Source organism: Helianthus annuus, chromosome 2, assembly GCF_002127325.2.
Source record: "Helianthus annuus cultivar XRQ/B chromosome 2, HanXRQr2.0-SUNRISE, whole genome shotgun sequence".
Taxonomy (NCBI): domain Eukaryota; kingdom Viridiplantae; phylum Streptophyta; class Magnoliopsida; order Asterales; family Asteraceae; genus Helianthus; species Helianthus annuus.
The window spans coordinates 28,379,032-28,451,120 of NC_035434.2; the positions used below are offsets into that span (position 1 = coordinate 28,379,032).

Genomic DNA, 72,089 nt, shown 5'->3' on the forward strand with positions numbered 1-72,089 from the left:
CATGTATATTATACAAACTACACTTCACTTTGAAACTATTTTAAACGAACTCTATCCATTGTTGAAATATGAAACTATGTGTGATGCTTGTTAATCTCGTATGCCATGTATACTATATGTGTTGATATATGGTCATTAACTTTGCTAGCCTACCTTAACAATTATAGCGTTATAGGATTTACGCACCACCCACGATACTTGGGGTATTGTTAAGTTAAACATGTAACCTCCCGCGATACTATGGGATAGGCAAAATTAAATGTGTTGGAAACTTGGGTTTGAACATATTGTTACACAATCTAGGCATCCTAGTAACTCGCATATTATGATTCATGTGGATATGAGCAATTGTTTTTAGTCTATATTATGCTATGTAAACAAACTTGTATGCTCGCCAACTTTTTTTGTTGATATATTTTAATACATGTTGCAAGTTGATAGTTTGATGATGATGCGATGAAGAACAAAGATTAGGTGGACTTAGATACACACCTAAATTTAAATTATCTTTTGATGTTATGTTTTGTTGAACAATGTTGTATTTCTTTGGAATCTTGTATGACATTTAGTCCATTTATGAAATTCGAATTTTAATTATATTGCCACATAGTGTTATGATGTCTCTTGCAATCTATTTCGTCTCATCCCGATGTTTCCGCCATCGGTTGGGGTGTGACAACAAGAACAAACAACTAATCTAAAATCTTAAGGGATTAATTCAACACAGTAAGTTAAAGTTATTTAAAGAAACATTTCGACAAACAGTTGGAGAGCCTTACACTAATGCATGATTGCTGACGCCAATAAGAGCCTGTTCGTTGAAGAGTATTGCACTAAAGCAAGGGTGAACAAGAGCCTTTCTTGGGTCACCAATCACATGAAAAAAACTACAAGATGAAGAAACAATAACAACAAAGATTCATTACTAACAAAAAAAAACCTACAAATTGCAAACACCATAGAATCATTCACTAATTACAGTAAACAAAACAGATATACTCAGATAAGCACACGTATTTGTGGATTAACCCTATATAAATAACAATTCTTCATTTGGATCAATTAAGAATCTGATTTTGCATCCAATAATTTTCAAAACTGGGGCCTTAGGGCTTTACCTGTGATGAAGAACAGTCGGCTCCTCTATAAAGCCCATGGCATTATAGAGAGAAAGAGTTTGATCTGAAGAAGCATTCAAAATGCAGAGAAAAAAAGAATCGGCTTGGATTGTTGGAGAGGCAGATCTAGAAATTAGGGTAGGGGATTACATATTGAGCGGGAAAAAATTTAGGAGGGGGGAAATGATTTGAATTAAAAGTTTATGAAAAATATGTGTAAATGAGCCCATGGGAAAATATTAGAGGGGAATTTTATTAAAATACATGTTAATAAGCCTTGCTACTTGAGTTCAGCTAGACAAAAAAAATATAAACTTGCCGAGCTTTAGTGAGCTCGATTCTGAACCTAACAAATAAGTTTGTTTATTAAACGAGTTCGGGCGACGCACGAGCGTAAACAAGCTCACTATCAATAAAATTACGAAAATATATTTGATAAACAAGGTTAAAAATCTTTTAACACTTAGTTTTTGATAAAGGATCTTGGTTTCTTAAATTTTTTCCTTGGAATTGAAGTGATTAAAACTAATGATGGTGTTCGTCTTTCTCAAAGAAAGTACTGTATGGATTTGTTAAATGAGTATGGGATGAGTGGAAGTAAACCTACTACTTGTCCCATAGAACAAAACCATGTTTTAACAAATTTAACAAAAAAAGGAATTAAAAATTGTTGATATTACACAGTATCAAAAGTTAGTAGGTAAATTAATTTACCTATCTCATACAAGGCCAGACATAGCATATTCTGTACACCATTTGTCTCAGTTCACACGTAAACCAACTAAGGCACAAACTAAAATAGCTTTTAAGCTGTTGAGGTACTTAAAACGTGCACCTGGTGCAGTAATTTTGTTTAAAGGATTTGAGTTGGTATATAAAGTGTTACAGCAATAAAGTGTTATTTGTTTACAGGAATACAATGTTGTTTATGTGTTGTTACATATATGATGATCTGTTACAAAAAATATATGTTAATTTTTATGTAACATTAATGATATATAAAGAGGTTTTTGTTATTGTTACATATGTTACATTTTTTGTATAACATTTCTATGTTACATTTTCATGCTTATGTAACGTTACATGTTTTTATGCTACGTTTTTGTATATATCATTTCTATGTAACATTTTATGCTTGTACATGTATTTGAGAAAGAAAATAAAAAAGATCAAAACTAGAGAGAGTTTGAGAAAAAGATTAAGATAGAGAGAGAGAGAGAGAGAGAGAGAGCAGGAAATTTGATTATTGATTTGAAAAAAAAAATATGAGAGAGAAAATGAGTGTAATGATTATGTTAAGAAAAAAGTTGGTAGGTTACATCAGTCAAGTGTGTTATACACAGGTCATGACAACTCATAATTTCGAGGTTAAAACCGTTCACCGTTCTCGTTTATTCTATTTATGTTTATTACGTTGCGAGTAATTTAAATGCTAACTATGTGTATATATTTAACGATGATCCGGATAACGTAGGGTAATTATATATGTCGATTTATATGTTCCGTAATGTGTTAGCGCGACCCGAACCTAAAACCCTCATTGGGTACGACCCAAATCGACTCCCTTGTGTTTTCGGCGCCAAACCCAAACCAAAGCCCAGGACCCATTATGTGTTTTATTATGCGCATGTGTGATATGTGTGAACTTTAAAAAAATAGCAAACCCTAATACCCCCTCCCCCACGTACGACGGCAACAAGACACCATGTTGGGTCAAAATGGAGAATGATGTTATCAATTATGATGGGTTTAGTTTAGCAGTTTTATTATTTATATTATATGGCGACTTTTTTGTAATAGTCAGATATTTTAGTGAGTTTAGTAGGTTTTCCATGCAAGAGGCGGCTTGCTTAGAGAACAAGGCTCAAGGGTCTACAAATAGAATACTACACCTCAATTGTTGGGTGTGCATTTAGTGAGCCACCACCCCGGGGGAGCTCACACGGGGTGGATGAGTATTTTGTATTTGTTCTTTTCCAATCAATGAAACATTTCTAGTGTTCCAATCATTAAAGTTTCTATCTTTCTTGTTTGTTTATCTTTTTTCTTGGCTCAAAATCACCCGTCTCATTATCTTGTTGATATACACTTGTGAATTATGCAAAGTATTAGTTGCTGAGTTTTTTTGTGCTATTGTAGGAGATGTCATTAACGAGAAAAGTGGAGATGGAAGGTCGATAAGGATGATTCACGTATGAGGTCGATAAGGATGATTCACGTATGTTTGTTTTCTTGGTCGATAAGAATGATTCAGCATACAACGTGGTGAATAGTTGTAAAAGACTATATTTTTTTGTTTTTCCGATAATGTTGCGTTTATTGTTTTTACGAAACTGGAACTTGTAGTTGTATGTGTTTTTGCTTGGTTTGACAAACATTATGGAGCTTGTAATTTGTTAAATATAAAATAGTTTTACAGGTTTTATTTCTATGTATGTATTATGTAGCTAATTACACATATGTACGATGCTGAGTACACATGCGTACTGTTCTATTCATATCCAAGTACACATGTGTATACCGTTGAAATATGAAGGTTACGTGGATCTTAAAAATCACAATTTGAATTCTGGTGATGAAATATGAAAAATAAAATTGAAATAAAAGATATTGTGGATAATGAATTTAAAATAGGAAAGATACTGTGGATAATAAATTTAAAATAGGAAAGATGTAACTTAATTCAATTATTAAAATAATGATTTAAATCTAATTTTTTATATAATTACAATCCTACCCTTAACAACTAAAAAGGAACCCTATATATAGAATTGCGCTAAAATAAGAACCACCTCGAGTTGTAAGAACCGTGAGAACTTTTTGATCCGGGGCGAGGTGGACCAAATTTTTTTTCATAAACGTAGATGCGTGTATTATAAACACATTTGTAAAAAAAAAAATGTCGTGTGTGTAGTTTTGAGCACCACAAGTTTGTGTTTACGGGTACCGTAAATTTTCCGGTTAGATTTACGCTACCCGTAAACACAAACTTGTGGTTCTCAAAACTACACACACGGCATTTTTTTTTTTGAATTTTTTTTTTACAAATGTGTTTATAATACACGCATCTACGTTTATGAAAAAAAATTTTGGTCCACCTCGCCCCGTACGGTGTAGTTCTCACGGTTCTTACAACTCGAGGTGGTTCTCATTTTAGCGGTCCCCTATATATATATATATATATATATATATATATAGGAAAAGTGTAAAATACATTACGGCTTAACGTACATCACGTACAACAACGTGCGTGATTATGTGTATAACGTGCGTGATTAATGTTTTAATCATGCGTGATTAATGTTTTCCAACATGCGTGATTTGGGTTTTTAGTTTATAACGGGCGTGATTTTCAAATGAACGTGCGTAATTATCTGTCGTACGTGATGTACGTGAAGCCGTATTGTACGTTAATTGGCCCTTCTCTCTCTATATATATATACACATATATATTACACTAAACATTTATTATTTTCTTTTAACATACATGTTTATTTGTCTATTTTATGTTTATGTACTTGTTTAGAATAGGATTATACCATGATGAAATTGGAAATTATAGACTTTCTTTACCAAGTCATACACAATGGATAGCAGTGGATGACAAGTTTAATAAGTTATTGGTTGTGTTTTTATAATTCTATTATTACTAATTCACTTTTCTGTCATATGCTAGAAGACTATTAGTTTATAAGGGTAATGTGTATATGTTAAAAGACTAGCTGCAAACTGCTTGTTTTTTCTTATGATAAGTTATATGTGTGACTTCACAAAGATACTATATACACATTGTTTTCTTTCTGGCCGAAGATTTACTCAACAAAGAATGTACTTAAAGAGGCTAAAGGCACATTGCTTTTATGCTATGCATTTTATAGGAAGTATCGATAAAGCCCAAACCATGAAACCAAACTTCTAGTAATGTTTTGGTTCGGTTTAAATTTTAACGTTTTGGTTTCCAATAATAAAAAAAACGTTATTAACGGTTTAGCTTACAGTTTGAAAAGAAACCGACAAAAACGGACCGTGAACACCCCTAGCTAGTTGGTTCCATTTCAAATGATTGAAGGTGAGAACTAAACACTACTTGGCACCTCAAACACGTTCTAACTTGTTCCTCTCCCGACTTTCTAGGTATTTAAATTGTTAATTATCTTAAATATTTGTTTTAAGTTAGAAAGCAAAGGCTACAACCATATCAGTGTACGCTCATTGAGAATTTGATATATGTATGGCACAACTGGTGCTTTGGAGGTGGCTGTTAATAGAATGCTTATACTTTATGCATGATGCAAAGCTTGTTTTCATTTAGATTATGTGCTTGATTTATATTTTGAGGTTTATACTAAGTAGTTATCTTACAGTTTCTTTAAAAATGATTGCACTAATGTATTGGGTCACAAATTTGAAGTCCTTTGTTCATATCTGCAGCAAATATGAAAGTTCTTGTTTGTGTATTTTAGTTATATGTATGACAATAGTGGCATTTTATGTATGCCATATTGTTGGCATACACTTTTATTAACATTTAGTTTTTATTTTTCAATTTACTCAATTTATATACTAATAAATATTTATTTATCTTTTTCCAATTCCATTAAACTTTCAAATTTCTTCTAATTATATAAATAGTGGGCTCTACTAAACGAGGCTGTTTTTAGGCTCAGACTCGAGCTTGTTTAAGCTCAGCTCATTTCTTTCTATTTAAAAGTTCACACTATTATGAACTATAATAATCTTTTGAGATATTCTAGGTTGTGGATCTTCTGGAACCATATCAAAGAAGAAAGATTGGCCTTTTGGTGGTGCTGGTATTGGAAAAATTGTCTTTATCATGGGGTTTGTTAACATTTTTGCCGAGGCCCATGGCAAGTAGATTTTAGTATTTTTCATTAATACATTTCAGCACTTTATAAACTGCTTGACTTTTCTTATATAGTATTTTTTTTTATTTTCTTTTACAAAGTGGTTTCTCTATTTGACATTTCTTTTGAAAACATCTTTTAGGTGCTTATATGTGCGTCATAATCAAACTGGTAGCTGACCTATTTATGTGGTAACTAATTTAACACGTGTTTCCATCAATGAAGGCCAAGACTTATGATGATGATCCAATGTCAAGTGATGAGTTGGATACCGAGAACAGAAGCTGGAAGAATAGGCTTCTGAATTTAAGAAGGTATTTCACATTGTTAGAGCTTGAAAAGAATAATACACTACAAAAAGATAGCATTTATAACAATGGACAACGTTTAATCTATTTATAAGGCTGACTAATAGATCTGGAAGACTTCCTGATTAGCAACCAAGCAGCAAGCTTCAATTGCAGAATACTTGAATGTTAAGTGAGAACATGAATGCTAAAACTTCCCATGCTAAAAGAATTTAGGCTACAAATTATGTTGGGGATTTGAAAGAGAATCAGACATTAGAGGTTGATGGTAATTCAGTTCCGTTAACAAGCCATGAAAAGGATAAGAGAAAATCACACTCACATAGATCCAGAAGTTTTCAATACAGACTCACAAAGGTCCTGAGGTTTACAAAGGTTCTGTAGTTACTATTTAACTATTTCGTAGTATTAAATGGATGTTTTTATGTTGTAATCTTTGTATGAAATTGATCAGCCAAAACATTCTATTTTACAGGGCAAGAAAGACATTTAGACAATTGATCTTCAAATTTTGGTTGACATTGCAGTCAAGGTAATATTGGTTTTTTTGTCTAATATTACAAAGCAAGTGTTAGGTGTTGGTTCAATTATAATGGTTGCACATGTTGGTTTTTTGTCTAATTGTTAGATGATCTTTACACATGTTTTTTTAATCAAGAACGTATTCCATAAATTAAAGAACTTTCAGATTTTCGAGAATCAATACTAATGTAAGTTTGTATGGTTGATGATGGCAGGGTAGATATCATGGGAGCTTTGAAGCTAAGTTTTAGGACAATGAAATTCTCACCCAAGAGAACATTTAGACTCCTTGTAAACTTTTTGAATATGGAAAATGTGACTTATTACACAATGTTTTGCTAACATGTGGAATATGTTTTGTATCGAACTTATTATTGAAGTTATAATACTATGATTTCTACATTTACAATTTGATCGAACTTTTTTTTATATTGTAAATACTATGATATTTGTGACAAATTTATGCGTCACTAAGAATAGTACATATAATACTTTTTACCGACTCAAAAGTTATGTTAGAAAATGTCTTTATATTATGGCAAAAAAGTGCCACTAAACTAATATGGATATGTAACTAGGATTTCTTTTTAATGGCAAAAAAGTGCCACTAAAAGCTCCAAAACTTTGTGCGGCATATAAAAAAAGTGTCACTAAAAGGTTTTAGCGTCGACACTTTTAGCGGCACTTTTTTGTGTGCCACCCATTCCTGCATTGGTTTCTAATTGCATTTTTTTGTTTTTTGGTGGCAATTTTTTGGATGTCACTAAATGGCATTTTTATAGTGATTCCAGATGAACATCAAAGGTGATTATGAATCGTTTAAAGTTGCAATCGATTCAGATTCCAAACATCTAAGTTAAAATCGTTGAGGAGGGCCGGTAGAGAGATTAAGCAATGTAAGAAGCAGGGATGAAAGTGACTTACAGATGAAAATATATCACAAACATAAAAAAATGAAGTTGAAGAGACAAATGAGAAGGATGAAGGGGATCTTCGACAGAGCATCATGATCTGACCGGAATACGTACAACGTGATCTAATCCGAGATCTTCGACGGAGCAGTGATGGAATGCAGTGGAGTGTAGACCTTTTCTCTGATTTTTTAACAACAGAGAATGGAGAGGGAGGGAGAAAGAGCCCATAAATGAGGAAGATTTTTGAATTCTAAATGTGAGGGTTTGGAGGGATGTAATAATAGAGCCCATTCTTTAATTTGAAATTTAAATGAAGAGGGCAAAATCTGATTTTTGTATTTTAAGTTGATTTTAAAAGATTTTAAATTAATGATTAATGATGCCATAATGACATAAGACATGCGATGTTGGATAGTCTATCTAATTGCCACATAAACGTTATGATGCAATGCTCATATGTCCTTTAAGGCCATGTGTAGACAAAAAGCCCCTTTGGGGGCGTTATGCGACACGTCTCGTGTCACGTCACATATGGGTTTTATGGGGCGTTATGTCACTAGAGCTCGTAGTCATAAAGCCCCTACCTCATCATTACTCAATTAATTAATTTTTAATTTTTTTAATTAATTTCTAACTTTTTTAAATTAAAAACCAAGTTTTCTTCTCCAAAACTCTCAGGGACCAAATGTGTTTTAAAAACCCATTTAGATATTTGAGAAAATGAAGGGGCCAAATGTGTCTAACCCAAAAACTTTCAAAATCAAAAACCGCCTCCTGTCTTCTTCTCCGATTTTCCGGCTGACTTCCGGCTAGCTAAAAACAAACCAATACCGCCTTCAATTATACATACATATGTATGTATATATTTATATGTGTGTGTGTGAGGGGAAAACGAGAAAATAAAAAAAAACAAATAAAAATTCAAAATTCTCCTTCCTCACGCCGCTATGTACATACCACCTCCATCCAAAATCACCCTTATAGCACCGCCTGTAATGGTGTGTCAGACGCTATGAGGCGCCCCATCTTCACGCCCCACTACGAAATACCTAATAAAAGTATAGATATCTTATTATTATTTGTCATAAAGGAAACATTTTAGCTCATTAGCTGCTTTTAAAAACGATTATTATATCATATTTTATGGTGTATTATGCATCATATTTTAAGGGCGAGAGGCGCAGCTGCATTAGCTTAAGCTTTGCACATGCGTTTACGACCTCACGAATGTTATATTAATTAATTAATTATATTTTGACTTTCTTTTACTTGATTGCAACGGACGTTTTCCATGCACACTATTCATTTATTCCGTCTAAACGTTTATTAATTAAAATCTAAAATCAGTAAGGAAAACTGTGCCCACATAAACTTGAACTATAGATAAAAAAAAAGTAATGGCACCAAAAAGGCAAAGATGTATATGTATCTTTGTGTGTGTAATATGTTAAAAACCTCAAACTAAAAATCAGGGTCGGTTCTGAGAATTTAGATGTTCTGTTTGAGCTCGAAAAAATGTGCCTCAATTGTCGCTCAAAGAAACATCGTCTATTGTTTAATTATTATTATCTTTTAAATCAAATGGATATTGTTCTAACTAAACCTAATGAGCTAACTTCTAAAACTTAAGAATTATTTTGTAAATGGGCTTATCAATAACTTGGTCTTTGTATGTGTATACCATTTAAAAAATTATAACATATATACGTATCGGAATTTTTTTAAATGTGTCCCTTGAAATCACGGGCCCTGACTGGTGGTCCTCCCCGCCCACCCCATGCTAAAAAATATAGGCGGAACTATTGATATGATAAAATACACCATTAAGACCATTATAAACTATCCATTCTTGATCTATGTTTCACATATTCTTGATAATTTTATTGATGGAAAGAGGGATGTTCGAGAATGTATCTTTCAAGTCGTCATCATAATAAAAAGTGATAGCACCAAAAAGGGAAGGATGTATATATGTATCTTTTTGTATGTAACTAGATATAAGACCCCGCCGCGTTGCGGTCGGGGCTTACAAATTCAGCCAGCATAGGTTAGTTAATTATTAAGGGGCTGTTTATTTACCTCTGAATGGTTCAGACCTCTTAATGGTTCAACACTAATGATTCATACTGTTTGTTTCGTGAGTAAATGTCTGAATGTTTCAGACATTTGCATATGAATGGTTCAGACATTTGCATCTGAATGATTAATATTATACTGAGTCTCAATGGTTAAGACCTTTAATCTGAATTAGTCAGACATTTGTCTTTGAACGGTTAAGCATTATACTGTCTCTTAATAATTCAGACCTCATACTGCTTAATTATTTAATAGTTCAGACCTCTTACTGATTCATTACTTAACCATTCAAAAGTTACCAAACAGCCCCTAAACATTACACATGAGCTCCATGTTACGGCCGGTGTATTCGGTACCAGTACCCACTTTTCTCGTTTTTCAGTACCGGTACCGAATGGGTACCGTGCTCATCCCTACCTAACAATGTTACCAATTAATAGTATATAAATAAATAAATACTATAGTACATGGTTTTATCATACAGCAATTTCCAACTTTATAAGCTAAAAATACAAGTTTTAATGCATAACAATGTTACTAATTAATAGTATGTATATAAATAAATACTATAGTACATGGTTTTATCATAAAGCAATGTCCAACTTTATAAGCTAAAAATACAAGTTTTAATGCCTAACAATGTTATCAATTAATAGTATATAAATGGATGCATGCAACTTATTAATATAAACAAAACAGTTTTTTAATAGTGAGGGTCTAATAGAGAAAAAAACATGTTGTACAAGTGATAATGCATGAAATAAAGATAAAGCACATATTACAAAATTGTGAAGCCTACACCTATTACAAATTGATAACATATAATAATATTAATTTTTTTTTTGGAAAACCATTTTTTTTTAAATCCTCCAAAGCTTAAAGTACAAGTCTACTAAATACCAACATATTGGTAATTTATAATATGCTAAACAAATTGATAATATATAATAATATTAACTTTTTTTTTGGAAAACCAATTTTTTTTGAAAACCCCCAAAGCCTAAAGTACAAATCTACTAAACACCAACATGTTGGTAATTTATAATATGGTAATATGTTTGTGTATGATATATTGGGCTTGTATGCGTATATATGTATGTATGATGCCTGTGTGCATGCATGTGTAATCCAAAGATTTTTTCATCATGTCCATGGAATTATAGTTTAGTAGCATTTTAAGGATGAGATAAGGCTTAGGAACCATTACGTTCTGCGTTTAATTCTCACAAGGTGGTTTTTCTTATATCTATTGGGTATACTCCTAATTAATTTATAGACATTATTACCTAGTAGAGATGGATATGATTAGATGATTTTGTTAATGGCATGATATACTCCAGTTATTCATCATTGATCCAAATTTGTCGTTAAAAAAAGTTTTTTCATCACTAATGGTTTAGAAGTACCTAGCTAGTTGCACTAGGAGTGCTCACATGCATATTCACCCACCCTCCACTATTTCAAGTCATTTTTACCGTCAAATTTTATTAAGTCAAGCTGAGGTAGCTTACTAGGTAGATGCATATGTTTTTTTTAAAAGGAAAGTCTCAGGTTTGAACCTGGGTAATGAGAATATATGGTGTAAATTAGAGGGAGTAACATTTACCGTTAAAAAAAAAGTTATTATGTCAAACCTTTTGGGCCCATCTTATTGATGTTGTTCGTGAGTGCTCTTATCTTGGTCTTGGGATATTAATCGAAAATTCCGTTTATAAGTCGTGAGCTAGAGGTGTACGAATGGTTTTTTTTTTAAACGGTCCGGTTTTTAACCGAACCAGTTAATTTTATGTGGGGAAAAACTGGTTTTTGTTGGCGGTAATTCCCGACTCATCACAAGTCGGTGATGTGAAAAGGGTGACAAAAGGAGTTCAAGTCACAAGTCGGTGAACTTGAGAGATCAATGTTGACAAGTTGGTCATAATTGGTTAAGTTTCCTAATTACATTATAATTATATTTGGTAATATCTTGGTCACCAAGTTAGGGGTTATATGGTAATGTCTTGGTCACCAAGTTAGGGGTAGCCTATATAAACCAAGGTAGGGTAGACATTATTAAAAGAGTCAAGAGAAGTTAAACCGAGTTATGGTTTTATGAGTTATTGTAATCAAGTTTTTGAGTTATATTTTCTTGGTTATAATAAAAGTTCATTGGAGAGTTATTCCATTCGTTCTTGTTCTTGTGTTTGATTATTCGATTGGGACTTGAATTGGTATCAGAGCCAAGTTCAATCATCGATATCAAACAAGTAATCAACAAATCGGCGGCTAAGGTATCAAGGGTCATTGATCTGTTGACGCTCCTTGTGGCGGCAGGAGTGATTGGAAACGAAACAAGTTAGTCGGACTTGTTTGTTCCAAGGGCAACGATACTGGTTTGTCGGAGCAGCGGCGCGGTACCGTTATGACGGCGGACAACGAATAGTTGTTCGCGTGGTGACAGCTCGGAAACAAGTTGGGTTTTCCGATCGGTGTTCTTCACAGGGAATCCGGTTGTTTTTGTTGGAGTGGGTTTCGTTTTGTTGCAAACAGAACTCAAGTCTCAACATAAGGACAATAGTTGTTAAAAAGAGGTATTCCTGGTCGAGTTTCTTCAAGAAGTCGCTACCCATGTTTTAGTCGCGACGATTGAATCAAGATGAGTCTAAATTCTAAGGGAACGCACTATGATCCAAGAAAGCTAGTGTTTGCTCAAGATCGCAGCCGAGTCAATGGTGGTGCGAGTTCTTATGACCAAAGGACGAGTCTTGGAAAAAGGACTAGTCGAGTACAAGGTCGCAAGAATGTTCGAGCTAGGAAAGAGCCGAAAAACACAGATAGAGATCAAGATGAGTTCTATGAGAATCAAGACAAAGAAGACATGTTGGAGCCTACCTATTTCGAGTCGGAAATTAAGGGGGTGATTGTTGGCGGTAATTCCCGACTCATCACAAGTCGGTGATGTGAAAAGGGTGACAAAAGGAGTTCAAGTCACAAGTCGGTGAACTTGAGAGATCAATGTTGACAAGTTGGTCATAATTGGTTAAGTTTCCTAATTACATTATAATTATATTTGGTAATATCTTGGTCACCAAGTTAGGGGTTATATGGTAATGTCTTGGTCACCAAGTTAGGGGTAGCCTATATAAACCAAGGTAGGGTAGACATTATTAAAAGAGTCAAGAGAAGTTAAACCGAGTTATGGTTTTATGAGTTATTGTAATCAAGTTTTTGAGTTATATTTTCTTGGTTATAATAAAAGTTCATTGGAGAGTTATTCCATTCGTTCTTGTTCTTGTGTTTGATTATTCGATTGGGACTTGAGTTTTTAAAAAACCCGGTTCGGTTTTTTAACCATTTTTTTACGATGAGAACCCAAACTGGTATAACCCATTCGGTTCGGTTTATAACCGGTTGTACCCAAAAAACCGGTTTCGAAGAACAAAACCAGTATACTAAACGGCAGTTCAGTTCGGGTTGGAACCGGTTTTTAATTAAACCGGTTTAAAAAATCCGGTTTCGATTTTTTTTACGGTTTCGGTGTTAAATCCGTTTTTTTTACACATCTATCATGAGCTAGTCTTTTATACCTAGAGATGGGCATAATACCCGGTTCCAAACCCGGACCCGTAGAACCGACCCGGAACCGGTTCCAGTTCCTACCCGATACATAGGAGAACCGGGTCCAGGTTCAAAAAACCCGGAGGTTCCTACCCGGTTCCATTTTTCATCATAATAAACGGGTAGTACCCGGTTCTTAACCCTACCCGGTTAATACCCGTACTCGGTTCCTCTCCAGTACCCGGTTCCTGCAGTATACCAGGTATGATGTTACCGTTAGAACCGGTTCTATCCGTTGCAAATTTCATTAAATGCATTAAATGCCAAATATATCCGTTGGAACCGGTTTCTATCCGTTGGAACCGGTTACTAGCCGTTGTACCCGGTTACTAGCCGTTAGAACCGATTCCTATAAATTGTTTTCAAAATTCATTTTTTTAACTCACCAATTCTCATATATCCGTTGGAACCGGTTCCAAACAGTGTTATGCAGCTTTTGGTTTGAAAGTACCCGACAGAACTGGTTCCTGTCAGTACCCGGCGTACCCGGTTCCAAACTGTACGCGAACCCGGTTCGAAAATACCCGTAACCGGTTACATCGGTTCCGTTATTTTATACTTCTACCCGGGTTCAACCCGGACCCGGTTCCTCCGTGTACCCGGTTCCACTAAGTAATATTAGAACCCGGGTACGGGTAGTACCCGGTTTCGGGTATTCGAAATACCCGATTATGCCCATCTCTATTTATACCGGTTGTTGAAACTGATTCACACTGAGTTTCACATAATACAAAAATCAATATGAAGAGATATTTGTATTAAACATTGATGTTGTAATCACAAGAGACTACTTATTCCTGGGCCTTAAACAAAATTTTAATTTCGGCTCCTTTATATTTAAAAAAAACGGATTAAGATAAGAGTCATCTCCTTTGTAAAGGTAAGATTAAGGTTAAAAACTTTTAGGAGTTTGGCTTGGTTTTTGGTTTAGGTTCTTGTCCTATGATATAGCTTGTATAAGTTTTCACTTATTCCCGACGTCGTAGTTTTTACTAACAACTGCTTATTTATTTAGGTGTTTATTTTTATTATTTTTCTTTTCCACCTTTTTAGTAGTTGTGTGCTTATATATGTTTTTCCAGAAGCTTATGTCTTGGTTTTGCTTTTTTAGAGCCGTGGGTCTCACTGGAAGCAGTCTCTCTATTCCCTGGGATAGAGGTAAGGTTTGCCTACATCCTACCCTCCCCAGACCCTATCAATAGCTTCGCTATAGGTGGGATTATACTGGATATGGTTGTTGTTGTTGTTGTTGTTGTTGTCCTTTGTAAAGGTAACGTTTATTAATAAGGCCGTGGGGTATGGGGCGGGAGTTTTGGCGTGGGTTGGGGTAAAACGCCCAAGTCACCACCCCGGGTGGGCGTGGCCCTTGGGGCTTGGGTTTCAAGCCGGGCGTGGGGCGGGGGAGCAAGGTGACATGGCGGTTGCTGAGTGGCCCATTCAAAGTAGCCGTTGGGCTAGCCGTTGGGGGCTAGTTTTTAAAAAAAAAATCTTTTTTCCTTTATATATACTTACCACATTTAACATTTTTCTCACACAATATCAAACACATAAAACACAATATTACCATGAGTTCTTCAAGTTATAGTGAATCGTCATCATCATCTGACGATTGTGCGGAAATATTTCTACAAACGATCGCGGCGGTGGTGAAAGCTATCGTGGAAGACGAAGACAATGAGGAAGAGACTCAACAACCTAAACGGAGGAGGAGGTACATCGCTCGTGAACGGCACACCGCTAACGATTTGTTGGTAAGCGATTACTTCTCAGCGGAACCTAAGTATGATGAAAAAATGTTTAGGTGTCGTTTTCGTATGAGTAAAAACTTATTTTTAAGAATATCTAGAGATCTTGAGGAGATATATGATTATTTCCAACAAAAACCCGATGTAACCGGGCAATTAGGATTTAGTACGTGGCAAAAGGTCACGGCCGCACTTAGGCAGTTAGCGTACGGCAATAGTTCGGACATTATGGATGACTATTTAAAAATGTCTGCACGTGTAGCTAGAGAAACTCTTCACAACTTTTGTTCGTGTATTCTAGAACTTTATAAGAAAAGATATTTGAGAAAGCCCTCCTTCAGTGACATGAAACAAATATTGGAACATCACGCTGATTATCATGGGCTACCCGGGATGATAGGTAGTTTAGATTGTATGAAATGGCCCTGGGAACTTTGTCCTACCCAATGGCAAGGTGCTCACACTAGTGGATTTCACGGGGTGCCAGCCATTATGCTTGAAGCGGTTGCGTCCCAAGATCTTTGGATATGGCATGCGTTCTTCGGTATGCCAGGTTCACATAATGATATTACCATCATACACCACTCGCCTCTTTTCAATGATCGGGTAAATGGTATAGGACCCAAAGGAAGTTTCTTTGTAAACGGGGTTGAGTACGTGTACGGGTACTACCTAGTTGATGGGATTTACCCAGAGTGGGGGGTTTTTGTAAAATCGTTCACAAAACACGATACCACATATCCAAAGAGATTAAAGTTTAACAGGGTCCAGATGGCTGCACGTAAAGACGTCGAGCGAGCATTCGGTGTTTTGAAGAAAAGGTGGCGAATATTGGGAATTCCATGTCGACTATGGGACAAGGATCAGATTGGAAACGTGATGTACACATGTATCATTCTTCACAACATGATTTTGGAGGATGAAGGTAAAGCGGTCGTTACCTACTATGATGACGATGACCCCCCAACCAGGTAATGTAACAGACGAAGATAAAGCGGCAAATGAATTTTTAATAAAGTCAAGGGATATACATCAGAACCTTCGAGCTGATTTGGTGGAACACGTTTCAACGATTTCTGGGTTCGAAACCGACGAAGACGACGAAGAATGACTGTCTTTTATTTTGATAATTATTATGTATATTTATGTATTTTTTTTTTAAAAAATAGGTATGTTTATTTTTTGTATAATTATAAATATAAATATATATTAAAATAATTGTTGATATGGCATAGCCACCCGCCCAACCCAAGCCCAACCCACGCCCCGCCATACCCCGCGGACACGTAACCACTCCGTGGGCTGGCTCCCTTTACACGTGTCACCAAATGCCCAACCCAAGCCTCAACCCAAGCCCCACCATACCCCACGTTCTAAGAAAAATATATAACCTTCAAAAAAAACTCCAAAATTAACAAGGGAAGAAAATGGGTCTAATAAATCCTTCCCTTTTTGCTGCTATTTTTACAATCAAGTATGAATATTAGATTATCGATACATATCTCAAACCTTTTTCATTGTCATCCCTACTTGAGTCTCTTATGTTTTATACCGTACCTAATACTTACCAGGTATGTATCAAGTAATTAACTAATTACCCGTCAAATATTAAGTATACTCCTTAATTTGCTAGAAACTACTCGTTGTGATTCCAAAATATATTTCTTACCACTGTAATCTTTAGTGAAAGTATAATGTACAATATGCCTTATCGTACGAGCGTACGAGATTTGAAGTTCACACGTTATAAACTTCATAACTGAAAACTCGCATGTTGTAAAATATAAAAATTCTCAAGTTGAAAAATAAAAAAGTCGCATGTTGAAAGATGAAAAATAGCACTTTGTATAAATGAGAAAATAGCATGTTATAAAGAGAAAGGCGCATGCTGAAAGATGAAAAATAGCATGTTGTATAAATGAGAAAATACCATGTTATAAAGAAAATAATTGCATGGTGAAAATAAAGTTCGCATGTTGTAACTCAATCTCGTACGCTGCGTACGTTAACACAATTTGTATGTTAACTAACCCCATAATATTTATACAAATATATTACCATATAAAACTAATAATACAACAAAAGTTAATGAATCGGCAGATTATTCTATTATTCCCAAGGACAAATTAAAGAACTAAAAATAAAATGTATACAAGTTATGGTATGGGTAAAAGGGTATGCATGCTTTGGGCAATTGGACCAGGTCTCACCAAATACAATACCTGTGCTCATACTTGTGGAAACTTTAACAATCTATTATCAATTATCCTTCTATTGACACCTTGGGAATGGGACCGATCCTTCATCCGTTGGATTCATACAAAGAGGCCCCTTCTGGAAGATGGGCTTGGACCATCCCTTTGAAGTGCCACTGCCTAATAAAAATGGGCTTCTAAAGTCTTAACTTTTAACACAAGTGTATTGGGCCTATTGGGGCTTTGTGGGTTTAAGCCCAACTTAATTGTTAAAACTGCTAATATATTGGGCCTGAATGCACATACCCAAGAATGAAAGTTGCAACCCAATACAAAACAACCTAATAATATCAATTTCTAAATCCCACACACACAAATTGCACAAAGCGTTTAAGGGGCTGGCAGACAAATATTATCAGCCTAATAAGTAAACAACCCCAAAGTGACAATGTCTTATAAGTGTGTTAATAATAAATAATTAGCAAAATTTAGTCTTTAATCTCCACATGGGTGTACAAGTTCAAAAGAAAATTACCATAAAACCCTAAGTAAGTCACAAACTAAAGTATGGGGTTATGATTATATGATTTATAAGGGGTATTTCAGTAAACTTCTAATAGCTTATGATTATCTCGGGTAACTCCTTCAAATTAAAAAGGAAAATGGTGCAGTCGGTTGTACTCCTTGCTTCCTGGTGCATCTGGAAAATGCGCAATGAAGTCATGTTCTCAAGCAAGCGGGTGGATGTCTCGAAGATACTGTCGGACATAAAAGCGATTGGGTTTCTATGGATTAAAATCGGGCACGACCGAACTCTTTAGATTGGACTCAGTGGTGTAAGTTTATTTTTTTTATAGTTTTTGTTGTTCCCTCCTAGCTTCTCGCTAGTTTGGTTAATAAAATCCGTTGTTAAAAAAAATCTCCTTTAAATTAGCTTTTTGGTAACACGTTCTTCAACGTCTAAAAGGTTAGAGTCAACCATTGTGCGAATCAAAGTATCTAGACCTACATTTTTAGAAGCCTTAAAATCATGTTTTTTTTTACTTTACAAATGTATATAGTTACAAAGTTCAACTAAAAAGTATCAGTCTTGTTAAATATAGAGACACCTCATATAAATTTTACTTGTTGTGTTAACCCCATATTTTCCCATAGTCTGTGATCGATTGTAAATTTCAAAGCATTGATACGAAAACCTCAACAAATGTTCTACAAAGTTTACCAGATTTATGATAAAAATAGTCGAGTCAAATGTTGTATTAACCAATTCACTGATGAGCTTAGAAAAGAAAAATACATATGGTATAGTTGGTACATATGTTTTCATTAAAATACGTATGTTGACGATATCAGTCTATCTAGTGTATCTTCTGAAGAGATCGAAAAAACTCTATTAAAGCAATAATTTGAAATTGAAGATGGTACTATATATTTACGCCTCGATATGTTGGAAAAGCATTTCCATCCATCAATCATAATACATATAGAAGATGGTGGACATATTAATATAGACAAAGCTTACGTGTAAATACATTTAATAATGTCCAGTTAGTTGATATAGAGAAATGACTCTTATTATATTCTATTAAAGAAGTAAAAGTCTTTGGTCCAGAAGTTATATACAATTGATGTATTAATGATTCTTGTTATTATATATGATTAGATATATTATCATGCCTAATTAAAAGAAGATTATGAAATATGATAAAGATGCATGATATTTGATTATATTTTACTAACTCATGGAAATAAATTTGATTAGTCTCGAAAATTCAAGGAATTTAACACAACATTGTCATGGATCTTATGGTATTTGTTTACAAGAGGAGGCACTAGAAGTCTCCTTTGAAGATAATACAAAATTGCTCATTAAAAATTGTAAAAGTTTTTAAGGAAGATCAACAAATGTTACTTAAATACTACATATTAAAATGAGGGGGAATATTAATGACGCAACAAACTTGATCCATAAGTTACACATTTTTTCCCTTTACTAAGTTTTATTCTATCGAGTTTTCTTAATAAAGTTTTTAATGGGGCAACAAACTTGATCCAAAAGTATCAAAGGAGAAAATGTGCGTTGCACGCTCCACTCTTTCCCTTAGCTTTGGTTTTGTCTTATTGGGTTTTTCTGACAAGATTTTTAAAGAAACATCTCCAAGTGCATTAGGTTGATAATCAAGGATGACGAAATACACTAAGTGTATTTTACAATTTGATGATTAAATCCTAGCCATCCATGTGTGTAAATCAATGGTCAAGATTTGTTAACTCAGTTCGCAAATACATTAGTGTTCACTCTTGAATCTAATCCTATATATATATAGGATAAGGATCATTACAGAACACTAATTATTGCGAGAACAAAAAGAACAACTCTAAATCACTAAATTTTGGGATTTAAGATTCATATTTTTTAAATTTTATGTTTCTTACATTCATATGTGTAGTATATCTACATAAAAAAAATCATATATTTTCCCTTACACATAGTCTACATACATGTAGGTAATTTAGCCTACACATAACCTACATGTGTGTAGGTTATTTAAAAACTGAAGATTTTTCATATTTTATTTTAAATTCTAGTGTGAGAAACAATGAATCTTGTATTTATAACGTTTTCATTTACTTTTTAGGTTTTTAGGATTGAAAAAATGAGTGACTAATTTTGTTCTGCGTGTTCTCGCAATATATATACAACTCCATATATAAATTATCTTGTTAACCATATTTCGCTCTCTTATATAGATTACATTGTTCACCAAGTTTCGCTCTCTATATATATTACAATTTTGCTCTGTTTAAATTTACAGTTTTGTCATTGGTTTTGTTTTTCCCCCTCTCAGCCAAATTACAATTTTGCCCTCAGTTCAAATTTAGAGTTTTGCCACCGTTTTTTCCTATCAAAATACGATTTTACCTCCAGTGTAAACTTATAGTTATGCCATCATTTTAATTTTTTTATAAAACTATGGTAGTGTTTTGTTTTAATTGGTTGAGTCAGTGTAATTATTATTTGTGCCAGGCGACTGCCTGCTATGCGCTTATTTGTTTGCTCCCAGTTTGAAATTATAGTCTTTTCATTGTTTTAGTTTTTTTTGTAAAAGTATCGTAATATTTTGTTTTAATTGGTTGACACGATGTAAATTTTTTTGAAATCGTGTTATAAGTAGTACATACATATTATGAGAAAAAAAAAATCAGGTTAGTACCTCACAACACGGACAGAGCAAAAACTAGTATATAATAAAGCTCGTTGTTTGGAATTTATCATAAACATAAGGGGGTGTTTATTATAGAAATAAAAGTGCGTGAGTCGGAAGTCGCTTTCTTGTCAAACAAGTTGGAGACAGCTAGCAAACCAACCTGCACAACAACTTTGAAAAGAATCCACAGCTTTGCTTTCTAAACCGGTGAAACGTGCCTTCTTATCCTAACCGGTTTATTATATCAGCATAACTTTTCTTATTATATAACCAATAAAATAAAATATAAGAGTAGATTGTATATAATAATTAAATAAAACTAAATGAAAGTTAAATAACTAGTCCTTTTTCTAAAGGTAAATTTAAATCACTGACAAATCACTAAAGTATTATCATGTCACCAACAGAACCATCTAATTATATTTATCTTTACTAGGCAATACTGCTTATACATCAATTCAAGAGTAAACCCAGCACCCCTCGAAAAACCCCTTTGTAAGAATCGAACCCAGAATCTAATCCCTAAGCCTTAGTCCCTCTCCCAAGTTTTCTCCATCTGCTCCAACATGACTCCATCGTTCTAAAAAAGAAAAGCAACAAAAAGGATTAAGTGTATATATATATATATATATATATATATATATATATATATATATATATATATATATATATAAAGGGGGGGGGAAGGGACACACCTCCCTCTCCAGAAGCTTCTTTTCAGCATCCACAACCCGGCACCTAAGCTCAGCAGCAACGGTCTGGGATGTCTTCAGCTCACTCATTAGCCCTTCATTCTCGTCCCTCGAAGCATTGACCCTCTGCAGCATGCCAGCACCCCTGAAAAACCCTTCACAAATAGACAGATTGTATTGGTCGTTAAAAATCTCGGGGTCCAGTGCAAAAGTCATAAACATCGATGTCAAGGAGGGAGAGCATGAGCCATGAAATCCCGAGCGATCTCGGGGGTACCGGCGACCGTGGAAGGGGTTATCTTCCATCGAGGGATATATGCAGCAGGGAGGCCTTCGGCAAACAAAGGTGCCAGAGGGGTACGAGCATGAAAACATTCTGGTAACTTGAATCTGCTCTGACCGGTAGCTTGAACGGGGGAGGCTCCAGCAACTGGGTCAACAGGGGCCGTGCTTGTTTCCAGACCCTTCCCTTTAGCCTGTGACAACGCACGAGCTGTCGGGATCACAATGGGAGACTTGGAACTTGTAACAACCCGACTTTCTGGGTCATTACTTGTATCTGTCATTTCTTGCTTAATTGCTTGTACTCTCGAGATATCGATTATCGCTATGGGTTAACTGTTTTAAACGATATTTTTAAACGCTTACTTCAACGCTTATTCAAAACGCAGTTATCGCATCTAACGCTGATTATAACGCTTACTATTTAAACGCATTTTATCGCTTGTTTAGACTAAACGTTATCGCAACTCACTCTCAACGTAAACGCAACGCAAACTCGAAACACGGATTTACTTTTTTGCATCTTAGTTATTATGTGTGTTATTTGTGTGATTACTTGTTTTATGTTATGTGGTTATCTCAACGCAACGCTTACACGGTCAATGCTTACAGGCAACACGCTCAAACACAACGCAATGCTTAACACACGAAACAAAAGTTGGAAAGCTAACTCGCACAACTCGGCCGATCGAAAGGACACCCGATCGAATGGACATCCGCTCGGATAACCATCCGATCGGATGGCCATCCGACCGAGCACACCTCGCGTCTTCCACCGCCTTAACTCCTCTCTCACCCTATAAATAATGCCTGTACACGTCCCTTTCACTGATTTGACGTCTCCATCCGACCACTCGCTCTCAAGTCACTTTCATTCACTTTTCTTCACGATTCAAGGCTATTTCGTAAGTATTTCCATTCAAATCTTGTACAATCATCATCACTACACACTTCTACATCATTTTCTCCATCAAAATCACACATTTTCTTCTCGAAATCGCCTGATTTGGACTCCTTGAAGATGGTTCTCACTCAGTTGCTTATGCAAGCTGTTGGGTGACATCATCTCATCAAGGTTGGTTCAGATCTAAAGGATTTCCACAGTTTTAACTTAAATCTCAACAAGATATCAACATTTTTCAACTGTTTTCATCTATTCTTCAAACTTTTCTCCAACATCCTACTTAAAACTGATGGAATCTAGACTCATTCAGACTCTCCACTCATTTCCTAGTTGAGAGTCGGCTTGAAAACGGGTTTCCACCAGAGAGATGACCGATTAACGGGTCAGACGTGAAACTTCGTCAAGAACAGTGAATCTGATCGAATGGGGTGATTCGCATCCAATCGAATGAGCTGAACCTTGGTGCTTCAGTTGTTTGACACGTCATCACGCCATCTTCGTTAAATTCGGTTAATTTTCAAACTTTTTACTTAGGAAATTTTACAAAGTTTTTCAAATGAAAGGTTGCCCACTCGAGTGGCCATCAGATCGGATGACCATTCGAGCAGGTGGTCTGACCCTTCTACTATTCCTTGTTCAAAACGATTTGATTAAACATCAAACTTTAACAATTTTCCAAAACAACACACACTCATTCGAATGGCCATCCATTCGGAAGACCATCCGTCTGGATGACCATCCGCTCGAATGGGAACTCATCCGATCGAATCACCATTCGACACTTAGCACATCCAACACATTGTTTATACGTTGTTCAACGCTTACGCTACTGTTCGATGCTCAGGCTAACTCCAACGCGCTAACTTCAATCCAAGTCTGTGTTTACTAGCTAAACACGAACTGTGAGTATACTCGAACCCATTTTCTTTAACACACTTTTGGGTGTTACATACGTTCTCTATCAAAACACAACAACACACAACGCAAACACTTTATGAACGCTAACCGCTCCCGCATGTTATACGTGATCTATGAATGCTTGTTTCTATGCTTAGACAGTGTTACATTATACCACCTCTAGCAATGATAGTACTATAGTTTGGACTCAGCACCTGTCGTGGACAGGGGTTGCTAGGGATCACATCACCTTACTTCACGTGTTCGCTAAACATGTGTCGTGCATACTCTACAACGCCGTCTCGTGGTTAAGTGTGAACATAGTTTTGATAGTTACTTGCTTCACCCATTACGTGATACACGCTGGTTATGCATAAACGCTTTTCGCTACTATATGCTATGCAAACTTGCGTACTCACCCTTACATTTTATGTATTGACTTTATTTTAACGTATGTGACAGGTTGATAGGATGTTATGCCGTGATGAACAAGGTAGGAAGTCTAGAAACACTGATGTGTGTAAAATGCAACATATAAATTACATCAAATGAGGCATAAAACTAACCCTTTTTTAGTACTAATGTTGGAAAAAGAGTGTTTTTGTCTTCCTTTTGTATTTTCAGGATTAAATGAACTCAAATTCACAAAAGAAGCAAAAAGACAGCTAAATCTAACATAAATACAAGAAAAGGAACATAAGTGGATTGCCCGACCCCTCAACAGCATCCTCCCAAGCAAAATAGAGAAGGCATAAGACTGAACACGCCCCGTGCTCAGCCAGCACGGGGCCGTGCCCAAGAAGCAGCAGAAAAGACAAACCTATAGAAGCTTCTATTGCCCACCACGGGGCCGTGTCCAGTGAACACGGGGCGTGGCGAAAGTACAGCAGGCACATTAATTGTAATTGCAAATTACAATTAATAAAGAGAGAGAGTGTCAGACAGGCACGGGGCCGTGCCCAGCGGACACGGGGCCGTGCCCAGCCTTCTGTTCAGCCTATAAATAGGAGTGCTTGGTTTCATTGCAACTCATCCCTTGGCACACCACCTTTCTCACACTTCATCCACCACCCACCACCACCATAACACCATCATCCACCACCATCATCCATTGTCCATCATAGAGTGTGTGAGTCGTCTCGGGATCCAAGATTGATCGTAAGAGTTCTTGACAATCAAGGCCATGTTTGCCTAAGTCTCTTACATCACTTGGTGAAGACAAGTGTTTAGTATAATACTTTTTTATTTTCAATCTTTTGCACTTTTTATTTGGTTTTGTATTAATGACTTTAATAACTAGTTGCTTATGTTGAAGGTGATCTTTCCTTATCGTTTGTCCGTGGTGTCTTGGCATTATTTTACTGTCTATATAAAATAAAAGATTTTCACCATTCATATCTCCACGGTCTATATGGAGGTATGTTGGCTACCTGGTCGGGGGTTTAGAGGTCCTGCAAGGGACCTGGGTCAATTTTAGTAGGATTTCCTTCAATGCCCATAGGTATTGGATGGCGGGGATCCAAACTCTTTGACCCCCTCATAAGTTAACTACTATTAATACTATAACCCGGCTATTTAGGACTGTATCCCTGCTGACTCAGACTACTTAGTCGAGGGTAACGTCGCCGCCAAAAGCGGGGCCTACCATAATTTGCATTAATAACTTAATTCATTATCTTCCAATAATCCAACCCTTTAGGATTGTATCCTTGCTGACTCAAACTACTGGGTTGAGGGTAACGTCGCCTTCAAAAGAGGGGCCTACTACAATAACTAAGATAATCTCTTAAACAAGTGCAAAAGTGCGAAAATAATCAAAGGTTATACTAATACACGAGTCGGATCCAAGTGATTCATCTTGTCTATCTGTTTTTATTTTTATTTTATTTTTCAGCATTTAGTTAGTTTTTATTTCTCTTAGTTTAAAAATCTTTTCTAACATTTTGATTTGATTAGACGTTGAGGATAAACCGGTACTAAAAGCTCTTGTGTCCTTGGACGACCTCGGTATCTTACCAACACTATACTACGTCCACGATGGGTGCACTTGCCCATATGTGTGTTTAGTGTTAGTAAATATCGTGTTTTATAAATTTAAAACTTGGCTAAAAGTGTAAAAAGGGCTTAAAATATACATTAAAAATATATTACACTACACACGCATCAAGTTTTTGGCGCCGTTGCCGGGGACACAAGGATTTTAAGAAGGTTAGGAATCAACGGCCTAATCATCTTTTTATTTTTTCTTTTTAATTTTTAGGATTTTCTTAGTTTTTCAGCTTTTGCAGAGCTCAGCACGGGCCATGCCTGGTCAGACACAGGCCGTGCCCAGCATTGTTACTGGCAGTTTTTAGTTTTCCAAGTTACAGAAGGCTGACCACGGGGCCGTGTCGGTGCAACACGGGCCGTGTCCAACTCTCCAGTAACTGGGATCTGGAAAACAATCACTGTAACTCCGACCACGGGCCGTGTTCACTGAGCACGGGGCCGTGGTGAACCTTCTGACCAGTATTCTTTTTTGTTTTTATTGCAGGATTTGGAACCAGACGCCACCCCTACGTAGTGTATGAGCTCTAGTTCCAATAAGGACATAAAAGAACCTCTAGAAGAACCCGAACGCTTTCTCAGAAAAAGACTAAAAGCCAAAAGTCAAGAGAAGGTTTCGGGAAATCCACTTCCAATGGCGGACCAACGTACTCTCATGGATTATCTACGACCCACCGTAGGTAACCTTGGTGCCGCTATCAACGCACCGAATGTTGAAGCCAATAACTTCGAACTTCGGCCGCATTTAATACAAATGCTCCAAAACTCCGCAACCTTCCATGGGCTTGCAGACGAGGATCCCCATCTACATATTACTAATTTCTTAGAAATATGTGATACCTTTCGGATTAATGGAGCATCAAATGACGCCATCCGCCTTCGAATGTTTCCTTTCTAGCTAAAAGACCGAGCAAAAGCTTGGCTCAACGCCCTCCCAGCTGGATCGGTAAACACCTGGGATGAACTAGCCCAAAAATTTCTATATAAGTATTTCCCTCCCGCTAAAACGGCCAAATTAATGACTGAAATTAATACATATTCACAAGAGGACGGGGAATCCTTATATGAAACTTGGGAAAGGTTCAAGGAGCTATTGCGAAAGTGTCCACATCACGGCCTTGCAATATGGCAACAAGTATCCACTTTCTATAATGGGTTGTTGCCACACACAAGGCAGACACTTGACTCTAGCTCCGGGGGACTTTTAGGTAATCGCCGCCCGCATGAAATATATAACCAAAGTGAGGAAATTGCTCAAACCAATTTTCAATGGCACACTCCCCGAGGCAATAAATCTATTGCCCCGGGCGCCCATAAGGTAGATGAAAGCACTTCTTTACAAGCCCAAATCGAGGCCCTTTCTTCAAAAATAAAAAAATTAGAAGTGACAAAAACGGTCTCGGTTATGGCTTGTGAAGGGTGTGGTGGGCCACATGAAAATTGGAGTTGTATGAAAGAAACGGACGATCAACAAGAGTCGGTAAGCTACATTGACAATAGACCTAGGCCGTCGGGTCCTCCAACGGGCACTTACAACCAAGGATGGCGAAATCACCCTAACCTTGGTTGGAGAGAACCCGACAATAGTAGTAACCAACAAACCCAACGAACAAACTTTCAACAACCAAGAAATGAGTCACAAAATTTCACTCAACAACAAGGTGGACGAGAAAGGCTAGAAGATACTGTATCTCGCCTCATCTCCGACACTGAAAAGAAAAACTCGGAAAGGTTTCTACAATTAGAATCAAATTTTAGAAATCAACAAGCTAGTATTCAAAACATAGAAAAACAATTAAGTCAACTAGCCCAAAATTTCTCCTAAAGACCACAAGGCGCATTACCAAGCAATACCGAAACAAACCCAAAAGCACAAGTTCATCTCATCACGTTACGGAACCGTACCGTGGGGCCTACGGAAGTACAACCGCCTGCAGAGGAGACTGTACCACCGCCTCTACAAGAGAAGGATTCCACTCCATCACCAGAGCCCATTAAAGCTCCTCGAGTTCCGTACCCCGGTAGGTTAATCCATCAAAAGACCAATGAGCAGTTCGCAAAGTTCGAAAGTCTATTAAGACAATTGCATGTCAATATTCCTTTTATTGATGTCTTAACCCAAATGCTTAAATACTCTAAGTTCATGAGGGACTTCCTCACTCATAAAAAAGAAAATTGAAACTTTGCAATTAGTTAACTTAGGCGAAGAATGCTCTGCCCTCGTACTCAACAAACTTCCCCAAAAAAAAATCGATCCTGGAAGCTTCACGATTCCCTGTTCGATCGGGGACTCCCCCGTTCGTAATGCACTAGCCGACCTTGGGGCTAGCATTAACTTCATGCCATCATCAATGTTTAAAAGACTCGGCCTAGGAACAACGAGTCCTACAAAAATGAGCATACAACTCGCTGATCGATCCGTCAAATTCCCGCAAGGTGTCATCGAAAATGTCCTAGTAAAGGTAAACAAATTTGTCTATCCAGCCGACTTTGTCATACTCGATATGGAAGAAGACACCGAGGTCCCCCTCATACTAGGGAGACCGTTTCTCGCCACCGCACAAGCAGTGGTAGACATGAATGACGGAACGCTCACTTTGAGGTACGGGGATGATGAAGTAAAATTCAGGGTTGGGAAGAGAATAGAGGACGACGACCCGGTCAACTACATGAAGGTTATTGATTCGAGTTTGGATGCTGCTCTCCGACGGTGCAACATGGGATGCCAAACATCCCACTCAGAAAATATATAACCTCACATTGGGTCTAGCCAAGGACCCTTATAAACGTGGCGCACCACGGAGGCATTCCGTGGAACTATCCTTAGTTTAGTTTAATCTTTTAGTTTTAATTTGCAGGAATAAAACACACTTATGGTGGTAAAGGATGAAAAGGGAAACGAGAAACATGGCCCCATGCACAAGAACAAGGCAACCCGACATCAATTTCTCTGATACAGAAGGTTCAACACGGGCCGTGTCCAACCAACACGGCCCCGTGCTGCACCCCCTGCAGAAAAATGCCCAGTTCAGGTAACTGGACACGGGCCGTGTTCACCAGACACACCCCCGTGTCCAGGCTTCTGTTTCTTTTCTTTAATTTTCGTTACTGGCACCTGAACACGGGGCCGTGTCCGGTCCCCACGGGGCCGTGTCCAGACTGCCAGTAACATAAATTTTTGCTTTTAACACTATATTACACATCTAATCAACCTAAAAATTTATTTTTGGGACACATTAAGGACAATGTGTAATTTAAGTGTGGGGGGATGCTAAAACATTGAAATTTTGCAAGTCCTAATAACAAGCCTTACACAAAACTCTATTGGAACCGCTAATCACCCCAAATTTTTTTCAAAAATTTCCATTTTTTTACTTGTCTAAAGTTTAAGTTAGGAATTCTAAGATTAATAAGGTTATATTTTTACAAATTTACAACCAAGAGCGTCGTGATAAAAAGAACCAACATAAGAAAATTATGAAACGGGCATGACAAGCTTAGTTAAAATTTGATTATATATACTTGATCACATAGAAAAACCCATTCCCACAAAAAGTGAGTTTTGAGCCTTTATTGAGCATACAAATATACATCTTTAGACTAAATGCTCATTTTTCGTTTCTTGTGTGAATAGCCGCTTGGTTCTTACGACTCTAGAACTTGCCACGACGATTCATTCCCGGTCCTTACCAACTTAAACCCAAGTAAGTAAATGATGGAGGCATTAGGACTAACCCTTTTTCTTTCTACACCATTATTTTTCATTTTTTTTACCACCTACCTAAAATCCCCCTAGTTAACCCCTTTGAGCCTAAACCTTTCATTTCTTTACCCTAAAAACCCTTTTTATTTTTTTACCCTTTATTTTAGTAACAAGCTCGGTTTTCGTGTGACTGAAAAAAAATATATATATGATGAAGTTAGAAATAAACAAACAAAGCTCTTAAAACAAAAGCTTGTTTGAAGAAATACTTCAAAATAAAAAAGTCACAAAAACAAAGTGTTCTACGAAAACCGACGCTTTTTACGCTTTTCGCCCTTTTCTACTAACCACTAACCCATTCACCCACCTTTAGCCCAAGCCTTTACCCAAAAAAAAGTCCTCTTGATATTTACAAAGGTAACAAGTTAAAAAGGAGGAGGATTGATTGCTTGGCAAGCTTATGGTAGGAATAAGTTCCATGCCGCTCTCGAGTGATTCACTAAAAATACACCTTCGGCCGAGTGTGAGTGATTTCTCCCATGAGGTATGTGAACTTGTATATAAATGGAATTTTAAAAAGGCATGCTATGCCCAAATAAGTAATTTCTCCTATGAAACGTTCCAAACAAATCATAACGAATAGGATTGTAAATAAATAAAAATAAAACCCAAAAAGTTCTTGGATTTTCGACACTCTATGACAAGCCAAAACCTTCTCTTCTACCCATTCCATTTGGGAGTGTAAGCCACATATTAAAGAGTTTTGCTTGAGGACAAGCAAAAGTTCAAGTGTGGGGGTATTTGATGTGTGTAAAATGCAACATATAAATTACATCAAATGAGGCATAAAACTAACCCTTTTTTAGTACTAATGTTGGAAAAAGAGTGTTTTTGTCTTCCTTTTGTATTTTCAGGATTAAATGAGCTCAAATTCACAAAAGAAGCAAAAAGACAGCTAAATCTAACATAAATACAAGAAAAGGAACATAAGTGGATTGCCCGACCCCTCAACAGCATCCTCCCAAGCAAAATAGAGAAGGCAGAAGACTGAACACGCCCCGTGCTCAGCCAGCACGGGGCCGTGCCCAAGAAGCAGCAGAAAAGACAAACCTATAGAAGCTTCTATTGCCCACCACGGGGCCGTGTCCAGTGAACACGGGGGCGTGGCGAAAGTACAGCAGGCGCATTAATTGTAATTGCGAATTACAATTAATAAAGAGAGAGAGTGTGTCAGACAGGCACGGGGCCGTGCCCAGCGGACACGGGGCCGTGCCCAGCCTTCTGTTCAGCCTATAAATAGGAGTGTTTGGTTTCATTGCAACTCATCCCTTGGCACACCACCTCTCTCACACTTCATCCACCACCCACCACCACCATAACACCATCATCCACCACCATCATCCATTGTCCATCATAGAGTGTGTGAGTCGTCTCGGGATCCAAGATTGATCGTAAGAGTTCTTGACAATCAAGGCCATGTTTGCCTAAGTCTCTTACATCACTTGGTGAAGACAAGTGTTTAGTATAATACTTTTTATTTTCAATCTTTTGCACTTTTTATTTGGTTTTGTATTAATGACTTTAATAACTAGTTGCTTATGTTGAAGGTGATCTTTCCTTATCGTTTGTCCATGGTGTCTTGGCATTATTTTACTGTCTATATAAAATAAAGGATTTTCACCATTCATATCTCCACGGTCTATATGGAGGTATGTTGGATACCTGGTCGGGGGTTAAGGGAACGGTTTGGTAAGGGTCTTGCCCTTGTTCAGCGTTTAGAGGTCCTGCAAGGGACCTGGGTCAATTTTAGTAGGATCTCCTTCAATGCCCATAGGTATTGGATGGCGGGGATCCAAACTCATTGACCCCCTCATAAGTTAACTACTATTAATACTATAACCCGACTATTTAGGACTGTATCCCTGCTGACTCAGACTACTTAGTCGAGGGTAACGTCACCGCCAAAAGCGGGGCCTACCATAATTTGCATTAATAACTTAATTCATTATCTTCCAATAATCCAACCCTTTAGGATTGTATCCTTGCTGACTCAAACTACTTGGTTGTGGGTAACGTCGTCTTCAAAAGAGGGGCCTACTACAATAACTAAGATAGTCTCTTAAACAAGTGCAAAAGTGCGAAAATAATCAAAGGTTATACTAATACACGAGTCGGATCCAAGTGATTCATCTTGTCTATCTGTTTTTATTTTTATTTTATTTTTCAGCATTTAGTTAGTTTTTATTTCTCTTAGTTTAAAAATCTTTTCTAACATTTTGATTTGATTAGACGTTGAGGATAAACCGGTACTAAAAGCTCTTGTGTCCTTGGACGACCTTGGTATCTTACCAACACTATACTACGTCCACGATGGGTGCACTTCCCATATGTGTGTTTAGTGTTAGTAAATATCGTGTTTTATAAATTTAAAACTTGGCTAAAAGTGTAAAAAGGGCTTAAAATATACATCAAAAATATATTACACTACACACGCTTCGTGCCAGCCCAGTAGGGGTTTTGCACATGCCTACCCTTGTTACTCTCGCTCGAACTCGCGAAAACTACATCTTTGCGCGAACACCGCATACTATAGCTTCGCTCAAAGAAAGCCTTTCCTAAGGCAAATAGTATTACACGCTTTTCCTAAGGCTGACTGATGTGCGTGAAGTGTGTTATATTTTAGGTATATATTTTAAGCCCTTTTTACACTTTTTAGCCAAGTTTTAAATTTATAAAACACGATATTTACTAACACTAAACACACATATGTGCAAGTGCACCCATCGTGGACGTAGTATAGTGTTGGTAAGATACCGAGGTCGTCCAAGGACACAAGATCTTTTAGTACCGGTTTATCCTCAACGTCTAACCAAATCAAAATGTTAGAAAAAAAAAAGTTTTAAACTAAGAAAATAAAACTAATTAAAATGCTGAAAAATAAAATAAAAATAAAAACAGATAGACAAGATGAATCACTTGGATCCGACTCGTGTGTAGTGTAACCTTTGATTATTTTCGCACTTTTGCACTTGTTTAAGAGATTATCTTAGTTATTGTAGTAGGCCCCTCTTTTGAAGGCGACGTTACCCTCAACCCAGTAGTTTGTGTCAGCAAGAATTCAATCCTAAAGGGTCGGATTATTGAAAGATAATGAATTAAGTTATTAATGCATAATGTGGTAGGCCACTCTTTTGAAGGCGACGTTACCCTCAGCTAAGTAGTCTGAGTCAGCAGGGATACAGTCCTAAGTAGCTGGGTTAAAGTTTTAATAGTAGTTTAACTTATGAGGGGATCAAAGAGTTTGGACCCCCGCCATCCAATACCTTTGGGTATTGAAGGAGGTCCTACTAGATTTGACCCAGGTCCTTTGCAGGATCTATACACTGAACAATGCCAAGACTCTTACCAAACCGTTCCCTTAACCCCCGACCAGGTAGCCAACATACCTCCATATAGATCGTGGAGATATGAATGGTGAAAATCTTTTAGACAGTAAAATAATGCCAAGACACCACGGACAAACGATAAGGAAGAATCACCTTCAACATAAGAAACTAGTAATTAAAATCATTAATACAAAACCAATTAAAAAGTGCAAAAGATTAAAAATAAAAAGTATTACACTAAACACTTGTCTTCACCAAGTGATGTAAGAGACTTAGGCAATCATGGCCTTTGATTGTCAAGAACTCTTACGATCAATCTTGGATCTCGAGACGACTCACACACTCTATGATGGATAATGGATGATGGTGGTGGATGACGGTGTTGTGATGGTGGTGGGTGGTGGGTGAAGTGTGAGAGAGGTGGTGTGCCAAGGGATGAGTTGCAAGAGCTCCAAACACTCCTATTTATAGGCTGAACAGAAGCTCGGGCACGGCCCCGTGTCCGCTGGGCACGGCCCCGTGTCCATCTGACTCTCTCTCTTCATTAATTGTAATTCGCAATTATAATAAATGCGTCTGCAGGAAGTTGACCACGCCCCCGTGCCCGCTGGGCACGGCCCCGTGGTGGGCAACAGAAGCTTCTATGAGTTTGTCTTTTCTGCTGGCACTTGGGCACGGCCCCCGTGCTCACTGAGCACGGGGCGTGTTCAGTCTTCTGTCTTTTTTGTTTTGCTTGGGAAGATGCTGTCGGGGGGTCAGGCATGTCACTTTTGTTCCCTTTCTTGTATTTATGTTAGATTTTGCAGTCTTTTTGCTTCTTTTTTTATTTTGAGCTCATTTACTCCTGAAAATACAAAAGGAAGACAAAAGTACACTTTTTCCAACATTAGTACTAAAAAAGGGTTAGTTTTATGCTACAATTGATGTAATTTATATGTATCATTTTGTGCACATCAAATACCCCCACACTTGAATCTTTGCTTGTCCTCAAGCAAAACTCTTTATAATGTGGCTTTATTCACTCCCAAATGGAATGGGTGGAAGAGAAGGTTTTTGGGCTTGTCATAGAGTGTCGGGATTTCCAAGATTATTTAGGTTTTATTTTTATTTATTTACAATCATATTCGTCATGACTTATTAAAAACGTTTCTTAAGATAAATTACTTATTAGGGCATAACATACCTCTTTAAAATTCCATTTATATACAAGTTCACATACCTCACGGGGATTCACTCAACACTCGGTCGAAGGTGTATTTTTTTAGTGAATCACTCGAGAGCGGCATGGAACTTACTCCTACCATAAGCTTGCCAAGCAATCAATCCTCCTCCTTTTTAACTATATACCTTTGTAAATATCAAGAGGACTTTTTGGGTGAAGGGTTAGGCTTGGGCTAAAGGTGGGTGGTTGGCTTAGTGGTTAGTAAAAGGGCGAAAAGCGTAACAAACGTCGGTTTTTGAAAGACTTTTTATTTTTCACATTTTTATTTTATTTTGATGAACCACTTGTTTCAAACAAAGTTATGTTTGATGAACTTGTTTGTTTGTTTGGTTTCATCAAAATATTTTTTTTTTTTTAAGGAAGAGTCATTAGAAAACCGAACGTTGTTACTAAAAGAAAGGGTTAAAATAAAAAGGTTTAGGTGGGTGAAGGGGTATGGTCCCAGATCTCGCGTCAGCATCGACCGCGAGTGACCATTACCCTTATCAAAACCCCCACTAGCTAACAACCTACTTGTGTCCATGCGGGAACGCATCGACACAGTGGTTGAATCCAATCTGTCTAGTGATGGAGGAGGACTTACCTGGAATATGAGAACGGTAGGGTGATGCGGCATAGCATCACATCTGGTGTATGAAAACGGAAGTATTCACAGCGATGCGGCCTGGCACCGCGTCCAGTGAACACTTCTATCAATACAAGGAAGCTGGACTACAGCAACAGACACCACAGGCGACGATGCGGCTGGCACCGCGTCTCGCGTATTTCTTAATCGCAAGCAAGGGACGCGGTAACATCAGATGTTACCGCAGGCCGCGATGCGGCTCGCACCGCATCCTATACGCCAATAAGTAGGACTGACAACACGGTGCAAGTAGCACCAATGACAGTCATCTGTCAGGGCTACGTAAGCAACAGACTGACGTGGCGTAACCTCCACACCCGACAAGCCTGACACACCTGCAAAGGTGCAGCATGTCGTCAGTCTGTCCATCATCCTCCTCCTTCACTCCTCGGCTATAAATACCAACCCCAAACCAGGTTTGAGGTATCTCTTCACAACTCTCTCACTACTACTACTATCATACTTTGCTTCCCAAGCAGATCACTAATTCTCACGCCGGAGAGTGGTAACAAGGAGCACCCCCCACCCCATCCTCCTTGTTACGAGTCACGGTTTGTTTCCTTGTGCAGGAGATCAACCCACCGGTGATCCAGCCAGCGATCCTCGAGAGGAAGGGATTAACCCTTCTTGACGAGATCAGTGAGTTAACCCTGCCCGGTTAACCATTGTTTCATGATTGGCGCCCACCGCTATTCTTAGCACTTTTTAAACCATCCTTACCCCTCTCACAAGATCATGACTGATCACCAAAACAACACTGGGGATAACCAAAATCCCACAAACCTAGGTCCGGTAGGGGTCAATCCCTCAACCTCGCAACCCGGACACATCGGCACGTCGACGCAAAGGGGCCCATCCCTTACGTTCGGACATGACTTATCACAGTACGCAGCTGTGATCCCACCAGGCACGGACCTTCATACCTGGTATGACCAGCAGGCAGCCCTCCTGACTGCAACATACAACCGCGCTTGTGCGGAAGCGCAAGTACAAGCTGGGCCTACCCCAGCACCGCACACCCCTGCCGACCGTATTCTACAATACGAAGGCAGGGTACATTCACGTCCAGCTTCGAGAAGCAGACGTGAAGACCGCGGATCATCTTACTGTGAGGTCCGCACAATAAACGAGGACGATTCCTCATACGGGTCCCACACCCGGGGACCAGTGCATACCCGCCTAGGTCCTTACGTTGAGGATAGGCGACGGTCCGCATCCCGACATGGCTCTGGAATTCAGAGCCGGTTGGGCCCGCAACCGTATACCGAAGGGTATGGTCGTACCGACCCGGACGACCATACATATATCGGGGATTCACATGACACCAGCAGCAGACCGGGAGGACGCAACTATGTCCCTCCCACTCATCCCCGCAACACATACCTCAGGGCCTCAAAACGCCCTGAGAACCAGCCATATAGGCCGAAAGCTGCGGCCGAAAACTCCAAATTCGCCCCGCGAATTGCCCATGCCCATGTTACCACAACAAAATTCCCATTCAACGTCGGGAAATACAACGGTTCGTCCGACCCGGACGACCACATGAACGTTTTCATGGGCGCAGGGTGCAACGGCCTGTGGGACGAACCCACCTGGTGCAATTTTTTCCCCAGACCCTCATGGGCCTGGCCAGGGCGTGGTTCGATACTTTGCCAGTAGGATTACTGGCCTCACTCGAGGACTTGCATGCAAAGTTCCTCGCTCATTTCAGCCAGCAACGACGTCACGTACGTGACTCATTGGACGTCATGAATATCTGGCGAAGGGACGGCGAATCTCTAGAAGCATTCGTCGTCCGGTACAATAAAGAGTGCCTAGAGATAGGTGACGTGCAAGACCAAATGGCACGGAACCATTTCATCAAGGCCGTTAGGGACAGGCAGATGGTCATGACCATCTCTGGCAAGGAGGGCTTGCCTAAAAAATGGGAAGATGTCATGGCCGCGGTCAAGACATATGCCCAGACGCAGTGGTCTCTCGAACCGCATGTGGGAAAGGCACAACCCCAAGCCGAAACCTCCCACCAAGGGTCCAAGCGTAACAATAAATGCAACCGGGACGTTGGAAATCGTGATATTTCCAAACCATACTTCCCACGGACCAACCCGTTTGACCCAAGGAACTACAACCCCCAACGGGACAACCGGGCACCAAAGAAAGATTCTCGGGACCGCAACTGGACCGAGATCACTGTGTCGCCAAGCGAAGTCCTTCTTACGGACGCACAGCTCTTGCGACCGGCCCAACCGATGAAGTCTAAGAAAAATCAGGATCTCACACTCTATTGTGAGTATCACAAGGACTCGGGCCACACCACAAACAACTGCATCAGTCTCCGGCTGGAGATTGAGCGAGCCCTTTAAGAGGGGAAACTACAACATCTTTTGCCGGGTGGGCAGAAACCGACCAAGCGCATCACCCCTCATGGCGAAGGCACCTCCTCCGGGAAGAAGACCATGTACGTGGCTTCCACCCACATGATCAACGGAGGTAAACGTAGGCCGCACAAAGCGGCGAGAAGGCCGGACAATGACTGGTAAGACGAGCAAGTCGTCTTTCCAAAAGTCCGAGGCGGACCGCGCGACAGGCCTGCCGTCGTTATTACAGGCCAACTGGCGCATTACTGCACCGAGCGTCTATTCATCGACCCGGGCAGTACTTCTGATATAATCTACGAACAATGCTTCAACCAGTTCGACCAGGAGGACAAAGATCGGTTGCAGGCAGTGGATTACCCGTTGGTCGGGTTCGCAGGGGAAACTGTCTTTCCCCTGGGCCAGATTATTTTTCCTGTGCGTCTTACCAGCGGAAGGCACACAAGAACAGAAGAGGTAAACTTTATGGTTTTACCTCACACCTCCAGATATGATATACTCCTTGGGAGGGAATCCCAAGGCGATTTCAATATGATTACGTCCGTCCCCCACTCTACTGTCGGTTTTCCAACCGAATCGGGGGTCGCGATAATCTACGCACGCAGAGACTTCATGATGTCGGACGAAATACGTCCGACCAAGGTCGCAAGGCCCACCCCCAACAACCAACCAGAAAAATGGGTTCTCAACGCGAGATACCCAGAACAAAAGGTTACATTGGGTCACGCCTTGTCCCCGACCACTAAAGCGCACCTGAAGCAGCTTCTCTTCAGGAACCAAGACATTTTCGCATGGACACCCGCAGACATGACAGGGGTCCCACGTGATATCGCGCAACATCACTTGAATACCTTACCAGGTATCAAGCCGGTGATCCAAGGCCAACGCCACCTTGGATCCGCTAAAAACCAGGCGATGCAAGAGCAGGTCGAAGAACTGCTCTCCGCAGGCATCCTGCGGGAAGTTAAATACCAGACTTGGTTATCCAACCCAGTCATGGTAGAGAAACCATCCGGGGGCTGGCGCATGTGCGTCGATTACAAGGACCTCCACAAAGCCTGCCCCAAGGATTGTTACGCACTCCCAGAAATCGATGAAAAAGTCGATAATCTGGCACCATTCAGATGGAAGTGCTTCCTTGATTGCTACAAAGGTTACCACCAGGTACAAATGGCAATCGAGGATGAAGACAAAACGGCATTCCGCACTCCTACCGGGAATTACTGTTATACAAAAATGCTGTTTGGGTTGCGCAACGCGGGCGCAACCTACCAAAAACTGATGAATGGCACTTTCCGCGGGCAAATAAGCAAAAGTGTCGAAATCTACATGGACGACCTAGTCGTCATGAGCATGGAGGAAGATACCATGCTCACAGACATCGAAAGAACATTCCAGACTCTGCGAAGCGTTAACATAAAGCTCAATCCAGGGAAATGCTCGTTTGGAATGGAAGAAGGTAAATTCCTTGGGTTCATCGTGACCAAAGATGGATTCAAGGTAAACCCGGAGAAAGTTCAGGCGATCGAGGCATGCCATCGCCTTCAACGATGAAAGACATGCAACGGCTGGCCGGCAGGCTAGCCGCACTAAATAGATTCTTAGCCAACCATGCAGCTAAGTCTTATCCCTTCATCAAGACCCTGCGGAACTGTTTAAAGAAGGAACAATTCCAGTGGACCGCAGAGGCGGAGAACGCTTTCCGGGAAATGAAGGAGTGTTTGATACAACTCCCAACTTTGACCGCACCACGTAAGAATGAGCCACTCATATTATACCTATCTGCCGCGGACAACGCGGTAGGTGCGGTATTGATAGTGGAGCGGGAGGGGGTTCAAACACCCATCTATTACATCAGCAAGATGCTCAACGACCCAGAAACAAGGTACTCAATAATGGAAAAATTGGTATTAGCACTAGTGCACGCATCAAGACGGCTGCGACGCTACTTCGCGAACCATGTCATCACGGTGCTAACCAATTACAGGATCGGCCCAATCCTATCCAAACCTGACATCTCTGGGAGATTAGCAAAATGGGCAATAGAGCTGGGCGCGCACACGCAGAACTATAAACCGCGCCCCGCGATTAAAGGCTAAATCTTAGCTGATTTCGCCGCCGAAGTACCGGTGAATCGCATCCAAGAATGCGAAGAAGCACAAAACCCTGCACCAACACTATCTTCCTCAGAAACATGGGCACTATTTACCGATGGGGCCTCCAACGAAGAAGGTGCGGGCGCAGGTCTGCGACTCGTCAGCCCTGATGGCCAAGAACTTACATATGCAATCCGCCTCGATTTCAAAAGCACAAATAACGAGGCCGAATATGAAGCCTTACTGGCAGGACTACGTTTAGCAGTCAAACTCGGCGTGCAACATCTGGAAGCACACGTCGACTCTTTGTTGGTTGCAGGACAGATACGCGGCGACTATGCCGCAAAGGGGGATATCATGATCCTCTACCTCGAGCAAGCCCTGCAACTAACATCAAAGTTCACTTCATTTAATATCCGGCATATTAACAGGAGTGAAAACAAATCCGCAGATGCACTCTCCAAACTTGCATCCACCAGCTTCCAACACCTGGCAAAGGAGATACGTATCGAAATTCTACAAAATCCTTCAGTACCCCTGCGCCAGGTCAACGTCATCCAATACGGCACAACATCATGGATGACACCGATTATTGCATATTTGCAATCAGGTGTGAATCCCGAAAGCAAGTCAGAGGCACGCAAGCTACAATACAAAGCATGCCATTATCAAATGGGAGACGGTATCTTATACCGCAAATCATACCTAGGGCCCCTCCTACGATGCGTCAACCCCCAGGATGCCACATACCTCATCAGAGAAATACACGAGGGTATGTGTGGCATACACGCAGGACCACGCATGGTAGTGGCCAAAATCATGAATGCTGGGTATTACTGGCCCGGCATGCACCTGGACGCCGTCAAAGAGTTGCGCAAATGTGTTAACTGTCAGCGACACGCTCAAAAAACATTGCGCCCCAAGAACAACTTGGTCCCGGTCACCACCGCCTGGCCCTTTCAGAAATGGGCAATCGACGTGGTCGGACCCTTCCCAGACGCACCAGGCGCAGTCAAATTTATCATAGTAGCGGTCGATTACTTCACAAAATGGGTAGAGGCGAAACCTCTCGCCTCAACCACTGCTATGATAACACGGAAATTCATATGGGAACACATCATCTGCCGTTTCGGTCTACCAATGTGCATCGTTACCGATAATGGCACCAACTTTGCTGCTGACGAATTCCAAAAATGGCTAGAAGAGCTACACATTGAACATATATTCTCATCCGTGGCACATCCGCAAGGAAACGGCCAAGTTGAGAGTATCAACAAAAGTCTAGTCGAAGGCATCAAAGCAAGGTTGGGAACAGCCAGGTGTGGCTGGGTCGATGAACTCCCAAGTATCCTATGGGCTCACTGCACAAGCCCAAAAACGAGTAATGGGGAGACACCTTTCAGCCTAGTATATGGCTCAGAAGCGGTGACCCCCGCGGAAGTAGGCCTCCCTTCACCCAGAATGTTGGCTATTGAAAAAATAGGCAACAGTATGGAACGCAGGATTGACTTAGACCTTTTGGAAGAAAGGCGTGAAAACGCTGCCATCAATGAGGCTAAGTACAAATCCAAACTGGAAAAGTACTACAACTCGCGTGTCCGCGTTTGTACTTTCAACACGGGAGACTACGTCCTCCGTGACAATGAAGCATCTAATGTTGAACGCCCAGGAAAACTTTCCCCCAAGTGGGAAGGACCCTACCTCATCAATGAGGTCTTGGGAAAAGGCGCGTACAAGTTGCAAACGTTAGAAGGCAAACCTATCGCACGTACATGGAATGCACAACAGCTTAGATGCTGTTACATGTAGGCCATGTTTTTACATTTTCATGTAACATATCGGGCCGCAGGCCATTTTGCAATTAAATAAACGAGCAATTCAATGCAATATTGTTTGTTACTACTATTACAAATGCGTGTTCCACTTTGCGGTATCTGCAAAAACAGATTGGCAAAATCTTCATTCGCGATACCCACACAAAGTGTCAATCACACACAAATATTGTAATAGGCCAGCAAAAGGCAGAATATTAAGTGTCTATCCGGCCGGATAGACAAGTTTTTACAAAACTTACACAATTCCTAAACCCTAAAAAGGTAAACAATGGAATTAACGCATACTTATACGACAAAGGTATAGAGTATACTTAACCCCATTCACAAATGGGTAGAGTTCCGGATATACAAGTTTTTACAAAACTTACACAATTCCTAAACCCTAAAAAGGTAAACAATGGAATTAACGCATACTTATACGACAAAGGTATAGAGTATACTTAACCCCATTCACAAATGGGTAGAGTTCCGGATATACAAGTTTTTACAAAACTTACACAATTCTAAAACCCTAATGGGGCAAATGACGGAATTAACGCATACTTATACGACAAAGGTATAGAGTATACTTAACCCCATTCACAATGGGTAGAGTTCCGCATACATACGTTCAACCATGCAAGAAGTAAAAACACTTGTACAAATTGAACAACAAACTTTATATTCAAAAAATTCAAGCACCCACGCGGTGCTTAATGGATTTACATAGAGTTCCCAACATTTACAAAAGGAAAACAAAAAAGGGGGCACACTAGCCAACCTAAACCCTATTTTGTACCACTGGTACCCGCGCCATCTTGGCCGCCACCAGCGGGATCCTCCTCTTCTGCATCGGCATACAGCATCCGCAAACGGTCTACATAATCCGCAGCCTCTAAACATTCGTCCAACTTCTCCACGCAAGAGAGGGACGTATCATAAAAGGAGGCAACAGCCGCGTTAAGGCGCGCTTCGGTGTCCACGTCACGAAACCCGGATCGCTCTTCAGTGTAACCGCCTTTAGACATGACGTTTATGTGACCGATACAGCGGCTGTAACCAGCTTTAAAACCGGCATCTCGGGCACGTTCCTTGACCAAGTCCAAACCAGTTGCGGTCTCAGGTGCATCCATGATAGCCTGAACAATCTGCAATAAAAGGATGATAAGACTCACATGCTAATCCAAGCAAATATAAAGGCAAGGGATACTTACACGCGCGATGCCATGACTCCGCATCCATTCACGGTCAGCCTCCAGTTGGTTAAACGAAGAGGTCAGAGCATCTCTGGCCTCAACAGCAGCATTAGCCCGCTCTTCCGCTGCAGTCATGCGGGCTGTGAGGTCTGTAACCGCGACCTCCCGGGTCTGAACTTCAGCCTTTCAAAAAGCAATCAACAGTTCACAAAATCAGTAAACATTCTCAAAAGGCGGAAAGAAAAATACAACAGGAATAACGAATCATACCTGAAGGCTGCTAACAACCTGCTTCAAACGGGTCTGCTCGGCATTCGCCTCTTCAAGAGCCTTAGAAGAGCGACTCTCCCTCTCTTTGGCCTCCTCAAGGGCCTTTGCAGCACGAGCCCCCGCTTCCTTGGCCTCTTCAAGCGCCTTTACAGCCCGGGCCTCCGCCTGCTGCGCTTTAACCGCAATCACCTCAGCTGCAGCCTTCTCTTTGCCTAAGGCAACGTTCGCCGCCTTGACATTCATCAACTCCTGATGTGCACGAAACAGATTGTCATTCTGCTTAGCCCAAGATTCGTTCCACTTCTTGCGCTCATGGGAAAACTTTTCGTCCCAACTCTTGCGTTCATCAGAAAGTAACTTGGCAAGAGTACGAACCTGTTTCAGCTCAGCAGTTGCAGCCCACTCCGCAGTCTGTTTCTGCTTATCAAAAGCAGCTCTATCTCTTTTAAGCTGCTCCGCACCCGTACGAGCAGCCTTCACCAACTCCTCTGCTTCGGCCCGCAAACGAGCAGCTTCTTCTTCCCTGCGGCCTAGCACCTTGTAATCTTCCAAAATGGCATTCGCCACAATGGAACTTCCTACTAGCATCGTAGAAAGTTAGTTGATGCGCAGCTCACGGGGTGCAGCATGGGCACGTTCAGTTTCAAATGGGGTGCTCAGACCACCCAGAATCTCCCTGCACGCGGAAGGATCGTTGGAAATATCATCCCCCTGCATAATAGTCCAGGGGGGTCGGTGATAAACTGTACTTCGATCCTGCGTGTAGGTGCGGTAATAATACTCCAATTCAGACTCCCGAGGCTGAATTGGAGACCCATCATAACCCACACCACCGGAAGAAGAGCCGGTAACCTTCTCACCAGCAGAAGATTTCTGCGGCTCAGCATCCGTTTTCTGCTTCCCAGCATCTGAAAACCTCAAGTCCAACCCATCACCATCAGTTGGGCTGATCAGGTTGTTGGAGGAATCCACAGTATCAAAAATCTGGGTAGCAGTCTTCTCCACCGTTTCCTCCACCTGTATGGGGGGATCAGGAACCACCTTGACAGAAGGTGCCGCAGGCTCCTTTGGTACCCCCGCACCCGCAGCTGTGGTATGCGAGGGAGAAAAAGGAGCATCAAAGAGAGAATATACTGCATCTTCGGGTTCTGCAATATAAACAAAGCAATAACTATCAATAAACAAGTTGTGCTTACAAAACACTTGCGACAGTTATATACTTACCAGCAGCAACCGCAGGTTTCTTTTGCGCCGGAGCAGTCCTTTTAGACTGCAGCTTCCGACGCTTCAATTCACCACCACCAGCAGCCGTTTGCTCTGGTTCTCTCTTCTTACCAACAACGGGGGGGCCGCAGCGGTTCCACTCGCAGCCGCACTACCTAGAACACCCAAACCCTCAAGGGTATCAGATACTACCACGTAATTGGTATATCTGCCATAACAAGATCGATAGGTACCTGCGGCCTGGGACCCCGGAGGAGGGGCAACTGAGCCCTCAGCTTTCTCCTTACCACGACACCGCGCGGTTTTCTTCACCTGCTTCTTCTCCACATGCTTCTTGGGGATGCGCTTTTCAAACTTCCCCAAGTCCGCAAGGATAGCTGCATGGGAGAAATCAAGCAAACAAATTACGAGGGTAAACTTGGAAAACAAGTACAACTTAGAAAATACCTTTTTCGCCTTCTGGCACGGGTTCCTGCAACACATCACGTTTGGGTACGCGGAAGTTGCCAACAATTTCCAGATTAAAACCTTCCCGTAGCTCAACCGGAATCAACTCAACTTTGCCCTTGAAATCGGGCTCAAACATCCTCCACAGACCACTCGCAGGCTCTGATACAACACATGCATGCATATTACTACAAGGATAATGAAGCAAGGAAAACAATAAAGAGTAACAGGCTTACCACCACTTTTTTCCCGCACAACGGGCCTTGCCTTCCTGTCCGGCCTAGTAAGCATCATCCGCAACACCCACAGCTGGTTGTTGTCTAACTTCTTGAGTTCAATAGGTCGCAGCCTAGAGAACCAGTCCACAGTCTTCGCAGTGGCAACAGGAATATCTTCATCAGTGACACCAATATTGATATCCCGGAAAGTCATATTGGCATATACCGCACAGGCTTTAACATAGAAGAATTTCTTCTTCCAGCCGGTCACACCCTTAGGGGGTGTCATCAACTTCAAACTCCCATGACGTTGAGTATAAGAGAAGAAACCGGTGTTTACTGTCAACTGGTAAAACCGCCGGAAATTCTCAACAGTAATGGGCAGCCCATGAGCACGAAAGGTATACTCAAAATTCCTGATTCGGAACATCCCAAATGGACTAAGTTGGGAGATATGGAGATGATAGTACTCCAACACCTCCGCAACAAACACCGTCACCGGCAACCGAAGGTTGCCTTCGGTGAAAAAATCTGCCCACATTGTAATATAACCGGCCAGAGCATCGGCACCGGTGTCCCCCTCTTGTGGGTAAGTGGCTTTCCAATCATCAGCCATTTTTACAGTGGTCATTAAGGTCTGAAAACCACCCTTCGACCACTTCAACACCGGTAACCCACCACCGGGAGCATCGACGTCATCATCTTCGTCTTCATCAGCCGCCACTACCGGCTGTTCAGGGTTCTCACCCTCCACATTGTGTGGATTCGATGGTTCAGCCATCAGAAATACAGAAAATGAGTTCGAAAAACTCAAAAAACCTCACCGGAAACTTCAAATAATTGATCGGAGAAGACAAAGTAACATTCTTTCTCTCACCGGCAAATTTTTGAAATTTCGACTAAGTGAGGGGAAACCACGAACGGTTTCCCCTTATATACCCATCGCAATTAATGCGGAGGGAGAAACTGAATCATCACGTTCAAAAAGAGTGAATTACACGACACCACGTGTCGAGTGCCGTTTCCGCTGACAGTTACCACGCGCGCGTGGCCGCCCACGCACCTGACAAGAGAGACCTTTACACTCCTTGCTACAGTGCATTTAATGCCTCGGACAGTGCAAATGTCCTTTCATTTCAGCACATGCCAGAATGATCTCACCAACTTCCACCAACTCACACGTGAGATCAGCCACGTATGCAACAAAGAGCGACTACATTATCCAATTATAAGCGGCATGCGGTTTCTCTGGTATACCGCACCATAACCCATACCGCATGTCGTTTTTTTACATACCCCTAAAAATAGGCAAAAATATATATCCCCACACTATAAGGGGGTATAATACCTATCCGCACTACCCACGATCACACGTGGAATATGCGGAAATGACACACACGAGCCCGTTCAGGTGTGTCAGATACTCAGAACCAGCGTTGTTCTTTGGACTGAACCGCATCTCAGAAACAGGTAAAACGCATTGCCTTCATTCTCTTCAAGCTTCAAATCCCTCCTGTCCAGTTCACAACCACAGAGGGTGCATAAACAACTTCTTTAACGAGAAGAAGGAAGGAATGTATGCGTACGCACATCAGCAACCCTGACTCCTGATCCTTCAAGAGCCATATCCGAGCAACACACCCGTTTCAAGCGAATATGGGGTGACAAAACCGCAGAGACTCATAAGTCGCTGCAGACACAACCATAGCTTCCGCAAACGGTTGCTACGGAAGAGCCACAACTAAGTCTTCACATCGAGGAATGAAACTACTTCAAGGAAAACTCCTCGGTATTGGAGCGTGAAGGAAGGTGCCTAAGGAAGAGATGCGGACGAGATCCCTAATGATCATACGAGATCTTGTCGAACAACAAGCGATCGAATAAGCGGTAACAAGTCTGCTTATGACTTTGTTACCCTACTTGTAAGACGGATAGAATAAACAATGGTGGGCATTACCATGCCTATGACCATGTTTATTTGACCATTATCCAGAATCACATTGTTCGACCAAACATGGCCAACAATGACGCAAGTACTTAACATTGTTCCCACAACCGTGGCCAACAATGTCAAGCAACGAGGTAACCGCAAAGGACGTGCGGTTACTAGAGAGCTAATTGGAAGAACATGAACACCCCACAAAAGGGATCATCATTTAATGTCCAATCATGACATCAGAAAACTCTCTTCTTCATTCACCACTTCAAAGGTTGGTTCGAAGTTTGTGCACAGCTTCAGCCAACATCTCAGAGATTGGTTCGAAGTTTGTGCATATGCCCAGCAAGGTCTCAAGGTTGGTTCGACACACCAACAGGTGGCACCCAACCAGAGGCTGAGAATTTCGCATCAGACGAAACATTCTCACCGGTACGGAAGAGGCATCAAATGACCCTTCCAGACCTCCAACTTGATTTACAAAGAGCAAAGACCATCCACTTGGTCTAGAATCTTCTCCAGACTCCAAACTACCTTCTAAACACCATAGACCAGTACTCCTCCCACATGCAACTTGCATATGGCAGCAACACTAGACTGGGGGGACTTGAAGGGGTATGGTCCCAGATCGCGCGTCAGCATCGACCGCGAGTGACCATTACCCTTATCAAAACCCCCACTAGCTAACAACCTACTTGTGTCCGTGCGGGAACGCATCGACACAGTGGTTGAATCCAATCTGTCCAGTGATGGAGGAGGACTTACCTGGAATATGAGAACGGTAGGGTGATGCGGCATAGCATCACATCTGGTGTATGAAAACGGAAGTATTCACAGCGATGCGGCCTGGCACCGCGTCCAGTGAACACTTCTATCAATACAAGGAAGCTGGACTACAACAACAGTCACCACAGGCGACGATGCGGCTGGCATCGCGTCTCGCGTATTTCTTGATCGCAAGCAAGGGACGCGGTAACATCAGATGTTACCGCAGGCAGCGATGCGGCTCACACCGCATCCTATACGCCCAACAAGTGGGACTGACAACACGGTGCAAGTAGCACCAATGACAGTCATCTGTCAGGGCTACGTAAGCAACAGACTAACGTGGCGTAACCTCCACACCCGACAAGCCTGACACACCTGCAAAGGTGCAGCATCTCGTCAGTCTGTCCATCATCCTCCTCCTTCACTCCTCGGCTATAAATACAAACCCCAAACCAGCTTTGAGGTATCTCTTCACAACTCTCTCACTACTACTACTATCATACTTTGCTTCCCAAGCAGATCACTGATTCTCACGCCGGAGAGTGGTAACAGACGTGCTGTCGTGGTACACGCAAATTTAATCCCAAAAACAACTATAGATAGTGGTAAGGGGTATCGAACTCAGGGAGTATGTGGAAAATATGTCGATTAGATAGCTTTGCAATTAAACTACAATTAACCTAATTTGCAGAAAATTAAAGATCAATGATTGAGATTGTTGTTTTAGAAACTAAATTAATAACTAAGCGTAAATTGAAATTAGTTGTTTAACAGATTAGGAAGACAATGACCATCTTTGGATTCAGTTTCTTTAAACAATTGTGTGTAATCCAACTAGAAAGAGTTACATAGACATAACTCGTTTATAGATAATTGAAGTGATAAAAGGGAACAAAGTACTCAGATTGTATAAACGCGAGGTTGTTTCCCGATGACCAATTAATCAATAACCAACCCTAACCCTTCCCATGATATCTCGATTGCCAACGGCACCAAGAACGTACGATCGAGACTAGAAATTGCACTATCAATTAACACGCTACAAGCAATTATGCATACACCATGATAAACAAGCAAACACAAGTTATCATTCTAGAAATTCAGAATTAAACACACAAAAGTTCAAGAGAAACCTGCACCTAAGATGATCACCGTAAGTTCTAGCCACACATAGCTTGGTGAATCATCATAACAAGCAATTCAATGTTCATACAAATCGAAAACACAAACTGAATGTTAGGAATTGTTTAGAACCAAGCCAAGACAGCCAAAATCGCCCCCAAAGTGTTTCACAAACGTCCAATGATGAGAATAGGTGAAAAGACACCCATAAACTGACTTAATGATGGCAGTTACATAATTGTTCGCAGACTCCACCGTAACTTACGGCTCCACCGTAAGTTACGGTGGACATGATATTGTTACGGTGACTTGAAACTGTTTTACGGTGGAACAAAAATGGATTTCAGGTCCACCGTAAATTACGGTGGGACCGTAATTTACGGTGGCAACCTAAATTGTGTGCTTTGTTCATCCTTTGCTCCACATTCTCAACCCGTTCAACTTGAAAGCTTCCAAAGCTGCACTTTTCCTCAATTTAAGCCGCCAAACCGTACCTGAGACATAGACAACAGTAGTTATCTAATTCAAGATAATTACACACATAAATGAGGGATAAACTTGTCTTTTAGCATCGCAAAAGGTTGTCCAATGGACCACCCGTCAGTAACAAGGAGCACCCCCCACCCCATCCTCCTTGTTACGAGTCACGGTTTGTTTCCTTGTGCAGGAGATCAACCCACCGGTGATCCAGCCAGCGATCCTCGAGAGGAAGGGATTAACCCTTCTTGACGAGATCAGTGAGTTAACCCTGCCCGGTTAACCATTGTTTCATCAGTGGGTAAAAAGGGTGATTGTTTTGGGTTAAGAAATGAAAAGGTTTAGGCTCAAAGGGGTTAACTAGGGGGATTTTGGGTAGGTGGTAAAAAAATGAAAAATAATGGTGTAGAAAGAAAAAAAGGGTTAGTCCTAATGCCTCCATCATTTACTTACTCGGGTTTAAGTTGGTAAGGATCGGGAATTGAAGGGGTAAGGTCCCAAAAATCCCACAAAGAGATAGGGACCATACCACCAACCGGTCTTTCAACCCTCCTAAACCTTGCGCGGTCGCGCATTGGTCTTACAGAAGGAAGGAAGAAACTAACAAACGATAGTCGCGCGCCCAAAGGGAAACTTGAACCTTTGCGCCATCTTCTATTTAGCAAGGGTCAAAACCCTGAAACCAAAACGTCCACCCAAATATCCAGACTTGGATATTATTTTACCCAGACTTGGGATCTATCCAACTGTGTACACACTATAAAGTGCCACACCAGATTACAGCAGTAATCTTCTAGAAGAAATATGATCGTGCACCACCCAGACGGTTGTAACCGTCTGGACACGTGTCATCATCACAAACATTCCTGAAATCACCACGATAGCATGTAATTGGAGAATGATCTCCACTCAAACCACTTTCCACGTGGCAATTCCCCAACCGTAGATCAAGTCGTGATCCGTGTGCACTCACGTCGGATCAAAGCAACTTAACGAAAAGTAAAAAGACTTAACGGAAGGAAAGATAACCGCTACGGTGTTAGCATCTTCCGTTATCTTTTCAATAACAGATTTTCCCTCCAAAACTCTCGGTTATAAATAGGAGAACTTTTCAGGTATGAACTCAGATCCAATCTCACTACTCAATTACCTTTATCTTCTCCATACAAATACTTATTCTCACACCGGAGTCGGGTCAAGGAGAGAACCCTCTTCTCCCCTTGGCGAGGCTAACGGTGCTCTGTTTTGCAGAATAGCCGGAGAAGAAGTTCGATCACCACTGAACCAATTAAGAGAGAACTAACCTTTTATGCAGATTCAAACCCCCTGGTCCAACTGATTCCGGTCTGTTGAACCAGTGTTTCTTCAGGAATGTATTGTTGTGGCAAGTTCTAGAGTCGTACGAACCAAGCGGCTATTCACACAAGAAACGAAAAATGAGCATTTAGTGTAAAGATATGTATTTGTATGCTCGATAAAGGCTCAAAACTCACTTTTGTGGGAAAGGGTTTTTAATGTGATCAAGTATATATAATCAAATTTTAACTAAGTTTGTCATGCCTTTTCATAATTTTCTTATGTTGGTTCTTTTTATCACGACGCTATCGGTTGTAAACTTGTAAAAATATAACCTTGTTAGAACTTCAATTTCCAACTTAAACTTAGACAAGTAAACAAAATGAAAATTTTTGAAAAAAAATTTGGGGTGATTAGCGGTTCCAATAGAGTTTTGTGTAAGGCTTGTTATTAGGACTTGCAAGATTCAAGGTTTTAGCATTCCCCCCACACTTAAATTACACATTGTCCTCAATGTGTCCCAAAAATAAGTTTTTAGGTTGATTGAATGTGTAAAATGGTGTTAAAAGAAAAATTGTATGTTACTGGCATCCTGGACACGGCCCCGTGGTGACTTTACTTGAACTGGGCAATTTTCTGCAGAGTGTGCAGCACGGGGCCGTGTTGGGCGGACATGGCCCGTGCTGAGCTTACTGTAATGAAGAAATTGTTGTCGGATGACCCTGTTTTCGTGCATGGGGCGATGTTTCTCGTTTCCCTAGTTATCCCTTACCATCACGAGTGTGTTTCATTCCCGCAAATTAAAATTAAACTAAAAGATTAAACTAAACTCAGGATAGTTCCGCGGAATGCCTCCGTGGTGCGCCACGTTTATAAGGGTCGTTGGCTAGACCCAAAGTGAGGTTATATGTTTTCCGAGCGGGATGTTTTGCATCCCATGTTGCACCGTCGGAGAGCATCATCCAAACTCGAATCAATAACCTTCATGTAATTGACTGGGTCATCGTCCTCTATTCTCTTCCCAACCCCGAACTTCACTTCCTTATCCCTATACTTCAAAGTGAGTGTTCCGTCATTCATGTCTACCACTGCTTGTGCGGTGGCTAGAAATGGCCTCCCTAGTATGAGGGGGACTTCGGTGTCTTCTTCCATATCTAGTAAGACAAAGTCGGCCGGGTAGACGAATTTGTTGACTTTGACCAATAGATTTTCAGCGACACCTTGCGAGTATTTAACGGACCTATCGGCAAGTTGTATACTCATCTTGGTAGGGCTCGTTTTTCCTAGGCCGAGTCGTTTGAACATTGATGCGGGCATGAGGTTAATGCTAGCCCCAAGGTCGGCTAGTGCATTACGAATGGGGGATTCCCCGATCGAGCAAGGAATTGTGAAGCTTCCGGGATCAATTTTCTTTTGGGGAAGTTTGTTGAGTACGAGGGCGGAGCATTCTTCGCCTAGGTTAACTAATTGCAATGATTCAATTTTCCTTTTATGAGTGAGGAAGTCCCTCATGAATTTTGAGTATTTAGGCATTTGAATTAGGACTTCGATGAAAGGAATATTAACATGCAATTGTTTTAGTAGACTTTCGAATTTTCGAATTGCTCATTAGTCTTTTGACGAATTAACCTACCGGGGTACGGAACCAGAGGAGCCTTGGTGGGCTCTTGAAGTAGAGGAGAAGCCTTCTCTTGCTGGGGCGGTGGTGTGCTTTCCTCAGTTGGTGGTGGCGGAGCTTCCGCGGGACCCACGGTACGGTTTCTTAATGTTATGAGATGAACTTGTGCTTTTGGGTTTGTTTCGGTATTACTTGGTAACGCGCCTTGTGGTCTCTTGGAGAAATTTTGAGCTAGTTGATTTATTTGTTTTTCAATGTTTTGTATACTAGCTTGTTGATTTCTAAAATTTGATTCCAATTGTTGAAACCGATCCGAGTTTTTCTTTTCAGTGTCGGAGATGAGGCGAGATATAGTATCTTCAAGCCTTTCTCGTCCACCTTGTTGTTGAGGGAAATTTTGTGACTCATTTCTTGGTTGTTGAAAGTTTGTTCGTTGGTTTAGACTTTGTTGGTTACTACTATTGCCGGGTTCTCTCCAACCAAGGTTAGGGTGGTTACGCCATCCTTGGTTGTAGGTACCCGTTGGAGGACCCGACGGCTTAGGTCTATTATCAATGTAGTTTACCGAATCGGATTGATCATCTGTTTCTTTCATACAACTCCAATTTTCGTGTGGCCCACCACACCCTTCACAAGCCATAACCGAGACTGTTTTTGTCATTTCTAACTTTTTAATTTTTGAAGAAAGGGCCTCGATTTGGGCTTGTAAAGAAGTGCTTTCATCAACCTTTTGGGCGCCCAGGGCAATAGACTTATTGCCTCGGGGAGTGTGCCACTGAAAATTGGTTTGAGCAATTTCCTCGATTTGATTGTATATTTCATGCGGGCGGCGATTACCTAAAAGTCCCCCGGAGCTAGAGTCAAGTGTTTGTCTCGTGTGTGGCAACAACCCATTATAGAAGGTGGATACTTGTTGCCATACCGCAAGACCGTGATGGGGACACTTTCGCAATAGCTCCTTGAACCTTTCCCAAGTTTCATATTAGGATTCCCCATCCTCTTGTGAATATGTATTAATTTCAGTCATTAATTTAGCCGTTTTAGCGGGAGGGAAATACTTATATAGATATTTTTGGGCTAGTTCATCCCAGGTGTTTACCGAACCAACTGGGAGGGCGTTGAGCCAAGCTTTTGCTCGGTCTTTTAGCGAAAATGAAAACATTCGAAGGCGGATGGCGTCATTTGATGCTCCATTGATCTGAAAGGTATCACATATTTCTAAGAAATTAGTAATATGTAGATGGGGATCCTCGTCCGCAAGCCCATGAAAGGTTGCGGAGTTTTGAAGCATTTGTATCAAATGTGGCCGAAGTTCGAAGTTATTGGCTTCAACATTCGGTGCATTGATAGCGGCGCCGAGATTACCTACGGTGGCTCGTAGGTAATCCATGAGGGTACGTTGGTCCGCCATTGGAAGTGGGTCCCCCGAAACCTTCTCTTGGTTTTTAGCTTTAAGTCTTTTTCTGAGAAAGCGTTCGGGTTCTTCTAGAGGTTCGGGTTCGGGTTCTGGTTCCAAATCCTGCAATAAAAACAGAAAAGAATGTTGGTCAGAAAGTTCACCACGGCCCCGTGCTCACTGAACACGGCCCGTGGTCGGAGATACAGCGATTGTTTTCCGGATCCCTGTTACTGGAAAGTTGGACACAGCCCCGTGTTGCACCGACACGGCCCCGTGCTCAGCCCTCTGTAACTCGGAAAATAAAAACTGCCAGTGACACTGCTGGGCACGGCCCGTGTCCGACCAGGCACGGCCTGTGCTGAGCTCTGCAGAAGCTAAAAAATTAAGAAAATCCTAAAAAAAAGAAAATAAAAAAAAAATGATTAGGCCGTTGATTCTTAACTTTCTTAAAATCCTTGTGTCCCCGGCAACGGCGCCAAAAACTTGATGTGCGTGAAGTGTGTTATATTTTAGGTATATATTTTAAGCCCTTTTTACACATTTTAGTAAAGTTTTAAATTTATAAAACACGATATTTACTAACACTAAACACATATATGGGCAAGTGCACCCATCGTGGACGTAGTATAGTGTTGGTAAGATACCGAGGTCGTGCAAGGACACAAGAGCTTTTAGTACCGGTTTATCCTCAACGTCTAACCAAATCAAAATGTTAGAAAAAAAAAAGTTTTAAACTAAGAAAATAAAACTAACTAAAATGCTGAAAAATAAAATAAAAATAAAAACAGATAGACAAGTTGAATCACTTGGATCCGACTCGTGTGTAGTGTAACCTTTGATTATTTTCGCACTTTTACACTTGTTTAAGAGATTATCTTAGTTATTGTAGTAGGCCCCTCTTTTGAAGGCGACGTTACCCTCGACCTAGTAGTTTGAGTCAGCAAGGATACAATCCTAAAGGGTCGGATTATTAAAAGATAATGAATTAAGTTATTAATGCATAATGTGGTAGGCCCCTCTTTTGAAGGCGACGTTACCCTCAGCTAAGAAGTCTGAGTCAGCAGGGATACAGTCCTAAGTAGCTGGGTTAAAGTTTTAATAGTAGTTTAACTTATGAGGGGATCAAAGAGTTTGGACCCCCGCCATCCAATACCTTTGGGTATTGAAGGAGGTCCTACTAAATTTGACCCAGGTCCTTTGCAGGATCTATACACTGAACAATGACAAGACTCTTACCCAACCGTTCCCTTAACCCCCGACCAGGTAGCCAACATACCTCCATATAGACCGTGGAGATATGAATGGTGAATATCTTTTAGACAGTAAAATAATGCCAAGACACCACGGACAAACGATAAGGAAGAATCACCTTCAACATAAGAAACTAGTAATTAAAATCATTAATACAAAACCAATTAAAAAGTGCAAAAGATTAAAAATAAAAAGTATTACACTAAACACTTGTCTTCACCAAGTGATGTAAGAGACTTAGGCAATCATGGCCTTTGATTTTCAAGAAATCTTATGATCAATCTTGGATCCCGAGACGACTCACACACTCTATGATGGATAATGGATGATGGTGGTGGATGATGGTGTTGTGATGGTGGTGGGTGGTGGGTGCAGTGTGAGAGAGGTGGTGTGCCAAGGGATGAGTTGCAAGAGCTCCAAACAATCCTATTTATAGGCTGAACAGAAGCTCGGGCACGGCCCCTTGTCCGCTGGGCACAGCCCCGTGTCCGTTGGGCACGGCCCCGTGTCCATCTGACTCTCTCTCTTCATTAATTGTAATTCACAATTACAATAAATGCGCCTGCAGGAAGTTGAACACGCCCCCGTGTCCGCTGGGCACGGCCCTGTGGTGGGCAATAGAAGCTTCTATGAGTTTGTCTTTTCTGCTGGCACTTGGGCACGGCCCCGTCTTCTGTCTTCTTTGTTTTGCTTGGAAAGATGTTGTCGGGGGGTCGGGCACGTCACTTTTGTTCCCTTTCTTGTATTTATGTTAGATTTTGCTGTCTTTTTGCTTCTTTTGTTATTTTGAGCTCGTTTAATCCTAAAAATACAAAAGGAAGACAAAAGCACACTTTTTCCAACATTAGTTCTAAAAAAGGGTTAGTTTTATGCTACAATTGATGTAATTTATATGTTGCATTTTGTGCACATCACTGACACAATACACACATTTTCGAAAACACTCGTATAACACAATCGAGTGATCTTATCGAGATTATGCGTGAAAACCAAGAACTCTCAATAAAATCACTCATTCTACGCGTATTTTTACTCTCAGCACGAGAACCTTCGTTGAGCTAGGAGTGAAATCCATATCTCAACATGAATCTCCCTCTCTATCTCATGGTTTTGCCACACTTTCAGGAACAAAGTTGTTAAGTTAGGGGTGAAACCCGCATCTTAATGGCTAGTTCCACTCTCTACTTTGGTTTTACAAAACTCTCGCCAAAGTCTCGATGGATTCCAATGATTCGAGTCACGTAATAACCGGAAGGATGAATGCCGATCGTCGTATATTGGCGAGAGCACAGTCTATTAGGCCAAAGTGTGCATTCGGGGTCGTTGTGAATAGTCGAATCACTTTGGGTAGTCGATGCCTAACACCTAGGGCACACTCTGTTTCGATTCTAATCCCGCAATCGCTGATTTTATGAGTTATCGATTTTATGTGCTTATATGTTTAAATGTTTCGATTGTGAAGACTTATTCGCTTTTCGCTCATCATATTACTAAACGGGGATAACTCGCACAGGTATCGAATCTCAAATGCTAACTAATCACGGACAAACTATGGACTCTCGTATGCTATACTACTCGCTACGCTACTAGCTATCGCTTGCAACTCTCGAACTCGTTATTCCTCGCACCTAAAGTCTGCGAATCGCGCACTTGAAAGATAGGTGAGTACGTGCAAAATATGTAGGTGAATACGTGCAAAATATAGGTGAATACGTGCAAAATATGTGCTTACGTTGATTATGTGCTCCTACGTGCGTATGTGCCTATGTGGTTTATGTGCCTACGTGACTATGTGTCTATGTGTTTGACGTATTCTTGATGCTTTACATAATAATAATAATAATAATAATAATAATAATAATAATAATAATAATAATAATAAGGATGTTTTACGAACACTAAACTTTATGAAACCTGATATAATCGAATCTCGTCTGAATCCTATGACGATGTCTGCTGCAGACAATGTCGTCATTTGGATCGCATACTTCACGAGCCGCTCGACGTAACCATGCTGACAAGCGCAACGCTTTGCTGGTAGCCAAGGAAATGGCTAAGGTCATACCACAGATCTTCAGTGAGATCAACGATGTCAGCAGCAAGTCCTCTGTTGAATCAAAGAGCGACTCTCCGAAAACTCCTTTCAGCTTTAAGCAATTCAAGGCCTGCGGTCATGCTAACTTCACGGGTGAAGATGGGCCCAGCGCTATGTTCCAGAAGTTTGACTCAATCGAAGTCACCTTCAGGAAAAGCGGATGCCCAGAAAATCTGCGTACTGTTAATGCTACTGGATTTTTTCAGTCCAGGGCTCTGGACTGGTGGACTTCTGAGCGCAACAGGCGCGGTAATGATTCAGCTTATGGTCTTTCTTGGGAAGAACTCAGGGAGCTCATGATGAAGGAGTTCTGTCCTCCTCATGAAGTTCAAAAGTTGGAGAACGAATTCTGGCATATAAAACAAGATGGAGGTGACAATGCTGGTCTCACCGCTCGCTTCAAGCAGCTTAGTATCATCTGTCCTAGCCAGGTGGCAACACCTGATATGACGATTAAGAAGTACATCCGCGCTCTTCCAGATTGTGTAGCTGACTTTGTTCAGGCAGCTAAACCTGCTACCATTGAGTAGACTTACCAACTCACAGCTGAGATCAACGATAAGCGAGTCTTAGCTGGGTATTTCAAGACCTCAACCAAGAGCCTCAATCAAGTCAGCGCTACTCCCGCTCTCGACACCGCAGCTCCTCAAGTTTCAAAGTCCTCACGCCAGAATCGCAAGCGGAAGGGTAACAACAACAAGAACTACGCTACTACTGCCCCTCCCCTCAACGCTGTCCCCGTACAACCCAACAACTAGAACCGACAAGTTGCAACTCCTAACACCAACGCACCGCCTCCTAAGCGTGCGTACACTAGTGTTCACCCTCTCTGCCCTGCTTGCACCTACCATCACTCTGCAGGGGTGAATTGTCGTTTCTGTGCCAACTGCAACATTTATTGGCAGTTTACTGCTCATTGCCGTTCTGGCCCACATCAACAAGTTCAAGCTCCTCCAGCACCACCAGCTCAACCTCTCGCTATCCAGGGTAACCAAGCAGCTCCTGCACCCGCTGTTCACGCTCGAGCTTGCAACTCTTGTGGTGACCCGAATCATTTTGTAAATGTCTTCCCGAATCATGTGGTGAAACAAGAGCAACAGCAACCACCGCAGCAGCAGCAACAGCAACCACAACAAGCAGCTCGCGGAAGAACTTTCAACATCAACGTCCGCCAGGCTCAAACTGACAACAATGTTGTCAATGGTAAGTTTACCGTTAACGGTATTTATGCTTCGTGTTTATTTGATACTGGAGCCGATAACTGTTTTGTGTCGTTTGAATTTGAAAAGCTCCTAAATCGTAAACGCGCTAACCTCCCAACGACGTTCGACGTAGAATTTGCCACCGGAAGAACCGTCACCGTTAGTTCTGTTCTCCGTGATTGTACTCTTGAATTCAACAATCACGTTTTCCCAATCGATCTCATTTCGATGCAACTTGGTAGTTTCGATGTCATAGTAGGTATGGATTTTCTTCGTGAAAATCGTATTGAAGTAGTTTGTTTCGAAAAGATGATTCATTTCTCTCTTGCTAATGGCGACCAACTTTGTGTTTATGGCGAAGTATCTTCGAATGAATTGAAACTTGTGTCGTGCATTCAATCAAGCAAGTATCTCCAAAAGGAATACATGGCTTTCTTAGCACACATCGTAGTAGCGGAGAAGGAAAAGAAGCCGATGGAAAAGGTACTTGTGGTTCGCAATTTTCCTAGTGTCTTTCCTGGAGAATTACCCGGTTTACCCCCAACTCGTGATATTGATTTTCGTATCGACCTTATTCCTGGAGCTAACCCTGTTGCTAACGCTCCTTATCGCCTCGCACCATCCGAAATGCGTTAATTTTCTAGTCAACTCCAGGAATTACTTGATAAAGGCTTCATACGCCCTAGCACATCTCCATGGGGCTCACCTGTCCTTTTCGTGAAAAAGAAGGATGGATCGTTCCGAATGTGCATCGATTATAGGGAACTCAATAAGCTTACTATCAAGAATCGCTATCCTTTACCTCGAATCGACGATTTATTTGATCAATTGCAAGAGAGAAACGAATCATTTTTTCGAAACAAACCACTTCCAGGAGTTACTTGTGTGTTATTTGTGTGATTACTTTTTCATAGAGAGCGAACTCGGTGCAGTTGTTTTTGCGTTAAAGACCGACGGTCAGACTGAGCGCACGATTCGCACCCTTGTGTGTTATTTGTGTGATTACTTTTTCAATCCGTTCTCGGTACTACCCTTAATCTCAGTACCACATTCCATCCCCAGACCAACGGTTAGACTGAGCGCACGATTCGCACCCTTGAAGACATGCTTCGTTCGTGCGTTATAGATTTTGGTGGTAATTGGGATTCGCATTTATCTTTAGTCGAATTCTCGTACTACAATAGTTATCACGCTAGTATTCAAATGGCACCCTTTGAGGCATTATATGGAAGAAAATGTCGATCGCCTATTGTATGGCACGAGATCGGAGACGCACAAATTAACGGTCTTGAGTTATTACAAGAAACGACTGACAAGATCCTCCAGGTACGAGACAATCTCTTGAAAGCGCGGAGTCGTCAAAAGAGTTACGCCGATGAACGCCGCAAGCCCCTTGAGTTCGAAGTTGGTGATCACGTACTCCTAAAGGTTTCACCTTGGAAGGGGGTGATTCGATTCGGCAAGAGAGGAAAGCTAGCGCCACGATACGTTGGACCCTTTAAGATTCTGGAAAGAATTGGCAAAGTGGCCTACCGACTCGAATTACCGTAGGAACTCAGCAACGTACATCCGACTTTCCACGTCTCGAATCTCAAAAAGTGCCTAGCTGAAGAAAACCTACATGTCCCTCTCGAGGATTTGCAAGTTAACGAAACCCTGCACTTCGTGGAAAAGCCAGTAGAAATCATGGATCGAGAGACCAAGAAACTCCGACGCATTCGCATTCCTATAGTGAAGGTTCATTGGGAAGGCAAACGCGGAGCCAAGTTCAATTGGGAACTCGAAAGTGATATAAAAGCTAAATATCCAAAACTCTTCGTTACGCATGTGCCTTAATTTTGGGACGAAATTCCCTAAAGTAGGGGAGGCTGTAACAACCCGAATTTTTGGTCATTACTTGTATCTGTCATTTCTTGCTTAATTGCTTGTACTCTCGAGATATCGATTATCGCTATAGGTTAACTGTTTTAAACTATATTTTTAAACGCTTACTACAACACTTATTCAAAACGCAGTTATCGCATCTAACGCTGATTATAGCGCTTACTATTTAAACACATTTTATCGCTTGTTTAGACTAAACGCTATCGCAACCCACTCTCAACGCAAATGCAACGCAAACTCGAAACGCGGATTTACTTTTTTGCATCTTAGTTATTATGTGTGTTATTTGTGTGATTACTTGTTTTATGTTATGTGTTATCTCAACGCAATGCTTACACGCTCAACGCTTACCCGCAACACGTTCAAACGCAACGCAACGCTTAACACATGAAATGAAAGTTGGAAAACTAACTCGCACAACTTGGCCGATCGAATGGACACCCGATCAAATGGACATCCGCTCGGATAACCATCCGATCGGATGCCATCCGACCGAAAGGCCATCCCACCGAGCACACCTCGCGTCTTCCACCTCCTTAACTCCTCTCTCACCCTATAAATACTGCCCGTACACGCCCCTTTCACTGATTTGACGTCTCCATCCGACCACTTGCTCTCAAGTCACTTTCAGTCACTTTTCTTCACGATTCAAGGCTATTTCGTAAGTATTTCCACTCAAATCTTGTACAATCATTATCACTACACACTTCTACATCATTTTCTCCATCAAAATCACACATTTTCTTCTAGAAATCGCCTGATTTGGACTCCTTGAAGGTGGTTCTCACTCAGTTGCTTATGCAAGCTGTTAGGTGACATCATCTCATCAAGGTTGGTTCTGATCTAAAGGATTTCCACAATTTTAACTTAAATCTCAAAAAGATATCAACATTTTTCAACTGTTTTTATCTATTCTTCAAACTTTTCTCCAACATCCTACACAAAACCGATGGAATCCAGACTCATTCAGACTCTCTACTTATTTCCTAATTGAGAGCCGGCTTGAAAATGGGTTTCCACCGGAGAGATGACCGATTAACGGGTCAGACGTGAAACTTCGTCAAGAACAGCGAATCTGATCGAATGGGGTGATTGCCATCCGATCGAATGAGCTGAACCTTGGTGCTTCAATTGTTTGACACGTCATCACGCCATCTCATTTAAACTCTGTTAATTTTCAAACTTTTTACTTAGGAAATTTTACAAAGTTTTTCAAATGAAAGGTTGCCCCCTCGAGTGGCCATCCGATCGGATGACCATCCGATCGAATAACCATCCGATCGAATGACCATTCGACTAGGTGGTCTGACCCTTCTACTATTCCTTGTTCAAAACGATTTGATTAAACTTCAAACTTTAACAATTTTCCAAAACAACACACACTCATTCGAATGGCCATCCCTTCGAATGGTCATCCGCTCGGATGACCATCCGTTCGAATAGGAACTCATCCGATCGAATCACCATTCGACACTTAGCACATCTAACACACTGTTTATATGCTGTTTAATGCTTACGCTACTGTTCTATGCTCAGGCTAACTCCAACGCGCTCCATTCAATCCAAATCTGTGTTTACTAGCTAAACACGAACTGTGAGTATACTCGAACCCATTTTCTTTAACACACTTTTGGGTGTTACATACGTTCTCTATCAAAACACAACAACACACAACGCAAACACTTTATGAACGCTAACCGCTCCCGCATGTTATACGTGATCAATGAATGCTTGTTTCTATGCTTAGACAGTGTTACACTATACCGCCTCTAGCAACGATAGTACTATGGTTTGGACTCAGCACCTGTCTTGGACAGGGGTTGCTAGGGATCACATCACCTTACTTCACATGTTCGCTGAACATGTGTCGCACATACTCTACAACGCAGTCTCGTGGTTAAGTGTGAACATAGTTTTGATAGTTACTTGCTTCGCCCATTACGTGATACATGCTGGTTATACGTAAACGGTTTTCGCTACTATATGTTATGCAAACTTGTGTACTCACCTTTACCTTTTATGTATTGACTTTATTATAACGTATGCGACAGGTTGATAGGATGCTATGCCATGATGAACAAGCTTGGAAGTCTAGAAACACGCTAAATAAATCTGAGTTGTCGGAATAGACTCGTTTTTGAGACTTATATATGTAATGACTGTTTTTACTTTGTCTGTTAGTAGTATGGGATATTAACATTAAAGATATGGTAATTTAATAGTTGTTGTGGATTCTCTTGAACAATCTGTTTCGCTTAGTGCCACGCCCCGATGATTCCGCCATCGGTTGGGGTGTGACAGAACTCCCATGAATATATATATATATATATATATATATATATATATATAAAGAGAAAGGGGGAAAGGATGTAAGAAAAACAAGAAACCGAGAACTGCAAAGAAAAGGCAAGACAAGGGAACATGATTAACTTACAAGAAAATGTCCACTGACGAGACTGGAGGACGGTCGCAAAATCTTCAAATGTTTTGACAAAGAGCCCTTGGTGTTCATTGGAGGGGCCTTAGACGCAGCCCGAGAAGCTGGTTGGGATTTTTGGCTGCTTGCACTACGAAGTCTCTGGCAGATACTCCGAGGCGCTGGAATGGCGGCATTAACATCAACCACTGGATCAGGTTTGTATTTCCGGGAAAAACACATAGCCAAATCCTCGTCCCAGCTGCTAACGTCCTCTGCCAGAGGGGAATGCTGGGAGTCCTCCGATCCCTTGGAGGAACCTTCCTTGGCAGAGGGAGTCCCATCTATCATCTCAACAGCAGAACCACCAACATCTGGAGTGTTTCCTCCAAGAACACCACCCATCTCTGGGTTCACCACACCTTCAACCACAAACGATATCCCCTTATAATCAGCTTGCAGCAGGATCCATAAAGACATCTTTACACAAACAAACAAACAAACACAAGAGATGAATGGGCAAACGAAAATAAAAGTTTTAGATCCAGACACGATTAAGGTCATTATTAAAGCAAGGACTCACCTTTGTTTTCATGAAAGGCCTTAGGACGGATCGGATAGAGAGGACTCAGACCTCCCATGGAAAGGATCCTTTCAGGAAAATTGAAAGCCCTAGCAGGATGCTCATACATTTTCCGCCAACGAACATCCTCGGTCGCGCCCGCTGAGAGGGCGGGAACACCGTCATCAATAGCCGTAGCAGAGTCCCTTAGAGGAAAGGACTCGGGGATCATAGAAGGAGAGACAAATATAAACCTGTTCTTCCATTCTTTCGGGTATGTAGAGGTAGGCATGAAAGAATAGCAGGGAAGGGAAACACTATCCTTCCTCTTCTCGAATGTGAACCTATCCTCGTCTTACTAGAGTCGGTAAAACCAACGGAACAACGACAGCGAAGGTTCACCGGCAAAGGCAACACAAGAGAACTCAAAGTGTACGATCCTCATAAAAGCCAAAGGATACAACTAGGAGAAATGAATACCATAGTGTTTCAGAAGGGCCATTTTAAAGGGTGAAAGAGGATACCGGACGCCACAGAAAGAAAAAGACAGAGTATAGACGACAATCCTCTCTTGCGAACAGACTGCCGGATCATTCGGACCAGGAAGGCTCGGAGTAAACTCCGATGGGATTTTATAAGCAGTAACGAAAGATTCCAAATCCTTTCTGGTGAGGATGGAACGGATCATCGATCTTCCTTTTCTACTCATGATCGGAACAGGAATGAAGTGATTGGAGAAAAAAGAGATAAATGGAAGAAAAGAGGATATAATGGCGAAGTGGAAAACCATTCACGGGTTTTAAAGAGTCTCTCTGACCAAGGCGGTAACCGTCAGATCAGCATTTTAAACACAGCCCTTGATCTAGAGCACGTGTGTAGAGATTAAAAACCCTGGCCGTTGGATCGAGGGGTCTTATCGATACTAGGAATCGTCAGGTACTGTGATCATTATGAAGGGCCCCACTTCTACAGTTGAAGTGTCGTGGTACTACACTCCAGGCCCACACGTCTTGAGCCCTGTAGCCTAGGACTAGAAATGACTTGTCGACGAGGCCACTTGGTGTGAGACTGCCTCGTCTTGGGCCCCCTTTTTGTTGAGCTTGCTAGCAGGCCCAAAGATAATTATCTCTTATAAGAGAGAACTAAAAAAAGAGCGGGAAAAAGGGATGTCCTATCCCTTGCAGGAAACATTAATTACTCTCATACAAAAAGTGGTTATCGTAGAAAGGTATGATGAAGCAGTTGGCTTCATTTAATGATCAAGGCATCAAGTCGGTGGGAGATCAGACACGTGTCTGAGTCTCCCAAGGGTCCAACAAAACCGTTAGATGGCATTGGAGCTCTTACCGGAGAGATAAGCCATCTCCATTATATAAGGAGGACCCGATATCATCTAGAGTAAGCATTGACTTCCCATTTCATTGATTACCTCACACTACACATTTAATCCAAACATTCTTTGGATCACATTTAAGGCTCTTTGCCTAGGGTTCACACCAAAGAGGATATTCTGGCGACTGCATATTCATCGAAATAAGCTCCTTTTTCTCCGACAAGTTTTCTTATTCTCACGCCGGAGCTTGGTCACGGATCCCTCCCCCCCCCCCCCCCCCGGGCGAGGCTAACGATGTTCTATTTTGTAGTTGGACAAGATCAATCCGTTACAACATTGACGAGCCTCGTTGGCTTCATACCGGAACTCTGGGACTCGACATGTTTCTAGTTTAATTTTGAGGATAATAAAAATAGAAAACTAAGAAACTTAAAATACTAGAATTAAAAAAAAATACAAAAGTCAGTATTGAACAAGATAAACAAAAGAACATGTACGATCGAACATAAATGAGCGTAAATGAACAACATTCATGAACAAAATCAAACGAACTAGACCTCTGTACGAATAATTCGTTCCTGTGGTTTGGTGAAAAATGTCACTTTAGTCCAAAAAATTTTTTGCGCCAGTTCTGTCCTCAACATTTTTTAAACATGCCACTTCAGTCTAAAAAGATAACGCCCGTTAAAACCATTGAGGATAGAACTAACGCAAGACGTTATCTTTTTGGACTGAAGTGACACGTTTTCAAAAATATTAAGGACGAAACTAGCGTAATTTTTTTTAGACTGAAGTGCTATTTTCCACCAAATCATAAAGATGAAAATGATAGCTAACTTGAAAAAAATACAAAAGTCACTATTAAACAATATAAATCAACGTATTGGAGAGTATATCGTTTAGTGTATAAATGACATGGTGGTGACATGTAATGCGACTGTTGGCGCAAACTAAAGAACACCATACATTGTCGGCAAGATACATTTTATAATCCTAGGTTGACAGTTTTCTCACAGTATCCACTTCCACATGTCTTTGCCCCGTTCCGTTTCGACAGTAAATACTAAAATACTTTCTGGACCCACAATTGGCAGACTCGTAATAATCCTCAAGTTCTTGCCTCATCGCTTGACTTTATTCCCTATATTCTATTTTAATATCTTATTTTATTTTATATGGAAAAGACACAATAATACAACCCATTATTCGCCCCTCCTCTCGCCCTTCTATGTGTGTATCTCACGCCTCGAAACATTAACATTTGTTCCACAAAGTTTCAATTCTTTTTCTTTACGTATTGAGTTTTTTTAACACACATTTTCCCTTATGAAATGCCCCACTTTGATATTTAGGTATTAATAATGGCAAAGACAAGCTAAAAACAAAATATACCGTAACAAATAGAAGAAAGAATCGTGACATAGTACCTATTACATGGTGTTGCGACATGATACGTGTGAGATTACTAACCTATAACAACGACCACCGCTACCACTAGCGGTTGTCGGCGACACGGCTTGCTGACCAGGAATTGTGTTTTAATATTATTTAGAGTAAACTGTCATTTTGGTCCTTGTGGTTTGAACACTTTTGCCATTTTAGTCTAAATCTCAAACTTTTTAAATCTGGGTTCCTATGGTTTCACTTTTAGTGTCATTTTAGCCCAAAATTCAAAAACCCCCTTTTTGAGTGTTACAACCTGCCTATTTTGTCTTTTTGTTCAAGGGCATTTTGGTCATTTTAATTTAATTTCTAACATCTGGTCATTTTAATATTGATTTTAAAATAAATAGTCCAAAATTCAGAAATATCTTGGAAGCTCTGCACCTCCTCTCTCTCTAAACACACCTGACTCTCTCTCTTCTCTCTCTATAGCACAACCATCACCGCCACCTCCTCCCCCTTCTCACCACCGCCACGATCAACACCCACCCCACAAGCACCACCTCTTCAGAGCACAACCCGACACTACAGACAACAACCTGTCACCACCGTCTTATAGTGTCTTCCCAGTTTTGCCCCTCATTATACCCGATCTACACCTGACACTACCGACAACAACCTGTCACCACCGTTAATCTGCACCACAACAATCCCTCTCTTTCTCTTGTTTGACTTTCTCTCTCATCAAACAACTCATATTCAAACAAAACAAATAATGTTATATCATCTACAATTTGAAAGGAGATTTAGGTTACAACTTTATAACACAAAATCCTATCACTAAATTCGGAATCAAACACTAAATTCACAAGCTCAAAGGCTATCATTTGTACATCATCACCAATTCACAAATTCAACTTCAGATCTGTGTTAGAGAGAGAAAGAGAGGAAAAAGAGAGAAAGCTATCATGGGTAGACAAGAGGCCGATTGGGGGATAATTTGTGGGTTTATGTTTACAAACCCATAACAATTACAAACCCTAATCATCCAATCAATCGATTCTTTCCTCAAATCTATCAAACCCCCTTCTCAATAACAATTCTTTAATGGAAGTGGTGGTGAGGGGGGGAGGGGGGAGAGAAGAGATAGAGAAAGGGGTGTTGAGAGAGAGTGCAGTGGTGTTTGGGATTTTATTTATATAATTTTTTTTAATGACTAAAATGACTAAAATACCCCTGAGGATAAAGACAAAATATCAGGTTTTAAGTTGAGGAATCTGGCCAAATTTAACTTTTGGACTAAAATGACAATAAAAGTGAAACCACAGGGACCCAGATTTAAAAAGTTTAAGATTTGGACTAAAATAACAAAAGTGACCAAACCATAAGGACCAAAATAGCAGTTTACTCTATTATTTATTATAATGGTGGGGCAACTTGGCTTTTAATATTTTTAAGAGTTAATTACACAAATGGGTCCTGTGGTTTATACATAATTTCGCCTTTGGGTACTAACTTCTTTTTTTTAACATGTTTAGGTTCTATGGTTTCAATTTTGTAACACCTTTGGGTACTAATACCAAAATTAGTTAATTAATGACTAAAATACCCTTGCATTTTTTTAAGTTTATCAATGTAACACATTTGGGTACTAACACCTAATTTTATTTAAGTTTAAATCAATTTTACAAAATCTATTTATTTTTTTATTTTCATTATTTTATTATATCTCTTAATTAACATAAACTCTATTTATTTTTTTTTATTTTCATATTTTTATTAAATTTCTTATTTAACATACTTGTTACACCAGTATTTTTTAAAATAGAGTTTTTAAATAAAATCTACTAGCTATATAGTTTTATGTAAATTAAATTTTCGTTATCAATTTTGGATTGAAATGATTGATAATAATAAATATCTTTCATGTAAAAAAATTTAAGCCTTTTTTAACTCGTTTTTTTTTCATTTACATTTTACTATTTTAAAAAGATATTTAATTTACATAAAACTATATAGCTAGGTATTTTAGATAAAATTATATAGCTAGGTATTTTAGATAAAACTAAAAAAAAAATTAAGCCTTTTTAAACTCGTTTTTTTTTTTGTAAAGATATTTAATTTACATAACACTATATAGCTAGTAGATTTTACTGGTGCAACTAGTAGATTTTATGTAAATTAAATATCTTTCTAAAATAGTAAAATGTAAACGAACAAAAAACGAGTTAAAAATGGCTTAATTTTTTTACATGAAAGATATTTACTATTATTATTATTATTATTATTATTATTATCTATCATATATATCCAAAATTCAAAACGAGTAAGGTTTACATTATTTAAAACTAGTAAGAAATTTAATTTACATAAAACTATATAGCTAGTAGATTTTATTTAAAAAAATCTATTTAAAAAAATACTGGTGTAACAAGTAGATTTTACGTTAAATAAGAAATTTAATAAAAATATGAAAATAAAAAAAATAAATAGACTTTATGTTAATTAAGAGATATAATAAAAAGATGAAAATAAATAGATTTTGTAAAATTGATTTAAACTTAAATAAAATTAGGTGTTAGTACCCCAAATGTGTTACATTGATAAACTTAAAAAAATGCAAGGGTATTTTAGTCATTAATTAACTAATTTTGGTGTTAGTACCCAAAGGTGTTACAAAATTGAAACCATAGAACCTAAATCTGTTAAAATAAAAAGTTAGTACCCAAAGACGAAATTAGGTATAAACCACAGGACCCATTTGTTTAATTAACTCTATTTTTAAATTGAAACTTATTTATTCTTTGTGAAAAAAAAAATAATATTTTTTTGGTGGGTATTAGGTTCACCTGTTAAAAAAAGAATTATGTTATGTATTTGGTTTCTGTAAGAAAAACTAACGAATGAAAGTTATAAGAAAGATATAAAAATATTGAGTTAAAGACGTATACTATTTATAATATAATGTAAATGTTAATTTGAAACTATAAAAGAAAAACCGCATTGTAGTAAGCTGCAGTGAATTTGTGATGTGTTTTAGTATAACTTATAAATTATAAATATAATTATTATTAATTGAATTAAAATTTTAATGATACTAACTATAACTCGGTGGTTGATAAAAATCATACCGACAATGTGACAAATAACACGTATTTCTATTAAAAGTGGAACTGACATTCTCAATCAAATTAAAAGTTAGAAATTTTACAGATCACATTTTAGATTAGAGTTTTTTACCTGTGAATTATTGAAATTCATGTTTCCGATAATTTTTATATTAGAGTTTTTACTCTAGAAAAATGTACCCTAGTGAGGTCACGTAGAACTTAACATATAATAATAATAATAATAATAATAATAATAATAATAATAATAATAATAATAATAATAATAATAATAATAATAATAATAATAATCTTTCTATACTAATAAACAAAATTCTTTTTAGACACGTGTCATTCTCTAATTCTCACCTTTATTTTTTATTTATCTCTTTTATTAAATAATAATAATAATAATAATATTAAACATTAATTTAACTAAATCTATTTATCTATTTTGTTTAATTGATTTCTTTTTTAACTCTAAAATTTCAATCTTTAGCAATTTAAGTCTAAAGTTTTAATCTTTGATATTTTAACCCCTTTGATTAATTTGATTTTTCACTTCTAATTCAAAAGTTTTCATCTTTGGCAATTTAACCCGTTTAATTTTTTTTTTACTTTCAACCCAAAGCTTTTCATCTTTTACAATTTAATCTCAACACTTTTTTTACTTTCAACTTTAGTCTCTTATATACTTTTTATCTTTCATAAGTTCTCCGTTTAACGTGTCGTTCTAAATTTCCGACTTAACTCGCCACAACGTGCGTGTGACATTCAACGTTTTTTCATCTATTTTTTCTCGTTTGACATGTCCGTCGCAACTCGTCTATTTTTCCCCGTTTGATAGGTCTGACTGAGCGTGCGAGTCAGAGATCGACTTAGTTATTTTTTTCTCAGTTTTACACACAGGCTCGTGGTTATGCAAGAAACATTTGCCTTTCATCTAACATGATATATAACTAATGAATCCCCGCTGCATTGCGGCGGGTGGTAATTCTAGTAATAATAGTAATAATAATAATAATAATAATAATAATAATAATAATAATAATAATAATAATAATAATAATAATAATAATAATAATAATAATAATAATAATATGTGTCAAGTTGGAAGGGTTTAACCCTAAATAAAAATTAGAAAACCACTAGTTAAAAGGTTATTTTTAATATTTTAATACACTAAAAGAGAATTGGAAATTTTATTCCATACAATAATCATATATGTCAAGTATGATAGATTATTTTCATGTTCAATTTAGGTTTGATATTTTATTCACACAAAAAGTTTACATGCATGCCAATTTTTATTATCTATTAGACATAGGATGAGTGATTCAATAAAGCTTGTGTCACCAAATTTAGGCTATCCAAATTTGGGTAAGTAGTTTGATTTTTAGTTAGGATATGTTTTTAAGCTTTACTTTAAACCTGAATCAAATCTTCATTAAAAATCTAAAATATAATTTTAAGTAGGTTTTTCAGTTTTGTATTAAGTAACATCTTCAATTGATGTGAATAAAAGAGAAATAGTTATAGACAAAGTTTGATAATTCGGTCAAATCTCGTTACAAAGTATGAAAATCTAACAAGAACATAACAATTTGTATAAAATCATAATAATTCCTTTCCCGTGTCTCTATAAAAACACTATACTTTGGTTAAATTAATAATTTGCTAAAATATTACCAATTCAACAAATCGCTAGAGTTTGAGTTTGCTATGGATGGAGCAGTTTCATCATATTAAATTCCTCTTGACATATTTATGATTTTAATTATCGATTTAAGATATCTAATTTTGTGTACACAAAGAATGCAAGAAAACAAACTTATACGAGGTATTTAGATTTTTTTTAAAAGAAAACCTCATTGGAAAAAAACACCAACCCATAAAACGGGAAGGACAAACAAACAAGTTATATAATCATAAAATTACACCACTCGGTCCAAGAAATGGACCTAGCTTATAATCTACTACTAATCTTGTACTTGATTTTCAAGCTTATTTAATTTTGGAAAAATATAAAAGACATTTCTTAAAAAAATAATAATATTTTAATAAAAAGTAAACCCTAGATAAAAGATGAAAATCCCTAATCATGGAATGGATTAAGCAAAGCTACTACAATTATAAATGTAACCAAAACACTATACAATACAAGTTTGGGAGAACTCTCGGCCTTCATTTCGATTTTACCATTCCCTCTTGGTTCAATTAAAAGTATACATCACATTCGTTTTTTTCTTTTTTCTTGTTGTACTATTATCTAGTCTCACATTGGTTTTAATGTGAGTTGTTTTTGCTAAAAAAAACACACTAATAGCAAAACTAAATGAATACTTATAAGCGTTAGAACCCAAATTATAAGCGTTAGAACCCAAAATAAAAACAAAAGACATTTAGAAAACTTGTATTCACTTAAACATATAGTGTGTTCATACTTAAAGTTAGTGTGATACATAAATATCATGTAAACACAAAGGAGAATTTACATGTAATAATTCCAACTAGAGGTATTTGACCATTGACAGTCCCACCTTTAAATATTCTCCCCAGCAGTCTCACCTTTCACATGTTTTTCCTACACCGGTCCACCGTTAAAAAACTTAATGGAGTTATGTCTTTTTTCCAAATTACAAACGCTTTTTACGGCTTTTGATCATAACGACGATACGAGTCAACTGATGTAAAACTTACCTCGAAACGGTGCTCCAAACGATGAAAACGACGCTTCAATTCGAGTGTTTAAATTTCCAATTAACAAAAATCAAGTCATTTGGAATACCATTTCGAGGTAAGTTTTACATCAATGGACTTGTATCGTCGTTCTGATCAAAAGCCCTAAAAATTATTTGTAATTTGGAAAAAAATTTAACTCTGTTAAGTTTTTTTTTTTTTTTTTTTTTTTTTTTTTTTTTTTTTTTTTTTTTTAACGGGAGACCGATGTAGGAAAAACAGTTGAAAGATGGGACTACTGGGGGAATATTCAAAGGTAGGTCTCTCAATGTCCAATGACCTCTAGTTGAGATTATTACAGGCCAATTCCCCAATAACAAAAGCTGTATCACAAACAATTTAGTGTGCCTAAAGTGTGTAAATAAGATAGTGTGGGAATAAGATAACCCTTGAAATATAGATAATCTTTCAAGTTTAGCACACTTAAAGCTGTTTAATCAACCATCTATCACTCTAGTGTGCTCAAAGTCAATAAGACTACCTGGTATGGTGAGCCTCATCCCTAAGGAGATGGGCCGTCACGTCACCGCCATATAAGCGGGGCCTAAAGGGGATGGACCCCTTTATATATATATATATATATATATAGGGTAGGGTTCATGCGAGAACCACCTTTATTGCGAGAACCGCGAGAACCAATGTGAACACATGGCATTATTGTAAATACATAATAAAAATTAAATCAGCTGCCTCTCCTCCTGGACTTCAAACATCAGATTAAACCATCATTTATATTCAGTTCACATCCATTCTTCATCTCAGATCCAATCTCTACACAATTCATCAGCTCAGTTCACGTCACACTCCAAATCCCCCAAAATTCATCATCTCGATCTTATAATTCATCATGTATTCGTCATCAAAATTAGTATATATCAGTGCATTAACAACATAATCACCGGTTGCACATTTGTATTCCAGTCTAAATTCGGGCAAAACGATCGTAGTGCACAGATAGGGATAATCGGAAGAACACAAGTCATCCAACGGACTATCGATTCTCTGTTGCACTGTTCCGTGAAATTGTAAGTTCATACACCTTGTTTTGTACTCGTATATGATAAAACAACTATCAACAGTCGATTCAGACATGTTATTATGTGGTTATTACATTTAAACAGTTGTTTCATAAATGAATTATTGAAAATCGTGGTATATATATGATTTTTGAATGAACAGAAGGGCTAATGTTGTGACGAACTATGTGTAATGTGATTCTGATGTTTTGTTTTCTTTATTTTTTTTATTAAAGAATGCTGTTATATGCATAATGTTGGACATGATTGGCAACACGGAAGTTGATTTGGTAACTGATAGGGTTATAGTACTGAATTATGACTGTCGACAAGTTATGTGGTGTTAATGCACATGTGCATTAACACCACAGAATAGGCTTATACAGAAAAAGCAGAACAGGCTTATACGAAACAGGATAATAAGATAATTTTATGATATATATACAGTTAATGCAGATTTTTGAGTGAACAGAAGGGCTAATGTTGTGATGAACTATGTGTAATATGATTCTGATGTGTTGTTTTATGTATTTTTTTTT

At 39.6% G+C, this 72,089-nt stretch overlaps 1 protein-coding gene and 2 non-coding genes across 3 annotated transcripts; 1 reads left to right on the forward strand and 2 right to left on the reverse strand.

Annotated features, from left to right (window-relative positions):
- Positions 1-26,382: 26,382 nt before the first annotated feature.
- On the reverse strand, positions 26,383-26,489 carry LOC118489956. The gene has a single exon (XR_004887967.1). It is a non-coding gene; the product is annotated as a small nucleolar RNA R71 (small nucleolar RNA).
- Positions 26,490-41,769: 15,280 nt separating this feature from the next.
- LOC110892848 lies at positions 41,770-44,160 on the reverse strand. The gene is made up of 7 exons (XM_022139989.1): positions 44,087-44,160; positions 43,729-43,916; positions 43,515-43,658; positions 42,807-43,205; positions 42,454-42,602; positions 42,208-42,306; positions 41,770-41,970 (listed from the first exon to the last, which is right to left on the reverse strand). Exons 1-7 carry the CDS (start codon positions 44,158-44,160, stop codon positions 41,770-41,772), a joined length of 1,254 nt encoding a protein of 417 aa, XP_021995681.1.
- Positions 44,161-52,089: 7,929 nt separating this feature from the next.
- On the forward strand, positions 52,090-52,196 carry LOC118489993. The gene has a single exon (XR_004888004.1). It is a non-coding gene; the product is annotated as a small nucleolar RNA R71 (small nucleolar RNA).
- The last annotated feature ends 19,893 nt before the right edge of the window (positions 52,197-72,089 follow it).

Excerpts from the sequence above, each read along its gene's own strand:
- LOC110892848 (XM_022139989.1), bottom strand. The coding sequence starts at position 44,160 with ATGACTTTCCGGGATATCAATATTGGTGTCACTGATGAAGATATTCCT. Across the intron at positions 43,917-44,086 it reads ACTGCGAAGACTGTGGACTG|TAATATGCATGCATGTGTTG; the intron begins GTTCTCTAGGCT and ends TTATCCTTGTAG. Across the intron at positions 43,206-43,514 it reads TCCGGGGTCCCAGGCCGCAG|AACCCGAAGATGCAGTATAT; the intron begins GTACCTATCGAT and ends TTTATATTGCAG.